At 35.7% G+C, this 64,293-nt stretch overlaps 5 protein-coding genes across 6 annotated transcripts in view; 1 reads left to right on the plus strand and 4 right to left on the minus strand.

The window, feature by feature from the left end:
* The window catches only part of LOC126810702 (eukaryotic translation initiation factor 3 subunit B), an 11,746-nt gene extending 11,581 nt beyond the window's left edge, over positions 1 to 165 (plus strand). Inside the window, exon 18 of the mRNA XM_050535899.2 lies at positions 1 to 165. This exon is cut by the window's left edge and continues 375 nt beyond it. The gene's annotated coding sequence lies outside the window, so the exon portion shown is untranslated.
* Positions 166 to 1,088: 923 nt separating this feature from the next.
* On the minus strand, positions 1,089 to 6,937 carry LOC126811457 (mitochondrial thiamine pyrophosphate carrier). Its single transcript, XM_050537092.1, has 6 exons — positions 6,901 to 6,937; positions 5,424 to 5,568; positions 4,582 to 4,737; positions 3,620 to 3,802; positions 2,985 to 3,171; positions 1,089 to 2,606 (listed from the first exon to the last, which is right to left on the minus strand). The coding sequence occupies exons 2-6, from the start codon at positions 5,550 to 5,552 to the stop codon at positions 2,302 to 2,304; spliced, it is 960 nt and encodes a 319-aa protein (XP_050393049.1). The 5' UTR covers positions 5,553 to 5,568; positions 6,901 to 6,937; the 3' UTR covers positions 1,089 to 2,301.
* A 1,251-nt stretch (positions 6,938 to 8,188) lies between these two features.
* Positions 8,189 to 24,294, minus strand: LOC126811125 (chitotriosidase-1). 2 transcript variants are annotated; one of them, XM_050536602.2, is made up of 19 exons: positions 24,202 to 24,294; positions 21,672 to 21,814; positions 21,153 to 21,218; positions 20,246 to 20,443; positions 18,638 to 18,894; positions 18,252 to 18,376; positions 17,869 to 17,992; positions 17,542 to 17,724; positions 17,039 to 17,161; positions 16,641 to 16,779; positions 16,211 to 16,372; positions 15,835 to 15,996; positions 15,331 to 15,607; positions 13,764 to 13,851; positions 12,139 to 12,232; positions 11,404 to 11,565; positions 10,845 to 10,964; positions 9,695 to 9,797; positions 8,189 to 9,393 (listed from the first exon to the last, which is right to left on the minus strand). In XM_050536602.2, the coding sequence occupies exons 3-19, from the start codon at positions 21,184 to 21,186 to the stop codon at positions 9,162 to 9,164; spliced, it is 2,583 nt and encodes an 860-aa protein (XP_050392559.1). In that variant the 5' UTR covers positions 21,187 to 21,218; positions 21,672 to 21,814; positions 24,202 to 24,294; the 3' UTR covers positions 8,189 to 9,161. The 2 variants fall into 2 exon arrangements, with proteins under 2 accessions (XP_050392559.1, XP_050392560.1); XM_050536603.2 differs by lacking the exon at positions 21,672 to 21,814 and having other exon boundaries at positions 24,202 to 24,284.
* An 839-nt stretch (positions 24,295 to 25,133) lies between these two features.
* On the minus strand, positions 25,134 to 31,686 carry LOC126811140 (probable endochitinase). The gene is made up of 8 exons (XM_050536625.1): positions 31,663 to 31,686; positions 31,248 to 31,510; positions 30,916 to 31,040; positions 29,820 to 29,934; positions 28,894 to 29,079; positions 28,018 to 28,152; positions 27,183 to 27,639; positions 25,134 to 25,975 (listed from the first exon to the last, which is right to left on the minus strand). Exons 4-8 carry the CDS (start codon positions 29,910 to 29,912, stop codon positions 25,806 to 25,808), a joined length of 1,041 nt encoding a protein of 346 aa, XP_050392582.1. The 5' UTR covers positions 29,913 to 29,934; positions 30,916 to 31,040; positions 31,248 to 31,510; positions 31,663 to 31,686; the 3' UTR covers positions 25,134 to 25,805.
* A 7,610-nt stretch (positions 31,687 to 39,296) lies between these two features.
* LOC126809645 (helicase with zinc finger domain 2) lies at positions 39,297 to 47,077 on the minus strand (the record flags this gene model as incomplete). Its single annotated transcript, XM_050534314.1, has 8 exons — positions 39,297 to 39,430; positions 39,970 to 40,137; positions 41,826 to 41,874; positions 42,197 to 42,418; positions 42,683 to 42,892; positions 43,353 to 43,600; positions 44,109 to 44,372; positions 46,912 to 47,077. Coding segments are annotated over 8 exons (1,437 nt in total), but the record flags the coding sequence as incomplete, so codon positions are not given.
* Between the last annotated feature and the right edge of the window lie 17,216 nt (positions 47,078 to 64,293).

A 64,293-nucleotide genomic window follows, 5' to 3' on the forward strand; every position in this document is an offset into this window, starting at 1 on the left:
TAATCAAATTATTAGTCTTTAATTCACATTATTTCTCTAATAGTATTCTATATGGCTATTATTCAGGTTATTATTCTGTGCCATTTCGGATAGAAAATCTTTATTTAATTAGAAAGTCTGTAATTCATTCTAAATTTCGTTATATTAAAATTAATTTTAATCAAATGCGTTTTGTTTCATTGAAGAATTTATAGCTATACAATGTTATGTGTGGATTTTGTATAATTAAGTAGATGAATTCTTAAGATATCTGGGTGATATTTAGAAGTAATTTCAGGCAATACTCATGACTACTGGATGCTGCCTCTAGGAAACTGGTTTATCTGTATACAACCAATATAAAGGGGAGTCGTCTATGGGTCGTTTAAATGTCCTTATCTGGGTGATATTTAGAAGTAATTTCAGGCAATACTCATGACTACTGGATGCTGCCTCTAGGAAACTGGTTTATCTGTATACAACCAATATAAAGGGGAGTCTTCTATGGGTCGTTTAAATGTCCTTATCACGACCACAATATAAATAACAATATTGGGGCGTCTTTTCTTTACAATGTAAGGTATTGTAGACCTAGTACAATGTCCCAAATGATTGACTGTTAAGTACATAGGACATATCAGTAGACATTCTTTAACCAAACATTCTTCGCAGCCTCTGTCCATGTGTCTTCCATTCATCCCCAATTAGTCAGAAGAGTGTGTTCAATGATCTGTTTCAACAACTACTAGTTGCTGCCTGTCGCTCACAATTAGTTGTCATTCCAGTTAGTGTGTTGACTGATCTGTTTGCTGCCTATCGCTCACAAATTAGTTGTACCCAGTCACAAACTCGGTCTGTGCTAGGCTTAAGGAGAGTGAGAAATATTGTTCTGTGGCAAGTTCACATTGACAAACTGTAATGTGTTAGCACAATAGTGTCTAAAAATAACAAGTCCAGAAAAACTTCAAGTTGTCAGTGGTTAAAGATGGAGGGCATGGCAATGAAGTTAAACCCATTTCATTTCACAAATTGCTTAGTGCCGGGTAGAAATGTTGTCTGAGCAAGACTTGTTACATGGTCCAGGAAGATAACATCAGAAAAAGCACAAATAGGTATTATTACTGTTTATTTATAAACACTGGTTATTGTTGTTAGTTGACATTACAATAGAATACAGATTATAGTCTAATGACGAAAATAGAGGTGAAAGCAGACATTTTTGTTGCCAGCTTGCATCTACGTGTAGGTAGTTTTTTGTATTGACTGACATGGAAAGGGAGATTACTGAACCAGAGCAGCATTTCAGACCACCACCTTACTGAACCAGAGCAGCATTTCAGACCACCACCTTATTGCATATATATGTCAATTAACCCTTATAAGCTGTATTTTGAGTGTAAGTTATGCAAATAATAATAGACCTAAGAAAATAATTCAAAGTTTAAAACAAATGCTTTTAATATTCAGTATTTTCACACAATATGCATATTTTCATTTGCACCATGCCAAACACATTAACATTTGAGATTCAAAACATTCAGACAGCACAATATTTGATAGCATTTCATACCATTTTCATTAAGATCAGAATAAAGACCTTTTCATCATACATGACTAACCCAGATGCTGTTTTAAATTTCTATGCGTCATCATGCACACCTACCAGTAATACTAGGTCAGTTTAACCAAGCCCCCAAAGAAGATGAATAGTTGTTAACTGAATGCTTGTCTCTGGGATCACACTGGTTTTCAAATTTTTTTCCACCAAAATGGATCATAATTGACAAATGTGTACTACACGTCTATCCAAAATGAAATTTGGAGACAAGGCATTCATGTTGAATGTCTCAATATAAATTATAATCCAAGTCCTGTGATCATATAACTACTAATTGTTTTTTCTTTGGCAGACGTTTGGTTAGCTCAATTAGTTTAAAATTTATTTGACATACACTAGATATTTGGCCACTGCACGAGTCAAGAACTGCTGTTGGTGACATCACATTAAACTGAGAACTCCTCTCTACGAGATCCAGCATAAATAAAATTATTATTGTACATGTACAACATTCCGAAATGCAAAATTTGAAGGGTCATCACAAACAAATGAAACTTTAAAAATAAACATTATTGTAAAACCTAAGAAAAATATATATCTATAAAATTGAAAGAAATAATTCAATCATTAACAATTGTCAGTTATTAACACAAATAATAGGTGCAGGACAACACATAAACAAACCCTGCGGACATGACAACATAATAAATAACAAACACATAAATAAAATCGAGTAAATGGATCTGGGAGTCATGTTGGTAGTGCTAACTTTTTAAGACATATAATAATTTACATATTTGCTCATATAAACATAAATTTGTACCGGCAACCACACCAGCCTTTAGTAAGCTAGGTGACAAGCCTTTATATAAACCTAAAATAGTCTCTTCCTTTATTATAATAAATAAACAATTAAATAGTCCACTATAATGACGCACACTACCAAATGATTGTCTGGCTTGTTCAAATCCTTGAATTTGTAAACGTTTTTTCACAATGTCAAAAGGATATATGATCAACTTGGCTACAACTCCAGCTGCTGTTCCACTAAGTAAACTTTCTGTGGCTCCTGAAATAAAAATAAACTATTTGAAAAATTAAATTTTGTTTTTAATGATTAAATGATTAAAACTTCGGATATGTAATAATTAATTGTTGCTTAACCTTAAAGTAATTATCATAAATAATGAAAATCTGATAGGTTTCTAGTTCTTTCCAATAGCTAACATCATAAACAAAACATGTACCAGAAATAAGAAAACGTTTAAAATGAACAGGTTTCATAAACATTAACACATGATGGATGGGGTGATGACAATATACAACCACATCTTAATATATATTTGATAAATAATATTGAACATCACACTCAACCTTAGACTCATTTTATGTGATTTCAAGTTTGAGCAGCAAATCTTAAATGAGCATATTTTATACCCCTTATTACCTGGCATAGATGTTGAAGGTGTATCTTTAATCATGGATATAATCTCAAGACATAAAGCATATAATCCAAATTGAAGTCCCATCTGGGGTCCAACCTGAGTAATGGCTGGCACCAACCCTTTATAGAAACCTCTAATACCTTCATGTTTATATATTTTACCTATGGCATCATATATACTTGTATATACCTAAAAGTAAAACAAGCAAAACTCTATAATAAAAATCTTAAACACATTATTTTGTAGGAATGTCACCTATACAAATGTGCGCAAATCCAGAAGGTTAATAAGTCCCATAGGGCTATCACAGAACAGGTAAATGTAGACATTTTTTTTTTTTGCAAAACAATAGCAAATGATAAATTACATAGATAGAACTTGACCACCACTGGATGATTAACAGGGTTATAACGATAGTTGGTAATGTTTTGGTTATTTTTAAGATGAAAAATTGTAACTTTAGGCTAAAAAATGTCCTTGAAAATCCTTGAATTTGACGTATATTTATCCTTGAATATCCTTGAAAAAATGTTTGACGAAGCCGCGGGAACCCTGATTAAGTCGTGTTAGGGTTTCAATTTCACAATTCAGATAATTCTTAGCTTTAGTTTCTACTAAATTAGTCTTATTACCATACCTTAGGTTCTCCTTGAGCAATAAATCTGGTTCTAATAACATCAACAGGATGTATACATAAGGACGCTAGACATCCTGATAACCCACCACACACTGTATGTAAAACAGGTCTATACAGGTCATTACTGTATTTCTCTGGTAGTAAATGCCATGCACATTTTGTAAAAAATTCAAAACTAGTATACTGAAAAATATAACAACACCACAACCAAATTTAAATCACACTGACTTTAAATCTAACAAGTTTGTTTTTACTGAACTATAAGAGGGAACACAGAGTTCTATAAAATAATGGTCAGGTCCCAATAATGATCAGATCCAGAATAATGATGATCATCAATATTCCTGCCATAATCATAAAGCATTTATAGATAATGAGACTGATGTCTCAATCCCAAAATGAATAGATTACACTCATTAATTACTTTGCACATTTATATTTCCATAAGCATCAAGAAATTAAATTGTTCATCACTCTGCTTTTAACCTAAGAAGAATATGATCATTATAGAACTTGGTCAAGGTATTGATGATTGATGTAATTAAATTATACACCAGATTTCACTCTTATAAATTATAAAGTTTGAACATTCTGCCATAATCAGTTATTGTTCCAAAAGATGTGACAAATGGGTGGACTGACAACCCCATTTTAATGGATTCTCCTGGTCAGTGGTGTGAGATTGAGTGTCTGGTGATAAAAATTTGTCCTAGTTGTTTGGATGGAACAAAAAATTGGCAGTATGTTCAAGATCCCTTGAAAGTGGATATTGACTTAAGAGTAGGACACAGTTCCAGTGTCAGAGCAAAATTTCCCCCATAGGACACTGCCAGTTGATGCAGAAAAGTAAGACATTAAACCATATTACATTGCTGTTGTTTAACTGGAAACACAGTTGTGTGCCCAGTGCATGCATATAATCGTTGATCCCAATGCAATATGTTTTAAAGTATAGTAATTACCTGAGCTACCCCATAGCCTACTGATAGTATCTGTGCCGGGACATGTCCTTTCCACAAGGCTTTCCAACCTTCTTCTTTTAATATAGATGAAGAAGCCTGATACAAACTTCTATATTTAGAGTTGGTAGAAGATCTCCTTATAGGTTCTACTTGCAACTATCAAAATAACATAATCTCATAAATTTGCTTTAGTGTTCCAAATAGTTTCGAACTATTTAAGGACCATAATACTAGTCCTGTGATACAAGCGTTTGACATGGTCTAGAGACTAGCGAGCAGGAGTTCTGGGGGGTTTCGAAAATAAGAAACAAAAATCTTTACAAAAAAATGCTAAAGGCTAAAACAGTTGTCAGCCTTCCTGTAAATGTGTATGTTGTGGTCTGTTTGATGAAGTTTATTTATCTTTAAGCACATAAGTTTATATTTTGATCTTTGTACTGTATTGCCTTGAAATCAAATTCAAATGTACTGCAACATTTATTAGCAATGTGAACTCCTGAATTGAGAAGTGGCATAAACAACTTAGCATACCTTCCTTGTCTATTGGATGCCACACCGTCACCATTTATAGTCAAGCAAAAAGATAGTTTGGACCTGGATATGTCAAGTTTCAGCTACTGCTTAGAAGATATCCCATGAAATAAGGTCAATTGTTAAAATACAACACTAAGGCTATTGTAAAGATTTGTTAGATATGTTGTTCACTCATCAAATGTGAAATGAAATGTTGTACTTCTTCAAATGTTAAGTTGTGTCTTTGGCCCACTCCGCAAAGGTTTATATGTTCAAGGCCTGCCAGTGCTTGATACCCAACAGAAGCATCACGTACGTAATCGACTAACCTGAAATCTTATCTTGAGTACATCAAGTGGTTGCCATAATGCTCTACTCACTGCACTACTTAGAGCAGCTGCTACAGCATGTGCTTTATGAGATAATTGAACTGTAGCTTTAGAGTCATAACCAACCATAATTCAATATCATATTCTGAAGAAAAAATAACAAGCAAAGATAATTAAAATATTATTATCAGATGGATCCTTTTAATACAATTACTATTTTTAATTTTTTCTTTTATAAATATCACAAAGAATAATTCCTGTAATTATGCAGTTTAAATAAATTCAAGATCTAGAGATCTTGTAATTCTCACATTTAACCAGTTGAAAAGCAATAATTTATTGCTTCTACACAAAGAAATAACAAATAACTACAGACTATGGCCAAATGTGTAAGCCCAGTACCGCCTGCGCCCGGCATATAAAATGTCAAGAAAAACATCCGAAACTACAGTTTTTCCGGTATTGTTTTGTTAACTTTCTGGACAAACTGATATTATAAATAATTGGAATCTTAATTAATTATCCAGTAAGACGCGTGTATTGGATGCGGTATCCATATCTAAACTTTTTATACACCTCTTCTTAATAAAATAGACATAGAAGAATATCAATATGTGGCAGGTCTCGTGTTTCCTATATAGACCTAAATCTTGAAGAAAATAGATCGTAGAAAACTCACAGAAACGGCTTTGTACAGGCCGATGATCTTGCTTTTGAACATTGTATAAATATAATACAATTTAAAGGAGCTAAGTCACTAATATTTGGGACCTAGAAATTGACACAAATGGGTCGCATACGCATACAATAATGTAATATGAATGTATATAAATTGATTTACATTCAATCGTTTCTGTTTTTACTGTAATTTCTAATCAGTTAGGTTCGGCGACATACGCCAGTATTCTCAATCGAATTTCAATCTCTAGCTTCTGGTTATTCCAGTCTACGCCGATAGTATCTATTGGGCATGCTCTCCAGATAAGAATATAGCGTCACCGTTTGACATGACTTGTGGAATATGCCTAGCCTCGTTTTTCGAGTCCCTTATTACACATAGCGCTGAAACGCAATATGGTACACGACTCGTGTACCAACTGTAAAATGTTTATTTTGTCTTAAATATTGGATATCAGAATGTCATCTTTTCCCGGTAAGATCTAAACATCAATGTTGATTTAACCCGACAAATATATCGTGTTTTCAATGTCAAAGATTTTGGATGATATTGAGTTAGAGACTTAGCTACTTTAAGGCATGTCAATGTCACGGCGCTATTCGCTATTTATTTGCAATAGCGCCAATGTCACATTATGATTGTGATTGACAATATAATATAATTCTAAGTCCCAACACATAAAACAAATGAATAGATGGCTTGGGAAAAGGTAGGGACTTTGCAAAAATTGAAATACCAAAAATTAACAAATAAATAAATAAATAAAACGTTGTACTTGTAGATTTTTAACATAACAACCTTGAATTCCGAGCCATACTTGTTTTGAGAGTTACGCCCCCTAATGGTAGATACGGTTGTCCGGACGCTCAAAATGAGAAAAAAAATAAAACACGCGAATGGTGGTGCATCTGGCAAGGAACAACGTGTAGTCGTTCGGTTGGGACGAAAAACTGACGATCCGTGCACACATTGACGTGCACGTAAAAAATCCCATGGCAGTTGGAATTCGATATAATAGTAGGCCATAGTGCCGCTGTCCGGGGAAAATTTCGTTCATAGTCATGGCACATTCTATCTATGGCGTCGGCTATTTCTGTCTCCATTAGCCCAGTCGGAGTAGAGAGAGAGAGAGAGAAATGGTGTTTAACGTCTACTCGACACAAACTAGGTCATTTCGGGACTAACATATGGTTTAATTTTATTTACATAATTTGCTTGCGCATAGGGGTCTTTAGCAGTGGGAGGAAACCGGAGGACCCGGAGAAAACCCACGAGGTTGGACAGGCGACCCTACTCCTTGTCACGTACAACCGGGGATTCGAAACCACGCCAGTCGACTCAATGACAGACTTTATGATACAGCGCGCGCACGCTAACCATTCGATTGAGAATACTGGCGTATGTCGCCGAATTAACTGATTAGAAATTACAGTAAAAACAGAAACGATTGAATGTAAATCAATTTATATACATTCATATTACATTATTGTATGCGTTGCGACCCATTTGTGTCAATTTCTAGGTCCCAAATATTAGCGACTTAGCTCCTTTAAATATGACGTCGCCGGGACCCTGGGACAAACAACTCGGCGAGTGCATGGTATCTAGCGTCATTTTGGCGTATATCTGGGGTAATTTAGATTTAACACAACTTTATTATATGACATGCCAAATACATGTACGTACGTTTTAGTTTTACTGATGTAATAAAATGATCAGATGGTGGTATGGCCGAACGTATAACATATCACTGGTCGGAAAAAGGTCCGCAATTGGCAAAAATATCGAAAACGATCGAGATCTTTAAGCGCCTTACGAAACGAAGACGAATAATTTACACCAACATTTTTTTTAAAACATTACTCGGCTTACCTCCGGGCCCCTGGACAAGTGTCCCAGCTGTCCCCACCCTCATTTTGTACAAGTTATTTACAATAAAATATAACTGGAAACATAAGCTTAGGCCCTATAGACCTAGTAAATCTAAGCTGACACTCGGTTTATTCTTTCATGGTACCGAATTTTACCAATGAGCTTCACTAAGCAAAAACAAATTTATTTAACAAACCAGAAACACAAAAAAATATTAAAACTGAAAGATATTTAATTATACATGTGTTTAAAGGTGGTTTAAAATTCATGTACAGACCATATATTTTATGATTTTTGTTACAGTACAGAAAGAACATATTTATACTTTATGTATAGTACAGAACATTATATTTGATGAATATTTATTACAGAACAGAACATTTATAGTTTATGAATATTTATTGCAGTACAAAGCATAAGTTTATGAATATTTATTATATAGTACAGTAAATATATATTATAAATATTTGTTCGAGGCGATGTTTATTGCATTGTTTTACGAACATTTAAACGATGTACAATCGAAATATTTGAACTGGATGGTTCGATTTAAAGGACAAATTCTCCTACATGGCATCCGTTTGTACACGTCACCCCCAGAGTTAGTTCCCCTAGTTCCTTAAAACATAGGGTCCACCGTGAATGCGAACACACAATATTTATTACTGTATGGAACATATTATTTAATGAATATTTTTTAAAGCACAGAACATATAGTTTATGAATATGTAAAGTTTTGATGCATCAATTTAGCGCTGTGGCAATCATTTGCAAACTACAATATTGTGCAATTCCGTTATGATAAATTAAAATTCCATCGATCTATGCTGCTCATTATCATAATCTACCATCTATTATTGGTTGCGGAGAAACCCGATGAGTCTAGTTTAAATCCATGCCGGGAGATTATCTAGCGTTGGTATTTTGTTAATTAATGCACCGGAGTACATATTTAGTGTGAATTAAGGCATGAATTTAATCGAAAATGCAAATGACGCACCGAGCCTTTAATACAATACAGAATATATTATCTAGTTTATGAATATTTACAGTACAGAACATGTTATTGTTTATGAATATATAGTATACGTGTATATATATAGTTTGTATGTGAACAATATTCAACAATAAAATTTAAACACAAAATTTCACTTTTTCGGTATTACTGACATTACTTGTCACATTACTTATAATTTGAAATCCTTCTTGGTCGTTCTCTTGTTTGACTTAGCGGTATCATATTTATACATATTCTGTGGAACAGCCCGTAACGTATAGTAATTGTGGTAATAGTCAGATGGAAGAGATCGTAAAGTGGGTACCACCGACACGTTTCCTCCATCTATGAGACCCCTTTCATATCTAGACGATCTCGCGTTTTTCTTCAGTTGCGGGTAACTCCTTGACCGTCGCCCATATCTAAAAAATAAACACTTTCATTATTAGCGCAAAAATATATTATTTTTATGTATTTATATCCAGAAACAAAAGACCATGTACAGTCCTTAAATCAGTTCCAAAATCATATTCGGTTAAAATATAATATGCGATGTGGTCGTGGGGGTATAAAAAAAGCAAATGGAAAAATTAATCTTGAGAAACAGTACCGGATATTGTGTAATCCTGGCAAATAATAATATTTAATGATATTCAACGTAGAGCTATAATAGAGTCAACAATTTCAGAAAAAAATCTACAAACCCATTTAAAAACAACTTACGTCCAACAAGCACACGCAGAAACAATAATTAAAGCCAATAAAAGTACAGCTACCGTAGCACCAACAGCCGCACCAACTATTAATGGTTTATCTAATGGTATGTCTGAAATAAAAAATTAAATACTTTGACAAAAATACGAATAAAAAGATGGTATACGCACTGAAATCTATAATAATATTTGTGACTGTCATTTGTTTGTTTGTCTGTCTGTTGGGGGTTGGCGGCTACACTAGGCTGAAATTTTGTGTAATGGGTAGGGTAGCTCGGACTGGGGCGTAATATAGGCCTGGTGACAATGGCCTACCACTTCCGGTTTCGGAATATGCTACTTCCGATTCATGGCTAAACCCTTGCTATGCCGGGTCAACCACTGGTATACATTAAATGGAGTGTGGTAAATGCTAAAGATGATGGAACACCTCAATTTCTTCTAGTGTGGGCTATACGAATAAATCAAACGGATTTCGTTTCTTTTGCTGTAGCTTTTGGTTTAATACTTCACAGTCGATAAAATAATGTACGTAGTTTTTATCGATTTAATTATTTACCTCAGTTACTAAAACAAACTGAAATGGCACCAATCTCATGTTTGAATAAAAGAAAATAAATTCAATTGGAATATCCCAATACATTCCGGATGTGCGAAAAACCCAGATCCACCCGAGTATACAATAAAGATAGGACGAGAACGTAACAGGGGTTAGATGAGGATTATTCTTAAAAGCGACTCCCTGGGAAAGGTTTCCTCGGCATTGCAAACATCAAAAGGACAAACCATTAGTCCCGATTAAACGAAATATTATGCTAACTAAATTTGAAGGAGCTAATATTTGGGAACTAGAAATTGACAGAAATGGGTCGCATCGCATATAATAATGTAATATGAATGTGTATAAACTGATTTTACTGTTTCTGTTTTTACTGTAATTTTTAATCAGGTATGTACGGCAAAACACGTCAGAAGACTCAATCGAATGACAATCTCTAGTGTCTGGTTATTCCAGTATACACTGACAGTATGTATTGCGCAGTATGTATTGATACTGAGTTAGAGACTTAGCTACGTTAAACCTCCTTTTCATTCCATTACACTATATGAACGTATATCTGTAAGAAAAAGTTTCTGTAAATCGACATATTCCCGATTACCTTTAACTTTTTCACACCGCACTCCGTCGAATTCTTTCATACATTGACAGGTAACACTTGTATCATTAGACAAACACTTGCCATCGTTTTTACAATAGTCTGTGTCTATCATACATTTAGCTGTGAAATATACAAATATACTAATAAACCTACAATATACTATACAAAACATTTTAATAGAAGCCAAAACCCGCAAGCATGCTTGACAGGTGTCGGAAAGTTACAGTCTGAATTTCGAGTCAATCCCTCAAAACAATAACCCCGCCTATATTCGGAAATACGAATGAGTCGTCACGCGTGCCTTATATATCATTAAGTAGGTCTATAACATCATATATGCAAAACAGGGCTACCAGTCACATCGTAACATGTTTTCATTGGGTCCTCCCCGCAGCTGAAGACTCCTGCGTGCAAGAAAATTAATGAAATACCAAAAATACCAAAAGTGAGTCCAGAAATGACTATATTAATGATGAGTAGACAATAAACCACCTAGGGTATAGTAATAATAATAATATCGTTATTATGTTGGTTATTATCTTGATAAAATCCAACTTACAGATGCACTGATTGATGTTATTGGAGCCCTCATATTTTGTAGACAGTATACCTGGACACAGTTTACAGAAGTTGCTACCCGGGTCATCCTGGTACGTACCAACACCACACAGACTACATGACAATGACATCACATTGAAATATGAACCATTTGGACATGGTGCTGAAATAGTTAGCCAACGATTCAAAGAATGGGGTGTAAAACCAAAACTTCAAATGACGATAACTCAAATTAGAATATATGTGTATATATATTTTTTAACTTTTGACTAATATGTTTACAGTAAAAGTGTTTGTGAATAAATATAGTTTGAGTGATTATATGTCTGACATGCATTCTTTTATCTGTTTATACAAATTAAATGTTTTCTCCACTGTCTGTAAGCCTATATGCTTTGTGCTGTGGGTGCAAAACCGAACATTCATAAAAATTTCCCAAATCGATCACTATTATTTTAACCATAAACCCTTTGCTGTTGCCCCATAATACACTACACATGCCTCTACTCTCGAACCTTTATGCAAGGCTGTAAAAAGTTTAAATATGGATATTCCGGCAAACACCTATATATTTCAAACTGACAATTTTACGGGAAATATAACCGAGACTAGTTTCGGATTTTTATGTTTATAATTTTGGATGCTCCGTGTCAAAATGAAATATATTGAAATTTTCTATCATATAAACACTACGATAGGGTATGTCTCAAAATTTGTAATTTTATGAAAATCTTACCACAAACATCGTTTTGAAGAGAGTAATATTGTTGTTTACATACAACACTTGACGTCACTGATGTTGCACCTTCATATGTTAGCATATAGGAATCCTGTAATGTATAAAATATCGTCATTATTTAACACTGCCTTTCATCGATTTTACAGGTTATAAAAATAAAAACGGAATCCAATCAATAGTTGACCAAGTTTAACAAACTTTCCTCATAAAGTCCGTTTTGTATATATTGGATTCAAAAGCGTTACTAGTAAACACAAGGATGTACATCGCGTAGTTATCTGTACTGTAAAGCATTCAAAGCAGGTTGAAATGGAGATATGGAGATGGTGGTTCTTTGTTATTCCACAGTGTATAATCCTATCAAAAAAGTCGGTCGCTTTCGATAATTTTGGTGAGATTTTTCTTATGCACGAATGAAAATAAAGCGGCTAACACTTTAAAACAATTACATTGAGAACTCAGGCTTCGTGTTGACAAATATTTTGACCAACATTGCTTGATCAAAATAAGAGTAATATCGTTGAAACGTTGCATGCTATATAATAGATAACAAACCTTAATCTCTCAACCCTCCGTGTTTCGAGATAAGACATGAGCCCATTACCTATAACGTTGCAGCTCCGGGAGCGATTCACACCCGGCATTTTTAAACAAAATTGACAATAGTTTTAATCAAAACAACGATTGATTATTGTTATTTATAATATTTCTACAACACCCAACTACAATTAAGCATATAATCCTACCTGAAACTAGTCGTTCGGATGGGACGAAAAACCGAGGTCCCGTGTACACATTGGCGTGCACGTAAAAGATCCCTTGGCAGTTGGAAATCGATATAAGAGTAGGCCGTAGTGCCGCTGTCCGGGCAAAATTTCCCTCATAGCACACTGTATGGCGTATGCCCGTCTTCATTAGCCCAGGTTAGGAGCAGAACAGTAGGACGTTAAACCCCATTTCATTTCATTTCCTACCTGAAACGGGTACAAATCGTCGTTTTTAAAATCGAGGCGTTAAGCCGTTACTAAGACCGCCATCTTTTTAAACGATACGCTGTCATCATGAAGGCGGGGCTAAATATAAGGCTTTTATAACAGCCAATCAAAAGGACAATCGAAAGCACAGTAACTATGAATGGATTTCGATGGCGGTGAAATGTCAGACAAAAACAACGCTTCATTATTTTAAACGCGAATATTTGGAGTTAGGCGACAGTTGTGCAACTACATTGGCCTCTGTAAGTTTAATTAATCATAATATCATAAACTTATCTATTTTAAAGATGTTACATGCATTAATAAAGAAATTGAGTTTGCCACTTGGAACTAAAGGCATCCAATTGTAGCTAAAAACAAACACATCAGTATATCTCAACGTTTTTAGCTACGTTCTCGTAGCTAGCTATATAATAAACCTTGTTATTCCATAATTAGTTTTTGGTGGATTACTGTTCAATTACTAAATGACACTCAAAGAAGAGCTAATAAACAATAAATTGTAGACAAACCAATAGACGACGAACGCAGTTGGTGACGTCTACATTAAGATCTATAAATAATTATTCAGCTGTATATTGTGTATTAACAATTTTTGGAAGTGGAAGTCAAATATAAATAACTTACAAGAGTAGTAAAATATTCTCGTTTATTTAAAACCTCAGTTATCATATTAGCAGTGTTTCTTGTCTCCACGCCATTATGAAGTTCTTCTCTATAAAACAAAATTTAAATTCTCTAAACATAAAAAGCGATCAGACAGATATGTTGAACTAGTACCATTGAGACATACATGTATATACATCACAGAGAATTTTGTAGTGGATTCTGGAATGGGCTAATGATCTAACAAGTGTGTGAGCAGAGTATTTTGTTAGAAGATGTCTGATATTGCCAATAGCTCTCAAATGAAAGTAACACATCTTGCACAAAAGATTGGCATGTTATCCATTGTTAGATTTCAATTTAAGCATACACCAACATGTTTTACACTATCTTGTGCTTGTATATCGGAGTGGGCAATGATCACTGTGGATGAATCAATTTTCTGTAAGTTCCTTTTCGTACCAACAAGCATGACTTCGGTCTTGTCGTCGTTTAATTGTAACATGCTTGTCGCCATCCAAGACTTGATTCCCTGAGTACATGACGATGTCACGTGGAATGAGTTAGTATATTGATTTGGCATGAATGAAATGAAATGGGGTTTAACGTCCTACTGTTCTGCTCCTATGCTGGGCTAATGAAGATGGGCATACGCCATACAGTGTGCTATGAGTGAAATTTTGCCCGGGCAGCGGCACTATCACCTACTCTTATATCGAATTCCAACTGTCAAGGGATCTTCTACGTGCATTCCAATGTATACACGGGACCTCGGTTTTTAATATCATCCGAAGGACTAGACAGTTGTCCTGGTCATGCCCTCCGTCCTGCATCAGACATCAATAATATGGGTATCATCGACATATGAATGGCGGGAGAGTTGATGATGTGTAATAATAGATGCAACTTGAGTGGTGTATAATACGAATAACACCGTACCTAACACAGATCCTTGAGGTACACCACAACCTAATGGTGTAGTTTCTGCTAACTCATTAGCAACAAGTACAGACTGCGTGTGGTCATGTAGGTAGGATTTGAATCACTGTAATGATGGGCCTCCGATGCCACACCTGGCAGACAAGTTATCAAGGAGTCTGTGGTAGTCTATTGTATCGAAGAATGCTGACAGATTGAGCATCATGACTGAATAGCTTGCTAAAAATTCAAATATTTCGAAACCCAGAAAGCTCCTCTCCGACGCTAAACTGCAAACTCTTAGTCACAAAACGTGTATAATGTACAGGGCCGAATTAAGACAGTTATTAAGACAGGTGAACAGTTATTTCGTTTGTAAATGCTGAATCCAACTATTTGTACCCTAAAATATATATTTGAAATGGGGTATATGTATACATTGTAGCTAGCATACTCCGGCTAAATTAAATGTACTGTATACCAGGGGCGGCCGATGGATAAAATTTTGTTATGTTGTTCATAGTATCTGTAGTCCAACGACTACACAAATCCGAAATCGGCTCTGTTTATAGTTGCCAAGTTCAGTTTTAATTTAGTTTCTCTTTTATCAAGTGTATAAAGAAATTCAACTATTCCCCACATAAAGACAACTGGCCATATAAATACTTACGGCACACCTTTAACAACAACCTGTACTATCAGAGTTTTATCTGTACTGACATCTCTCTTTCTCCTGGTTTCACACCCTGTCATTCCCCGTACTATAACATTACTACAATCATCATCAGTACAGATACCAGACCAATCAACAGACATGTTTAATAGTTGAGCTTTTATAGAGGATAAAACAGCTGCTTCCAGTAGATCCTTGTTCGTACAGGAGGTTGTCTTTATCTGAACGTTTACTTCTATATCAACAGTGTGGATTTCTTGTGCTACGTAACCCTCTGTAAAATAAAGGAACCAGCAATAATCGATCATCGTATCGCAGAATAAATGGTGTCAAGTCGCTAGTCTTCAAACATGAATAACATTTGTGGCCCATTTCATCCAGTAACCACACGACTGGCTCACTAACCTAATCCTTGGTCATTGGATGATGATCCAGTTATCCTTAAGTAGTGTTGAGAGTTGACGGAGCTAACACATTTTAGAAAACGTATAATTTGATTACCTGGTTGTTGTACACACCCACTGCTACCTGTCGTAACCGTTGTATAGCCGGCCTCGCATTTTTTACAGTGCCAAGATTCAGGTTTCTGTCTGTAATAGCCGATAGGACACTCGGTACACTTCTTACTGGCAGAGTTGAACTCCCAACCAGATGAACAGTCCACTGATTAAATATAAAATATGAAAATAATACCAGTTTTACTTAATGAAGTCAAACATTCTGTTGGGGTAATCCGTGTATACGAGAAACGAAACCTCGGAACTTGACCTGGAAGGATGACCGACCACCACACTGACCCCAGATCATTAATCCAAGTAACAAGGCTATTCACAAAAGCTGAACAACAGACCTTACAACAGTTTTACTAAATACTCACATATACATTGATAATCGCCTTGCGAATGTTCATCTTTTGTTATTTCTCCTAAAGGACATTTGTTACAGGATGTTGCGGCACTGTTAGGTTGATATGTATTTCTTGGACATGGCTTACAACCCATCTTATTCTGATGACCCGATGACCCTGGCTCACAAGCCTCTAAAAATAAAGCAGACATGTTAAATGGTTAACATAAAACTTTGTCAGTCCAACCATTTAAACACACAAGAAAAGGAACCCTTACCATTTACATTGTAGATAATAGGTAGTTTGTTATTATGGATTTATGTTTTGTATAGTTAATTCATGTTTAAATTTAATTACTTTGCAGATATCTGAGTTGTTTAGAGAGGTCGACCTTGCTTTCCGAAATGAAAACTTGAGTGATTTATTTTTAAAATATAAATATATATATTATGATTCTCACCTCTAGCAGAAGTTAAAGTTTGTTTCAATGTGTTCAATAATGGAAATTTGCCCATTTCACAATGGCTCCCACCAAAATCATCAAAAGACAGTTCCCAAACCATGATGCCACCAAACTGATGATCTTTTACATAATTTGCCTTTATTAATCAGAAAAAAAATCATAACTTGTAATTCTTCTACATTTAAAACACTCTAGCATAGTGTACACATGTATAGCATTTTGGGTTACAAATTGACACTGAATTCATCGAATTCAAATTTTCTCGATTCTTTTACGATTCTTTTGACCTAGGACCCCCTTCTTAGTGAGCAAACGTCATGTGGCTGAGTCGCATTTTAATTCAATCAGGATGTCCATTTCTATAAATTACACTTTCAATTAAATCCACGACTTACCTTTAATTTAGCACTTCTCACATTGTCATAACCCAGCCAATCAGTTTTAGAATAAGCATAAGGTACACTCTGTTCTTCACTCCATGCTTCGTTATATTCGCCTGATTGAATCACCTTACAAACCTTTAAAAACAAAAATTAAATTGCTATTTTTGATATGTGACACATAATATTCGTTCTACTTAGTTTTAGTCTGCAGACGTTAGCTTTGAAAGGCCGGACATAATGTAAGTTTCTTCAAGTATTAAACGAATTAGTCTGCTTAAAATAACTCTTTAAGCCACGCTAAGATGCGTATCCTTTGGCTAAAATCGTGTTAGCCAATAGCAGTTACTCAAATCAGAAATGAAATGAAATGGGGTTTAACGTCCTACTGTTCGACTCAAATCAGACTTCGATATATTTAGTATAAAGAAGTAGTTGGATATTACATAGCAAATGAACATTATATGTCGAATAAATACCGTATATAATATACATGTTGAAAATTACACAGTGCTTACCTCAAAGAACGCCATTATTCCTGAAGAGTCTGTATATGGACCAGGACTGCCAGTTCCATTCATTGGACTTCCAGGCTGAGTAAGTGAATTATTGTAGAGTTTGAAGGTACGGGAATATAAAGGCATGCCTAATACTATTTTCTCTCGGCTAATATTCACAGTCCAGTAGTTCATACCCCAATCCTAGATATATAAAAAAATAATAATTTGGATAATAGTATTTGAGGTATGGGAATTTGATTGTTTTCGTAAGTAGACGTACTAATCAGTGTTATTGACACATTACGTAGAGTAAAGTAGGAAGCAAATAGAAGCCTTGGTGCCTACCACATTTAATGTTTGTTCCGCTTCAGTTTCTTGTGAACTTGCATACAATGGTGCATGATGTCCTATTTTAGTAGACCAGCCACCATACAGATCATAGACCATAATGTTCAGGAAATCAACATATCTAAACAGAACACACACATTATTAATTTTTCGAAACTACTATTACACTATTTTGCCTATACCGTTTTTTTGTTTTTTTTAGGACTTCGAATTTTGTCTAATGGTTTGGATTGTTCGTACTTGGTTTTATTTTATTTATTGCTTTTGTTATCGGGAATGTATGCTTGACGAATTAAAAGACAACAGTGGTTTTTTTTAGTTCCTAATAACGCACCTGTGAAAGTTTTGTATGCTGTTTATTAAAAAAATAAAATACTTACTGGCCTATACTTTTAGTATCATAGCCTTTGTCAATAACATATTTAATAATGGGTACCGCTGAGGACAGGAGTAACCTTGGTTTATTTGAGTCTTTAGCTTCTGCTTCAAAACTCATTCTTAGCTTCTGAAAGTACCAAGACGGATTTTACATTATTGTTGGCAGTCCTTTAAATATAAGTTACTCCACAAGTAAAGCTCATTGTATCACAATACAATTAAGTTGCATTTTCAAACTACAATATTAATTTTGTACTAACTGTGGGTTAGAAAGCAATATGTGGTAAACTTACAAAGTACGGAAGCAGAGGCACGGGACAAAAAGCAGAAAATTAAATCGGGGCCGATATGTTCAATCGAGTGGTTATTTTTAAATGATTATGCAAACCTTTAATAAAATAACAAAATTCTCTCTATCTTCCATTCCGCCTCCTCGCTCTGTAGGGTATTCCCAATCCAGATCTAGACCATCGAAATCCCATTTTCTCAAATATTTAATTGCGTTTTCGCAAAATTCATCAATACTCTCCGATGTGTTTGCTAACTCCGTAAACGGTACAATTCCAAAAGACCATCCACCTACTGCCAACATAACCTTCACTTCCGGTACAAGTTTCTTTATAGAAGTTAATTCTGTATATCCACCTGTATAGATTGAATGACAAAAGGACAGCAGCAATAAAAGTGATCAAATGATGTTTCTACTTGAGTAGATCTTGAACACAGAGAGAGAGAGAGAGAGAGAGAGAGGGGGGGGGGGGGGGTGACGTCCATTCGATTTAAGTAAGTTCATTTCAGGCTTTCATATGGTTCAATTTAATTTCAATAATTCGCTTGGGAGGAAACTGGAGGAGCTGGAGAAAACCCACGTGTTTGGACAGGCGACCCAACTCCTTGTCGCGTACAACCGGGGAATCGAAACCACGCCAGTTGACCCAATGACAGACCTTATGACACAACGCACACGCGCTAACCATCCCCCGCCCCCACTGATTTTAGGACCCTCTTCTTATATTTTGCACCTTGCAGAATACAAATTCATATAGATTTACCGTTCATCGATATCCTGTATTTCTAGTTGATCATTTATATAGGCGTTTTGTATGAACAATATGTAAATATATGTATGTTTGTTAGTGCCTTATCAAATAGATATTTGCAAATGTCCGCATTTACCACCTGTGCATCGGGTAGGGCGTTGTCCAAACTCGTGTTTGTGTGAAATAGCTTTATTTAACGTACGCCTCCAAACTCAAACTAGCACTACACATATAGTAAATATAGCTTTCGATTGGGATGATTGGCCTATTCTTTCAAACATGTCTGATGGCTCCACAAATGCGACACTGATTAAAATAAACATGTTTGGATTTAGCTTTGTCGATTTATTGGTAGAATAAAACTTTATTTTCCTCAAGTTTTATTCATATCTGATATCATTTTCGACTACACTGGATAGGTCAGGTAATCTGAACAGTAAACAGAAGCATTAATACTGAAACGTGATGGAACAACAATACCGAATGACCTAGGTATCATGTTTAGGACAGATGACAGATAATACTCATCTTCATTATACATAACACAACACGCCCAAAAATCTACCCCCTTCGTTTGATTTATTATCATATGTAAATAAACCTAATAAAAATTAATTTAATGACTTATAATAAATTAATAATGAGGCAATCATGATAAGCTGTGTTTGAAAAGTAATGTAAAAGGTATGATACAGATAACAGTTGTACAATACAACGTTTAATGCAACTGCTGTTTTTAGATATATAAATCGAAAACACCCAAACACTACTGATTCTTGCTTAGCCCAAGAAAGCACATCATGTAAACAGACCAATAAAATACCACCATGTAAGCAGCCCAATAAATACCAGCATGTGTGGTATTGGTTGACATTAATGTGGGCTTAATGTATGGGTTTTTTTAACAGAGTAATTTTGATCATTATGCTCAATTTTCCATTATACAAGATACTTACCATTTTCATCAGTCTCAGCAAGTGGTATAATAGTTTTAGTACTAGATTCTACTCCAGCAAAAGAATAAATATAATGTGTACATATTGAAGGGTCTGTAATATTGGCTACTGTAAAACTAGCTAAGCCAGGTCGTCCTGATGACCAGCTAGTAAAATAACACACACGTTTATAATTGGTTATTTCAGCCACTGCAGTACCTGCGTTAACAAAAGAAGAATTTTGTCATGTAATACTCCCCTGATTTTATGAATACAGTTCGTCTGTTTAAACCAATTCTCTCATTTTGCATTGTCATTTATGTTGATATTTTGATCTAGAATCGAAAAAGAGTGTGTGAACGTACGTGCCATGTCAGGTATTGGACTTTGACTTAGAAACAAAAATCAAGATGATCATCCCAACAACATCATAAGTTTTATCAGATCATTGTAAACACACTAGGTTCGTAGTTGTTAAACATATTTAAATCATCGGAATGTTATAGGGCACAAATAACGTGACTTTAAAAGGGGTGGGGGTATCAGTCTGGGACCATAATCTAGGAAGCTAGATTCCCGTATCTTAATTTCACAAGCGACAAGCTATATTTTAATATGTTCAAGAATATAATTGCTATAGAAGTATTGTTTGTTATAATGTGTTATAATGTACATAATGCGGTATACAAATAGTAATTCTGCTTTGAATACCACACACCAGAGGTTAATTTTTTATCTAAAATATTTGAAATTTTGGGGTCCAGTCAGTCAACGGGTTGGATTTATAGTATATTATTAGATCGACAGTAAATAAAACACAATTTGTCAGATTTGCAGTTTATAGAGTTCGAGTGAAGTAAAGGTAGGTAACCCGTTCTGCTGAGATAATTTACAGGCTATGGTTTAATATTAATATATTTTGACTTACCAAGAAAAAACGCAAACCAACTCCATCGATACATTTTCTTCTACTGAAGTAATAATCGTACAATAGCTGTGGAAAATCAATGATTAATAATCTAATTCTTAAATCTATGGACACTGAAATTCTGGGAAAGTCATATCTATTGTAAAAGAAACGTATTGTTTGAGATGAAAACATCAATAAACTTACAGTAAGCTTCCGAGGTCAGATTTAATGCAATTAATCTGATATGTATAAAGATGTATTATATCTTTTACCAAGAAAATCAATGCGATAACTTTAGATTAATCTTTCACTAAATCCAAGAGATGATATATTTAGAGTAAGATAAATTTCATGTGCGTTCGGTTAATTCCTTGAAAACCATTTTAAAAAATCTCTATGGCTCGTAAATTGAAATAAAACTAAAACGTATATGCCTGTTAGCATCTGCGGTAGAACTGTATAAATCTAATTGCTAATTTACCGTAAATACCCCTAAAACAATGATGGGTATTTAAATTATAATTTTAAAAATCTTACCTTGGTTAACTGCCGTTAGGTACTGACAATATCTTGTATAGAGCTTGTGTGTGTGTATATGATTAAGCGGTTATCCTATTAGATATTATTACAGTCCGTGTCCGACTGTTGTTGCCTTGTTCCATGTGTTCTTTCTATGTTTGCTAAAGGTATAATAGCACCGTGACTTAGCATTAATACTATAAGAATATATTTTTACTGAAGTCCATATGACCCCGTAAGAATTAGTTTTGTATGTATCATTGCTTAACATCATGAATATAGAGTATTGTCCTGCTGCGGCCTCAAATATTTAGAGCATAGCCTATAGGCATACTTAAATAACTAGGTCATTTCGGGACTAACATATGGTTTAATTTTATTTCAATAATTCGCTTGCGCATAGGGGTCTTTAGCAGTGGGAGGAAACCGGAGGACCCGGAGAAAACCCACGAGGTGGGAGGAAACCGGAGGACCCGGAGAAAACCCACGAGGTTGGACAGGCGACCCTACTCCTTGTCACGTACAACCGGGGATTCGAAACCACGCCAGTCGACTCAATGACAGACTTTATGATACAGCGCGCGCACGCTAACCATTCGGCCATCCAACCCCCCAACATGTATCTATATCATATTACGACAGCTATTGTATCGTATAACAGCTATATTATATCGTATGTTATCTATCTATCTAGATACTATTGTAGATAAATTGTACTATATGCTAACTATCTAATCGTGTGGTAACTATACAAATCAAACCGTATAGACTACTATATATTATTATATACTCTTCAAAAAAAGTAGGGGATATTGAAATGCAAATACCTATGCAGGTTGTGATATGATAAATAGTCATGGACACTTGACATGCTTTGAGAGTATGTTTACAGATGAAGAACTTATCGCCCCAACAAAACCACCGAGCTGCACATGCGACACGGGAGAAGTGTTCGTCGACGTCAACGTCAACCGACAACACTGCAAGAATTGGCCGTGGCACTGCAAGAGGAGTGGGTCAGATTTCCCAGAACCGTGATTGGACGGTTGAATTGCTGAATGTCTGAGGATTGGTGGAGCAATTACTCATTATTAAGACAAAAATTAAAAACGTCCATTTTCACTTTTGACAGTGTATCTCTTTGCGAGTGAAATGGGGCCGTCAGGTAAGCCGCCCATATGAAATGTGTTTGTTCATGTGTAGGCAATTGGCCTGTTATTAACATACTCATGGTTACCTCTAATAAAAACAGCAGTGCATTTGCGCAGTTTTGAATTGTTTCTCAATATCCCCTACTTTTTTTTGAAGAGTATATATATGTTGACTTTATATATTAATATAGCGTATGCCAGCTATCTATATTACTTTATTATATCGTATGCAAGCAAACTATATTACTATATTATATCGAATATGCTTTCTTACTATTATTTACAGTCAATATTTATTTAAAAGTAAGGGGCGGAATGACAAATTAATTAATTCATTTGTCGCGATCTTTAGAAAGACGGAATATTATTGTAGGCTACTGTAGAGTCAGAGATCAAAAGTGAAATATTTAGTTACAAAACCTCACAATGCCCCTTTAAGGTTACTCTAGATTTTTCTAACGGCATTGTATTCATTGCTGCCATTCGGTGATCCAGTGCCAAGATATTTAGAAAGAGGGAATATTATTGTAGCCAGAAATTAATAGTGAAATATTCAATTATACAAAATCTGACAATTCCCGTTTAAAGGTACTCTAGATTGTTTTTAAAGGGCCAATCCCGATAATATTTTGGAGAATAAAACGGGTTAATTTTGTGTTAAAATCATTTAAAATCCTCTACCTTAGGGCCGAGCAACTAGCTCAATATATTTGATACGTTTTCAAACAACTTAAACCCGTCAGTCTTAATCTGGAAGTGGGGACCGGTGCCCAAAGCTGTATTATGCGGTGTCTGGATAAAACCAGCCTTTTATTTTATAAAAATAATGTGCAGGTAAAATTTACCCTTCGTTATCAAGTACAGCACATGGGTCATTCACTGTATAAACCTCTAAAGAAACGGGAATCGATTATCAGGTCACCGAACGAAAGAATTGACCCAAAATCTTAAAAGGGTTACGTGTCCGGATAAGCAATTTTGACGTTCACTTCTAAATGACTAAATGACTCAATATTTTGAGCTGAAATTTTGAGACAGGGTAAATACACCATTTCTTTATACTTTGACGCTTAACTTTCATACGTACTCGGACTTTTTATTTTGAGACTCTGTTCAATTCGGGATAGTCCCTTTAACTGTATTATATTCATTGCTGCCTTTCAGTGATCCAGTCAATTGAAATGTGTTCAGAAAATCGGAATATTGAATCAATTTTCTGTCGATTCATTTGATTGTACCAATAGGTCTACAGGGGGTGAACGAGGTGGTTATATGGAACGAGGTGGTTATATAGGACAATTTTAAATGTTAAAATTGTTTTGAAAATATAAAAGAAACGTAAGTATTTGATCTTGAAGCAGCTTTATAAAAAACATTTTAAAGAACCTCAAACTCACATATTTTTCTAGACACTCTGCTTGTCAACGGTATCTTGTTAAACCCACTCTTCCAAAATGTGGGCTTATCTTGCATGGCAACCGCTTGTTATGTATTAAGAAGGGAGAAAATATCTGAAATGGGGTCTGCTAGAAGCATTTATCTACATTCTTGTGCTGTTTCTCAACACACTTAATATACATCATAAACATGTGACTTTAGAACGTGTTTGGTTGTCGGTATGTTATGTGCATTTATAATTTTCTTATTTTTCGTCATGAAATTCAGGGCATACATTATATCCCTGTGGTGTGCGGCATCGAGCATTGGATTTCAAATTTAACCGACACGAAAATAAACAGTATACGGATATGCTTCCATCAAACACGGTCCAAGAGTGTCAACTTTATCGCCGCATGTGCTGAAAGTCCATAACATCAACATTAGGAATGATAATTGTCATGTAGGCACAGCATTTCAATTTAATACTTTATTTTGATGAACATAAAAATTGAACAGAAATTAATTAGGGTTTAACGTCCTACTGTTCTGCTCCGACTGGGCAAATGAAGACGGTATACGCCATGTAGTGTGCTTTGAGGGAAATTTTCCCCGGACAACGGCAGTATGTACATGGGACCTCGGTGTTTCGTCCATTTAGCGACTATACGTTGCCCCTTGACAGGTCCTTCGCGCTACAACACTGACAAGGGGAAACCACCCCGGAAAATTAAGGTGAGCTTTCTTGGCCAATACCGGGATACATAAAAACTTTCAGATTAACTAATTTTCAAAGGGTGATGTGTCTACTATTTTATTTTAAAAACTCAAAATATTTATGACAGATCGGAAACGTAAGAGACGTTAGAATTACCCCGAACAGACATTAAAGTTATAATTTGTATTGCATCAAATTCCATCCACCCCTTCCATAAAAAAAAGAAAAAGAAAATCAAGGTAACACGTATAGATTTATTTTGTTCAAATTTCAAATGTTTCTGGGGTTGCTAATTAAAGTACATGGATAGGATAGTTGTCACAACAATTGAAGCTACTGATAATATCAGGTTTTCAAAATAAAGGGGCATCACTTCTTGGACAAGTTTACCCGTAGATAAAAACATTTAATACAAAAATAAAAGTATATAACTCAAAGTAGTATAATTATTACAATATCAACATCAACATGATGTAAAGGAAACAGTTATTAATACTGTATATCTTTTAAAACATTAATAATATTGATTATGCAATATAGATATATTTTTAAAACATAAAATATTTTGAAAGACATTCGTTGAAAAAGAGGAATGGGGGATTATTAAATTGTACTTTTCCTTACAAAGGATAAAATCTATTATTTTTAAATCAAAATCAATACAATTGCATCCATATAATTGATACGGCAGAACTACGCCTTTCATTTCTCCAAATTTTGCGGAAGTCGATAATATTTAGCGCATGCTGTTGCATTTTGCTACTTGAACTGTCGACAACTAAAATAATTACCCGTCCAATTAGTGAATGTACCGGACTTCAATCGACAATTCACATACAAATCAAATGAATGCAGTTCTTTATAATTCCTGGAAAACACGTCACGGTAGAGTCAATGAGTCGACATTTAGTTACACCCAGGAACTAAATAAGGCCAGTTACATATCAAAAGTTTTGAGTCAAATGCCAAACCGGGTGGACAGTGTTTCGTATATACAACATTATGAGCACAGTGATAGAATATAGTACAATCATTGGGGTTACCTCCATATCCATTGACACCACATGACGGTACAACTGAAATACACATTTTCAACAAAAATTAAACATTTAATCAGATTATGGAAATTAGAAATAATTATTTGGCATTCGTAAATTCGGAAAAAGAGGGGTGAAGGAGTAGCGCGTGGTAGTCGGGGGGTCCGGGAAATGGAATGAAATGGGGTTTAACTTCTTATTGTTCTACTCTGATTGGGCTAATAAAGACGGGCATACGCCATACAGTGTCCTATGAAGAAATTTTTTCCGGACAACGGCGCTACGGCCTACTCTTATATCGAAGAGATCTTTTATTGCGTGCACGCCAATGTGTACGCGGGACCTCAGTTTTTCGTCCAATCCGAACAAATAGACAGCTGTCCTTGTCAGACACACTTCCTGCACAACTGACAAGGGGAAACACGCTGGATAATCCCGATGAACTATCTCGGCCAATCCGGGAGGGAGCCCGCGACCCGCAGGCTAGCGAGTCAGCGTCTTACCCACTTCCTCCACCGTGGCTCCCGGGTGTTCAAGGAACTGGACACTTGACTAGAATATCCTAGTATATAATCTAGACGTGGACCTAGAAGAACCGTTGGGATTTTCTAGCATGGTCCCCACTAATCAGATTTTGCAGTATTCGGTACGTTTGAATACATTCCCATGGCTGTTGAAAATCAAGGAAACAGACTAGTCGGATATGCTACTGTCCGGGCAATATTGTTTCCATTCGCACTGCACACGTAACCTTAGAAACTGCCAGTCCCACCCCATTCCTAAAAATAGTTTTATTTTATAGATTTCGAGTGAAATACAAGCAAACACCGACATGCAATCTGATTAAAATACAGATCTATATTTCGTTTCCGGTTTTTCTTAATACTTTCGATTGCCTACTACATGAATATCTGACCAGTTGTACTGGGAGGACACGTCAGTGGTCGGACGAGCCGCTTTTGGCCCTATGATGTCAGACATTGATTAATCAATCAGCGTTAACGTTTGTAGTGGTTTACTACCCAGAAGTCACCATAACAGATGGTGTCATTGACTAATACCTCACGCCATCCCGAACGCAGGTTATATAACAAATCTTCCAGATCCTAGTGTAATAGAGACAAATAAAACGAAATTTTGAACTATAAAAAAAAACGAAACAAAATAAGATCTGTGTTTTAATCAGATTGACCGAAATAGGGTTTAATATCATATATCAGATTATAATATAGACTAGATAACTTACATTTACCACTCATGTTGGTGGAGGTGGTGGTTTGCGATGTTGTCGGACTCGTAGTGGGTGACTTCGTTGGTGATGTAGTAGGACTCGATGTTGTCGTTGTAGGTGATGTTGTTGCACTGTTGATATTTGTAGTGGTTGTAGTCGCAGATGTAATTGGAGGAGTAGTCGCAGATGTAGTTGGCGATGTAGTTGGAGGAGTAGTCGTAAGTGTAGTTAACGATGTAGTTGGAGGTGTAGTCGCAGATGTAGTTGGCGATGTAGTTGGCCATGTAGTTGGAGGAGTAGTCGGAGATGTAGTTGGAGATGTAGTCGTATCCACTCCCTCGTCGGTTAACTCATTTTTAATTGCATTGAGTAGAGGGTATGATCCCTGACCACATGCTTCGCCATTAAAATCATCAAAATCTAACGACCATACAAACACCCCGGCTAATCCCCTCGTTTTAACGTACTTAGACTATAAAACAAATTAAACACAATCACCAAACAAATTAAACACAATCACCAAAACTATATCACCATAACGTAGTTCATAATTATCTAGCCACAATTTTTAAATATATAAAATTGATGTTGAGAAAATATTTTATCAAATTCTGATAAATAGTTTGTGAGAATTATTGTGTTCCATTTTAAGATTACTCAAACTCAAATATGTTTTGATAACAAATCGACAAGGGCTATTTTAAGCGATATTTAGTCATGACGCAAAGCTACATTTGTGTCAAATAGAAAATTACTGCATATTCATCCCAAAATGATAGAAGTATTTTGTTAATGAAATGTTATAGTTTACATTTTTGTCTATTTTTATCAGTCTATACTGCAATGTTACCTTTTCAGTAAAACTTCTGGGTGTATCATAACCTGCCCAGTTCCACGCTCCATAGATTTGACCATACGCATAAGGTACCGACTGTTCGTCACTCCATACAGAAACCCAGCCTTTATTTTTTACATAATTACACATCTGTTAAAAATAAAACATGATCTTAACTGTTAATCAGTTACTATACATGTACAACTGTTAATTAGTTTTCAAGGGTATATCGACGAAGCCTTTGTATTTGTTCTTTGATTGCATGCTTTACTATCCTTTATAGATTCGTGTTACTAGACTGGTGGGGGGGGGGGCTAAGCGGATCTGATAGAACTTTCTCCGTATAGAATTCAAATCTGAACTGTAAAGTTGCCGCCGTTTGGACTTTTGTCCTCTATTCTGGGTAATGGGGGATATTACGGCTCTCAACCAATATTTATTTATTTGATGGGGTTAGGATGCATTGAGACACGATGACATGGGTACAGGCTACTGAATCACTTTATAAAAAGTTCAACTTTACCTTTGACCTCTATAGGGTAAAGTACAGATTTTGCTCTGTTCGCGCCTGTTCTCATAATATTAATACGGGAAAATTATTATTTGTTTGCATTTATACTATGTATTCTACATGTCGTTGAGTCTTTGTTGCCTACATTAACGTAGACCGGGTTCTGCCGTTTAACTACGAGTTTCACGGGACAGCGCATGCTTACTCTTTCTAGAGCATCTGATACCACTGTGCACTGGATGTATCTGTGAGAGAAATGTTATGCTACGCTACTTTATTTTTGCATTTCCATTACAAATTTCCAACAAATAATGAATGTTTAACTCTGTCGTGTTAAGGATTCACGAATTAGAATTGACTATACCAAAGAAGATTCTTACCTCATAATACGATTGAAAACCCGCCATTCCTGTAAATTCCCCTGAACCACCAGCGCCATGAGAAGGCGATCCAGGTGCATGTTGAGTTCCGCTACTGATTACAAAATTCCTGGCATATGTTGATAGACCTAACATGAGTTTATTAGCTGGAACACCTTTACCAATCCAATAATCTATAGCCCGCTCCTGTTGATAAATATCAGGAATGGAATGAATACATGCATTGCAAAAGTTCTCTTATGTATAAAATACAAATTTCGACAAATATCATTATGTTCTCCAGAACAGGTAAGGGGATGGCAGAGTAAATATATTTTGTAAGATAAAAAGTCAGATACAATGTACAAGGGAAAAGCTTTACAATAAAGCGTCAAGATAAAAATAAGCATTAGCTAGATAGAGAGAAATGGTGTTTAACGTCCAAACGAGACAAACTAGCTCATTTCAGATTATGGTTCAATTTATTTTCAATAATTCACAGTGTAAGGGTGTTTGCAGTGGGTGGAAGCCGGAGGACCCGCAGAAAACCGAACACATGCTAGACACAGATGTGGCGTTTCCTTAACAACGGTAATCAATAACGGCCAATTCTTAAGTTGACACTGAAAGAGAAATGGGGTTTAGAGTTCATTCAACACGAAATAGGTAATTCAGGAACTGTCATACGTGTACATTTTTATTTCGATAATTTGCTAGTGCGTAGCCGTCGGGGGACGCCGATGGACCCGAAATCAACGGGTTAATGTAGGCGAACCTACTCCGTTTGATGATGTACTATAAACGTCTGGGATCGAAACCACGCCAGTGGACTCAATGGCAAATTCCATTAGATCCTTCCTCTTTCTCCGTTCCCGCACTTAAGATGGGTAAAAGAAAGGTTTATGACTCTGGTTTTAAAACGAAGTCAAACAAGAAACACTTCTCACCATATCCCAGTCCGAACTGAAACTTGTAGCTGGATATAGAGCACTGTGATGTTGTACGCTAGGCAACCACGTTCCGGCTAGATCATAGCTCATTACATTTATAAAATCTAAATATCTACAAAAAAGTTGTATCAAAAATTAACAAAATCATTAGATTATAAATTATGAATATCTACAACCGTTTAAACATACATTATGCAAGACTATTTCAGGTCTTTCTTTAGGGCTGAAATGTTATCTAAATTATTAATTAGACATTGATTAACTTATCCAGACCATAATCAACTCTCGATGTCATCGGAAGCCTGTGATGTTTATTGGATTAGGTTCTGATTCGTTGTTCTAATCCCATTCATGATTTAATCATGAAATATATAATCGAGACTATGTTTTTTTTTATCGTACCGACTTTAGTAATGATGATCGAGGCTAGGCCCGAAATTCCTTCACTAAATTATCGGTTCAGAGTGGATCAATTTAACTGAAATGTTCAGCAAATTCCCTTTCAGATTATCTAGTTTGTAACTATTATAGTGAGAACTGTCAGCTCTTTATCTAATCTCCCAAAATGTATCTTTAGTATATAAATATTGTTGTTTTAAAGGGACTGCTTGACTGTACATATTAAAATGATGTCACTGCGGAACCGTATACATATATCAATTTTGTTATTTTAAAGGAGCCTAACATCGGAACCGGATAAATACCGTTATTTTATAAGCACTTCATTCCCTATATCAATATTGTGTTTTTAAAGGGACATAACCGCCGACCCGTGTTTACCAATATCGTGGTTTGAAGGGACATAATCGCGAAACCGTAAATATCCATAATAAACCCTTCATAATGAGGAAGAATGTCAGATGTTCTAGTCCGAGTAAACATGATATCATCAGTCATGCTAACTGGAGCGATGGTTTGCACCTTGATTAACACGAAGCGGAGGCTTACTGAGTTTAAGATAACCTTTGGATCAAAGGTCATCCACTGAGTCATCAGGTGTACATTTGAAAGTACATTACAAATTTGATAACTGACTTCATATTAAAACTTTAAATTATTACGTATTATTTTGATTATAACAAATATATCCTACTGGTGTATGGTACTGTGTTCGTAAGCTCGATTAGCAAACCATGGACTTGAAGATACTGCAATGATCAGGTCTAAAGGCGGCTTTCCAGATGTCTGAGATTCCAATGTAAATTCGCTTCTTAAAATCTTTATTAATAAAAAAACAAAATTATCAATAGAAGTTGTAAATCTAAACAATAGAAGTTGTAAATCTAATAATAAACACTATATGGATACAATAAAACAATCACTGGTTTATTGTATAAGCACAACATGTCAGCAAGTATCCTCTTATCGTTATGAAGCATAGGTTATTATCAAAATACGTTTCATTTCATTTATTACAATACCTACTCTTAATAAAGTAGTAAATCTCTGTTTATCGGCCGGAGATGAACCTCGTTCAACGGCACCGGGAAATTCCCAATCTACATCGAATCCATCCAATTTCCATTCGCGGAGTTTAACGATGACATTCTTTGCGAACGTGGTTATATTAGCTTCTGATGCGACTATGCTTGATAAATCAGTACTAGCAGCATTCCATCCACCAACTACTCCATAAACTTTTAACTCTGGATTCGTATTTTTCAGCCCAACAACTTGACCAATCCTTTCTATAAGTAAGAAAAATGCAAGCTATTAAATACTAGAGATACCACGTTGTAAATTTGGCTGATATCTGAAAGCATGGAGTGTTTTAAACGATTTAGTTCTTAAATTATTATCTTGATAAATATTTTGGAAAATTTAATCGATCAATGTATACCATTATCATTCCACTCGTAAGGTTCAATAGATTTGCTATTCATTTTAAGGAAAGAATAAAAAATGTGGGTACACAAAAATTATTATCGAGAGAAATTTACTTGAAATTATGATCAGTGCATGTATATAAAGGACTTACCATTATCATTCCACTCGTAAGGTTCAATAGTTAATGCTATGCTATTCATTTTAAGGAAAGAATAAAATATATGGGTACACAAGAATGGCTCTATGTCTTTAGGTGTGTAAGTATAGGGACTGCTTCTGTACTGTGCCCAATTTGTATAGTAACACCCTCTTTTATAGGCGGCACTAGAAACTCCAACAACTAAATAAAAATAAACATAATATTTTTTAAACTGCACTGTTTGTAACAGTCAAATTTTTAAATATTAAAAGTGTGAATATTATGCAAGCGATTCTTTGTTTAATAGAAATTAGCACATCATTCCCTCGGGGAGGTATAGAGATAAAAATTCTCTTTTAATTTCCACAATGTATAATTATTATAACTACCGCGGTGCAACTATCAACGCTTATTATTCAATTTATTATAAACACATGTATACAATAATATTATAGCCACTGAGAAATACAAATTTATATACCGATGAGAACGACTGTCATGTTGACATTTTGTTAGATGTAAATTGTTATCGGAAATATCCGGCGTGGTTCCCCCTTGTCAGTGATGTAGGACAGCGGGTCTGGCAAAGGGTAACGTATAGCTGCGGGAGAAACCAGGGAACCCGGAGAAAACCCATGAGGTTTTATTGGCGACCCTACTCCTTATCACATATAAGCGGGGAATCGAAACCACGCCACTTGACTTAACGACAGAACTTATATGATCTAAGCGCACATGCGTTATACCATTCGCCCCACCCCCTCCCATCCCACCCCGACCTAAGACAAATATGTTCATGAATTATTATCTAAACCTTCGGGGCCTCACTTGCATATTCGGATAATATTAAATTTTGATTTTGCACGGTTTTATACTGCTAACCGATAAACTGTACTAAAACCGATAATGTAACTTCTTTGAGACAAAAAAAAATACAACAACAAATTGTTAATATTAAGAGTAGATAAACTTGCATTAAATCAGTCTAGCTGTATATAGGCAAATTAATTTGTATAGCCCGGTAGTAAAAGATTACTTACCAAATGCCAAACACAAATATATGACCACAGACGTGTCGGGAACCAGCGCCATTTTAAATACAAACTGAAAATATTAATTTTTAACATCCTTGTAAATTTATAATATAAAAAGGAAATTGTCAATGTTGAGTCACACAATTCACATAATCAATCAGACATTACCAGTTTGTATCCCTATAGTTATTTCCCTTTCCTTCTATAAATTACTTACATGATGTTTCACCGACAGAAGTTTAAACGCTGCATGAATAACATATTATTATTGTCTACACGCATCAGGAAGTTCCGTCAAAGTATTTACTTTATGCATGTCTTAATTCTTACCGTGGGTATATCATTTATTCCAAAAGGAATAGCAGCGACATTTAAATAGACTACTGTAACGCCTTGTTTAAAAAATAAAAATTTTACTAAATGAAATACGTGATATGCAAATTAGTAGAATCATATTTTGTTTTGTATTCACATATCCTTATTCGGGTGTTTGGTGACAAATTAAATTTAAACTTCCGTAAAATGCATACAATGGTATTTTTCTACATTTTGTTCTAAATTTATGATGAAATAAATTAATGTGTCATCATGCATCTTAATTTGATAGTAAAACGATCTACAGCAATGCCTGTAATATAAGCAGCTCGTTTAAACTAAAATTTCGTTTTCACATATAATTATATAAGAAGGACAACCTATTCGAGAAAAAATAAATTGCTACGGCATACAATCTTTAAAATACCAACAAATATAATTGTGGATGTCCTCTGGCCAGAATCGACTTGCTTTTAAAGTAATACAAAATAACGAACGAGGTCTTAAATTTAGTTTTTGCACTATAATTTCTCGGCCAAAAATTTAAATCTATAAAATAACATGTCCACAGCTTTACACGTGAAGAAGTACAGTTAATAGTCGTGTTTATAAACAACACATTTGGCAAATGGGTTCAGCTCAAAGCCTGTAATCGAAAAACGACATACTGAAATAATGAAACATTTTTTGAAGTTCAACAAAATTAAAACCTGTAGTTTTCAACTAACCTTATTATTTGGCTAAGCTTCCTCACTCCCCAGACAGTTATGAATGCCGTATGGTACAACAAGACAAAATATAAAATTGCACAATGGGGATCAAGAAAGGTGTTATCATTGGAACTTAATGTACAAATTGGCCATTTCATCAGATACAAATCTCTTTAAATACACGCCTTTATTGAATAACAGCTTAATTAAATAAGAGGTTTTAGCTACAGGGGCTAGTTTCAACTTGAGAGAGAGGTTATCGTATTTATGGGTCATCTGGCAGTCACTGTTTTCCCTTTGATTTTATCGCATTCTTTTTATTTATTTCAGACTGTGTTGTAGTTCGATAAATATCAATTACGGTTTTATTGGAGTGATAACTGACCACAAACTTGATTGTAAATGTTAAATTGAAAAAGGACACCCTGTAGTTCTATGCCGGCAACCGAGCCTTTTATTATCCGATGCATGACAACAACTATGTCGCATGGATGAATTGGTGTAGCCGCGATGTAGACAGAGTGTGATATGTTGTGAAAATATTTTCCTGGTCTGTTGGACCCCTTTATTCTTCTGAGCTCAAGTTACGGAATATACTGTTAACTGATTAAGCTAGTGAAGCATTATTCCCGTAGTAGGACGTTAAACCCCAATTCATTTCGTTATTCCCGTTTTTAAGGTTTTGGGAGATGTTCTAAAAATCATAAGCGAAAAGGTTTTTTTGTGCAATGGTCGAGCAGTTAATATTAAATGTCTGATTAATAACCATGCTATAGATATGCATACCCTAGCATATCCAAAATTTAAATGATTTTTTCTTTTTTTAAAAACGGACACAATTGTGGATGATTGTAATTACTGACAATGAACTATGAGAATAAAACGATTTATAAAACCCACAGACAAGAATACACCTGTTACAGACAAGATATATACCAGAAGTAAAATTTCATTCTAATTGAATAACGATAATAGTATACAGAACTGTTTATTATTATTATTCAGAGGAAGTCCCAGTTGTAGTGAGGGGGGGGGGTGTTAAAACACCTACTCGACACGAATTAGGTCATTTCGGGACTGACCTGACTCAATGACCTTGTAGTCTAACACACATGCGTTAAACCGTTCGGTCACCTAACCCCTCTGGTTATTATCCAGTAAAATTTGGGAAATATTGACAGCTGACCCAGACCCTCCATACGTTGAAGACAAAGGGGTAATGGGTGTCCGAGGCTACAGTTCTACAAGTACCAGATTTTATTGTTATGTCCGATGGAAACAACGCACGTTGTTATTGAAGTCGTATGATGTGGCGTCACACGTAGAACTATACCGTGCGTGACCTTAAAGGTCAGTCATCTTGTCAATGGTTAAAAAAGGTATTTGCTTAACCGCTATGAAACCGTTTGATCATTTTCCCCCACTGTCCGATAATTAGTAAATATTTCGTTATTCTACTTTGAGCCAACTCCATATTTAACACACGTGGATTAAAATGAGCAATTTCGTTTTCGCCTGGATCCAACATTGAAAAAAAGGGGCGTATCTTGGATTTTTGATGGTGATCGGGCTTAGTTAAGGGGAGGCAACCCTTTAATGTCCCGATTATCAGACTAGTAATTATCTGCCCATTGACTTTAATGTTAAATGGCAATATCCTCATCATAATTTTGTAGAGGGTGGACCGTTTAGATTTTTTGCTACGGGGATTTGATGTTGACTGGGGTGAAAATCTCACTTCCGACACAATGATTGCTCTGCAGAAAGACACTTTACACCCCCTATCCGTCCGCTGTAATATCATCAGTATTACCCAAAACTTCTATGAAATTGCAAATTTGATCCCTTTTCTCCAATTCTAGACCAAAAAGTCAACCCAAAAATGCAGGAAGAGGGGAGAAAAAAATTAAGGAAAACATTGTCTATTTATAACTCGCACTAAATAAGGGGAAATAATTACTAGTCTGAGTCCTAATAGTAAATCAGACAAGAAAGCTGTTGACCCCAGTCTCAGTACATCTTCTGACAGTGAATTAAAGATGTGCATTTGTGTTATAAACTTTAAATAAAGTTTGAAGTATTGTATATAAACACAATAAACCCAAAATGGAACATTAAGTATTTATTTTAAGGTTCTAATAATTTAAAAGAAAACAAACAACAGTTTCTGCATTCTTATGTCTAAATTTGGTCACCTTCAAATCTTTTAATACTTATCACTTCATTAGTCATATGAATGAAGTGCTTATTTGAATAATATATGATTTATAAGCTTTACACAATAGTTACACATAGTAAAACAATGCCAAACCGTTAACAAATACTTAAAACATATACGATAGCACTGTATGGACCAGGAACATGACATCATCGCCGCTTTTTTGGAATTGTGACATATCAAAAATTGAAATATCGTCCATCGATGCCCAATATTGTCCTGGTAATAAGCACACCGAGTTTCAAGTTGATCACAGTTCATCCATTGATGCCCTCAAGGTGGAGAACAAGATGAGTAATGCCTGGTGACCAGTTTCTGGTCCAAACAGCACAGAACATCATAATATAAATATCGGGCACCTGGGTATCAAGTTGTAAGACCGAAAAGAATAGATCATTTGCAACCAACAGAGAGGGAGAAACGGGGTTTAACGGCCAATCGAGAAAAACTAGGTCATTTCAATAAATTGATTACGCCTAGGGGTCTTTAACAGTGGGAGGAAACCGAAGGACCTGGAGAAAACCCCCGGGGTTGGGCAGGCGGCCCTAATCCTTGTCACGCACAAGCGGGGAATCGAAACCACGATACTTGACTCAATGACAGACTTTATTATTCAACGCACACGCGTTAACCATTCCGCCAGCCGCACACCCCTAGCCACCAACAAGTACAATCATTGAATGAATCATAGAGATACGAACTACAACTGTAGTGTTATTATTGTCTTCGTAAGAGACCATCTTGTGAACCTACCCATTCAAATCACCAGAAATGGACAGACTGGTTATAGGGCAAAATTATGTACACATCGAAGGGAACTATGTAGAAAAATAAATAGAAACCATCGACTTTGTACAGGTTTTTCACAGATAGGCTCAGAGCTTTTCAGCCAGCAATCGTATGCCCACTTGTAATTTGTCGTGCAGGTACATGTAGAAGTGGAAAACTGCCAGGGGATTACTGTTTTTATTGTGACATGTATTCAAAATGAATGGGCGAAAGTTACACGGTTTGGTTACAAATTGTCATAAACCCAAAAGTTACACTGGCAATGGATAAAAATCAAAAGGAGTCTTCTATTCATAGTCAACCTATACTATTTTTGTTTAATAAAGTAAACGATAATACGTTTAGCCTTCAGGGTGTAAAGAAGGTTCCGTTGCATTGAAGCAGTAACTCGGTTTGAAAATGACTAGTATTCGTACCTTTATAAAGCCAATCAGTATATATGCATATTTAAAACAATATTGAATGAGGAACTGAACAACCGGTACTCTAACATGTCTTTTTGATAGAGACATAATACTCGAATTTAAATCTTCAAAAACAAGAGTCTCCCTGTTATATAGTCTGCTAGTAATGTAATGAAATATCAGATAATAATAAAGGGGTGGGCTAACGGATACACATTCACTATGGGTTTATAAAAAACCAGCGGCTGCCAGGCAGGATACGCCCACATTTTCGAGAGATGGATAGAGAACAAGCTAACAAGAAAATGATTTTTCCTACTATCAAGGGCCAGAATTCAGGAAATTACAATTCAATATGCGCGAATATCGAAAGGAACTCAGATCTTTGTTTTATAAACTTACATTTCAAGTTTCAACAAAATCGGATAAACATTGTGACGTCTATAGGGTCCACAACCTTGATATACCGTATTTTTACGCTATTTGAGAACGAACGGCGGCTATTTTGTCTGTCAATTTTGGGTTGATTTTCACGAAATTCGAATTCAGTCGTCCTTAGGGTGTAACAGTGAAATAATAATACAGTTTTTTAAATTGGATAAAAATTATGACCTCTATAGGGTCCACAAGCTAAAAACGCGATTTGTCGTACAATCAGGGGCCATAATTCAGGAAGTGACTGTCCGATATGCGCGAATATCGAAAGGAACCGAGATCTTTGGGTTATAAACTTACATTTCAAGTTTCAACAAACTCGGATAAAAATTGTGACCTCTATAGGGTCCACAACCCTGATATACCATATTTTTACGCTATTTGAGAACGAACGGCGGCCATTTTGTCTGTCAATTTTGGGATGATTTTCACGAAATTCAAACTCAGCCTTCCCTAGGGTGTAACGGTGATATAATAATATGTTTTTTTAAATCGGATAAAAATTATGACCTCTATAGGGTTCACAAGCTAAAAACGCGATTTTTCGTACAATCAGGGGCCATAATTCATGAAGTTATGGTCCGATATGCGCGAATATCGAAAGGAACAAAATCGGATAAAAATTGTGATCTCTATAAGGTCCACAACCTTGATATACCATATTCTTACGCTATTTGAGAACGAACGGCGGCCATTTTGTCTGTCAATTTTGGGCCGATTTTCACGAAATTCGAACTCAGTCGTCCTTACGGTGTAACGGTGATATAATAATACGGGTTTTTAAATCGGATAAAAAATTATGACTTCTATAGGGTCCACAAGCTAAAAACGCGATTTTTCGTACAATCAGGGGCCATAATTCAGGAAGTTATGGTCAGATATGCGCGAATATCGAAAGGAACCGAGATCTGTGGGTTGTAAACTTACATTTCAAGTTTCAACAAAATCGGTTAAAAATTGTGACCTCTATAGGGTCCACAACCTAAAAACGTGATTTTTCGTACAAACAGGGGCCATAATCCATGAAGTTTCGATCCGATACATGCCAATATCGAAAGCAGTCGAGATCTTTTGGAGATAAACCTATATTTCAAGTTTCGTCAAAATCGGATAAGAATTGTGACCTCTAGAGTGTCCACAAACAAATTGTGGACGGACGGACGGACGTCCGGACGGACAGGGGCGACGGCATAATACGTCCACATGAAAATGTGGGCGTATAAAAATTCTATATAACCATTGCACTAAATCTACAGTATATAACAATTAAACAAAGCAACATAGTGAAAAATAATATCATGAAATACATGTTCATTTATATTCTGAATATCTTACTAGGCATTGTAATGAAAAAAATAATATAGAACAATTGCACTAAATCTACAGTATATAAGGGGTTTGCGAGAAATATTAAATTTTCGCCTTACTTCTGGAATTCCTAAACATTGAATTTTCAAGATCCCCCATTATTGACATCCTAAAAGCAATGGCGTTCTACTATTTAGCAAAATCATGCAACTCTTACAATAAATCTATACATTTAGAGAATAAATTTAATATTTCGATCGTATGTACACACCAAGGCAGGAATAACACAAATCATGTTGCATATAAATGTGTAAATCCCTTATCTTCTACACAGAGGATAATCTTCAGCATCAACTAATAGTCCTCTCTCTTCATAATGTTCTGTTAATTCCTTCCATGTTCGATGACATTTCAATAGATGTGTGTTACCTAGAACATAAATCCAATATTAAAGACAAAATAATTATTCCAAAACACAAATATTCATTGGCTAAGAGCTAAACTTTGTGCTAGTATTTTAAACCCCCGGCCAATAAAAAGTTGTTTACTATGGGTGTTTTTATTGATATCTTAACATCTTATTTAATTAGAATGTACAAATGAAATGGAGTTTAACGTCCTACGTTTTCTCACCATCCGGGCCATTGAAGACGGATTCTTTAATAATAAATAAGGAAGACATCTGACTGGAGCTGAACACCATGGACATTGTGTGGAGATTACAGTTCCTTGCCTGTTACACACACCAATCAATAAAACCGATGCCATGTTCTTCTAGTAAAACGCTTTGATGCCAGATATATTTTCTAAATGAACTGACCACAGGAGTCGGACCTTCTATCCGTATAATATGCACACACCATGCCCAACACATAATGCCCAACCTGACAATATATAATGCCCAACCTGACGATATATAATATATATTGTCTGGTTGGGCATGGTGTAAGCATAGTAAACTGACTTACCAATAATAATAAAACCTTGTTTAGCACGGGTAATGGCTACATTTAGTTGGTGATCATCGGCTATAAACCCCAGATTCTCTCCGATCCACGACCGGGACGGATCATGCTCTAACATATCTTTTGCTAAACTTCTTACAGTAGACAAAATAACATATTCCCATTCACTACCTGTATTTGATCATACAAATAAATAACAAAGTATGGCAAATTATTTGTCCTATTTTTATGAAACTTGAATTCCCACCATCTATCCAACCAAAAATCGAAATAATGTCAAAGTATTTCAAAAGACTAAAGACTAAGAAAGAAGGTGATAGAGATAGAAATGAAATGAAATGGGGTTTAACGTACTACTGTTCTGCTCCTATGCTGGGATAATGAAGACGGGCATACGCCTTACGGTGTGCTATGAGGGAAATTTTGCCCGGGCAGCGGCACTATCGCGACTCTTATATCGAATGCAAACTGCCAAGGGATCTTTTACGTGCATTCTAATGTATACACGGGACCTCGGTTTTTCGTCTCATCCGAATGACTAGACAGCTGTCCTTGTCAGGTCCTTCGTCCTGCATCACTGACAAGGGGGAACCACGCCGGAAAATCTGGGTGAACTTTCTCGGCCAATGCAAGGATCGAACACCCAAACTCCAGGCTAGCGAGCCAGCGTCTTACCCACTTAGCCACGTGATCCCTTGATAGAGATAGAACAATGCCTTTGGGACAATGCTATTGTATGTCATTCAAAGGTTTCCATCAATAAATGTATTCAGTATATATTTTCAGTGATTACAAACATGATCGACTACGGGTATGTATTATTTTTCGACTCTCAAAACCGATAGAAGAGGATGGGTGATTGTCACGCCTCTTTATACGCCCATCAGCTAGCTCAAGGAAAGATAACCCCGGAAAATGCATTCGTAATTTTCAATAAAGATTAAAAAGAAATTAGATAGGGTTCTTCCTTATTCCCGAATTAACAATACCACCCAGGTTTTGTTTTAAATTCCAGAAATAACTTCTCCACATGTGTTCAAAAGCTTTCATAAGTTAGTCTCCGTAACCCAGAACCTCATTATAGTCTTCAACGTATGGAAGATCCGGTTAAGTTGTCAACATTTTGCGACATTTACTGGATGGGCAATGGCATTTTTAGCTAAAGTCATAACGACGACGAATCGCCGAATCGGTGTTAATACAAAACATAGATATGGTCATTAAAGAGAGAAATTTTACAATAAAACAAATTAAGAGTGTTGGATATTAAACAGGCAATATAAGCAGATTTATCTAAAATGCCAATTCATGGGCGTTGAAATCTTGTTTTAGGGCTAGTTATCTTCCTTAGATTTGGTTCATAATAATCTAAAAGACAGAATAATCTAGTCAATGACCTACTTAGTCTCAAATGTTGATAACCCATCCAGATAAATATTCCACGAGACTATTCATAAGTTTGAATGTAAACGAGGGGATAACAAAAATCAGCATTTCTACAGAATTCTTCTTTATGATAAAATGAAGAATCCATGCAAATCTGAAAATATCTCAAGATATATGACCTTTATGATGTTTACATGAAATTGTGGACTAGCCACGGACTGGCGGACAACAGACAAAGGTGTCGATAATATAAGTCAAGATTAAATATTGGCATATACAAATTGTGTGCATGAAGATAAAACTAAAAATAACCATGCTTTGATATAAATCCACAAATCTGTGCCCGTACCATAAAACTGGCGATGCAATTTTGTTCCAATTGAGATTCTTGTAATAACAGAATAGTCTTGAAAATAAAAAATATTGCGTATATCGTCCTGTATGCAAATCGTCAGTAGATTAAAATTACATACCTTGACTGGCTACCACTGTTGATACTTGTATTTCTGGTAACTCACAGTCCTTTAGAGCACTTTTTATAGCAGAGCATTGCGCTCTGTACGGAGACATTAATACAATTTCTTCTCTCTTACGTTCCCACTTTTTAACTAAATTAATTGCCACACTAACCTTATAAATATATATATATATATCAGTATAGCGTAAGTATCATTAGAGAATTAGCAGATAATTATAATGCAGACCTTTATCTGTTAACATTTCGATTAGAAATGGAACAAGTCACATAGAATGAAATTTCTACTTTTCTAAACTCATAGCAAAGCTCCCATTTCCCCTATATTCAATCTGTCGTTTTTACTTACGACTAAATAAAGTAACTTACTGCAAAATCGACTTCTTTCGGGTTGCTTTTTGACATTGCAGATCCGTCTTCTGTGGCGACAGTTAACGTTTTTTCGTCTCCCTCTGTATGACATAAAGCAGTTGGTAAAAGTCTTCCCTGCGGCCAAACATCTAATTCAACAGGTTGACTTTGCCTGTCTGTTGCACATCTTAACCTACCACCATAAAACTTGGTTGAAGGGAACTCCATTATACCTTCATGCTAAAACAGAATATTTTAACATATCTTTATTTTTTCAGTTTTTTTTTATTCACCACCAATTTCTCCATATAAGCACTGGTCCAAATGTACAGTTAGCAGTAATAACGATACATATAACCAATCATATCTTGTATCTTAGGAAGCAGCACTTGATGAACTGGGTTACTGATCTTTATCATTTCTAGATGTTTATTGAGTAAAACTCGTCGGATCATTAAAATGGCATACAAGTGTTGAGTCATAAAAAATAATCAATTATCTCACCATACGATATTGTTTTTCCAACATGAGTGCTTGTTTGGCATATCTCTCAAATAATGAGGTCTGTAGACCTAACTGTTTAGCTTTCTGTTCAGTTAATATAGGTTGTAGTTGTTTATGGTCACCTATCAATACTATATTACTAGCATCAAATGAGGTTAGTGGAATGATTGTCTCTGGTTCTGTACACATACCTGATTCATCTATAATAATCTGAAATACATGGAATTTAAGATCAAACGTGGTCTTCAACGACCGGTATATCTCTACATATGAAATCAAACACTGATGTCGCTGATCACAAAATATATCAACACAAGATTGTTGCAGATACTGGATTTGCACAGGATTTAGTGTTTGACTGAAATAACACACGTTTAAAAGAAAATCAAACTGTACGAATGATTACCTGTTTTATGTTTTTACATTTCTTTAGTATAGCACTACCACTAACGACACAGGTACTAAGAATGATATTGGCTTTCTTCAGTTCTTCCCCTTTAACTTTGTTAATAAGCGCTTTATATCTATCTATTTCCTCATCTGATATGTCTTTTTGTAATTCATCTTTCACATATCTCTTTAAATCGGTTATGTTTTGTTGTATTAAATTTTCTCTTTGACTATTATCTAAGCCTGTAAGTTTTATATACATATCTACCAACTCATTCACGTCATCTGGAATTGATGGTTGAAACACACGATCAAATTCTTTGATTTGTTTACTATATGTATTATCGGGAGCTCTTATAAGATGATGTAGTGATCTGTCCTTTACAGCCGGGTTCTTGGAAACTTCTGTCGAGGAGCGTTTTGTTGTTAGAATTGAATTTCGAGGCAGGGGGAATTCCATCTGTTCGATCCTTTCACTGTATACTCGAATGATATTCGGACAACTTTCTTTTAGGTTGAGCAGCTTCTCTGAAAACAACCAGTGTTATTAACATCTAGCAGGATACCCGGTTTCGCATGGGGCCCAAATTATACGGTTTCCAAATTCACACGGGCGCAAAGTCGATGTCCTAAAACATTCACGGGTTTTTGCGGGTTATTTGATACCACAGGGGTTTTCTCCGGGTCCTCCGGTTTCCTCCCACTGCTAAAGACCCCTACGCGCAAGCGAATTATTGAAATAAAAAATTAAACCATGTGTTAGTCCCGAAATGACCTAGTTTGTGTCGAGTGGACGTTAACCCACATTTCTCTCTCTCCCTTGTCTGGCGACGAAACGTGATGAGCGAAAATACAAACATACACACTTTGATTTCATTTATATAGATTGGTCTTTCCCCAGTCCCTTATAACTCTCACATAAATCCATTAAGAAGAACATAAATAAGTAAGTAAGGTGATATTTTGCATACATATTTCCTTACACATCATAAGGTGTGTCATAAATTATACAAATTATTAGTTCCAATAATCTTACCAGCAACCACATCCACTGATTTATTAGATGGTCCACAATACAGCACCCGATTTCTGACACCTCGTCTCGAACTATTTCGCTTACAAAAATAGTAGGCCAAATAAACCCCCGTAATAGTTTTACCGGTACCAGGTGGACCTTGAATTAAAGTAAACGGTTCACTCAAGGCAGCCCGTGTAGCTTCCGTCTGTACATCGTTTAATGGTGTCAGGGTTTTACCAGGTATCAAACTACCCAACAGATCATTGACGTCTGTATAGTTTTCTGTTAAAATAACACATAATCTTAAGTTTCACTGTTAATTTGATACTGTTTGCTTAGGAAAAGTCTGTTACTGGATTAATATCTTGCATTAACTGACCTTATTTGTCATACCTAATCCAAAAGTATATGATACAGTAGCTAACAATTAGCTGTTATGCAGACGAATTCCCAGTAAAGAGTGATCGATGAAGAATCATTGCTATTCAATAATTATAATTAACCAAATTTAGGACTATCTCGACATGTGTCGTTCAACTGTCGTAAAAAAAAACAAATTGACAGGCGATTACGTTATTGGCCTCTTTTAATCAGTTGACATCATAGCGGCCGGCCATGTGTAATGTTCGATCGATTCGCCAATAATATACACAATAATCGGAAAACAACATTTTCTACGATGGCGCCTTTTTCCAATTATCACAGATTCAAAACATTATAACGTTGATCTGCACAGATAGCAAAAATATGAAGTAATACAATAGTTCCCTAATTAGATCGTGTAAGATAAATATTATAAAGTGATAAATATTAAAAGGTGATAGCACTTGGTTTCTCTAAAGTAAGGTGGGGTTGGCCCTCTACCGTAACAGAGGTTACAAAATTGTTCAAGACATTCTGATATTTTATTGCCTTTGTCTTGAGTTAAGCATTCAAAATATACATGGATATACTTCACACATACTTATCTTAGACGGCGTCTTTCCCAAACATATATCTACTGTTAACGGTGTAACCACATCTACCATCTCCACAGCTTGTTGACATCTCCTGTAAATAAAGAGTGTTTAGTGTCATCTAATTCTCAATTTTGTTAAATTACATTACTACTGAAGAATAATCACGCAATAAATCTAATCCATATTGAGCAATGGTCTATTGCAAAGCCAACAGCACGGGCGTCTTCATTAACCCAACAGGTATAGAAAGGTTGGACGTTAAACCCCACTTCGCTTCTACCGGTACGAGCTCTACCTTTATATATGCAAGGTATTGGCCCAATTTTATTTTATATGGAGTTATATAGCTACTATATATAACACCAGTTTTTCTACAAAATACACTCCGCTGTAAATTAAAAAAAAAATTCTGAATTTGACTCTTCAGGTTGCCCTTTCCGTGCATCAATGGACGTAGTATCATCATTTAAAAAACCCTTAAAGTGGTCAAACGGATTGGCGGAGAGTGGGGTTTAACATCCTCCCTTTTTCTGTACCGACTGGGATATCACGAAGGACATGCGACATGAAGTGTGATATAAGGGAAATATCTTGTCATGCCTCTGACCTGACCTGCACCACTGATACGGAGAAACCATGCCTGGAAGTCCCGAGGAACTTTCTCGGCCAACACCCAGAGGGAACCCGAGACTTCCAGGCTAGCGAGCCAGCGTTTTATTCACTGAGCCACAGTGACTCCTAGACAGAGCCTCCATAAACTATTAATTAATACATGAACTACGCGAACAATATTTACCTGTTGGGAAGTGATTTTGGTATGATCTCTAAAGATGAAAGCGGCTTTTGGTCTATCAACAGACGAGGGAAGGGCATGCTGTGCTGGTGAAGTTTTATATGTATTTGATCAAATTCTATTTTGTTTACAACACAATGACAAACAAAACATACTGTTTCATTGTGATTGACAACAGCTGCAACCTTCTCATCTAGATCATCTATAATCTGTATGTCAATATCGTTATACCTAACACAAACATAATCTGATACATTTAATTTAATATCTCTTTCCTTACAAAACTCTGCAGTTAACTCAAACCTTCCTTCCATGGTAACATTATTCAAACTCCCAATATCACTTGTGTTCGTCTTTGTCGTTCCGAAATTCTCACACCATGTGATCTGCACACCATGTATAAATATCTGTTCTTGTCCACGTACAGAGGAAGTCACAGCTTCCATAGCTAGAACTGATAACCACAGAGACTTATATTGAATCAGGTTCGTATACGTCTTTTTTGACGCTTGTCGCGAACCTAATACACTAAAGCAGCGTATGGGATCTTGTCTGTGCTCCATACATATGATATGTTTTCGTGTTAAGAAGTACAGTTGTATCTGTGGAACCAATAAACCTCTCTTTAGAACTGGGGCCAACTGAACTTTCACGTGCATATCTGGTCTGTATCTAATGAAAAAATTCCTAAAGAACTCGAGTTTATTGTTGACTCTCAATTCACTGGTTAGTGCTTCTGGATAGTTGTGCCAATGCTCACAGGGCACGTCAACTGATTTTATTGGTTCTTTTAACTCTATATTTGAAGTTTCTTTATTAACATTATAAATCCGCTCCTTCCATTGCAATTTCACAGTAACATCATCGTCATCTGTTAGTGGCCTTTCAGAAGGTGCTAAGTACCTCATTTCTATTGTTCTCTGTGATAATGACAGACATGTAATGTCTGGAAATACAAGAGTTAATGCCATTTCATCTACCGATTCAATTACAGGATAGCATACTAACGGCCTTTTTTTCAGGGCGACACTTAAATATAAGGAGAATACGCTTTTATCGTAACTCTTACTGTTCAATGAGGCAATATTAGATCTATATGCTATATCAACCAAATCAGATTCAGAATACGGAGGTTCTGTATTACTGATACATGCTGACAACATTCTGTGAAGGACAATATCAAAATATCGTCTAATGGGACTGGTAGCGTGCGTATACGGTCGAAGATTGAGTCTGTAATGTGCGTATAATACAGGGTCAAGGGTTGTGGAACAAATGTACAATGACTCATCCTCTATTCGTCTATACGCTGCTAACACTGCAGCTGACTGTGGGTAGTTTTCGAGTGAAAGAAGTAATTGTACGAAACGTTGCCAGTCACCACTATCAACCGAATCACATAGCATTAGCCATACATGAAAAGGCAAAGTAACATTTGGTTCAAACTCTAAATTAGAAACAACATTAAAGTATTTTCTTCTCCATATATCTACCTTGTAATCGTCAGGCGGTCGTTGTATTCTTAACGGGCAGCACTGTGGAAATTTATTCACTAGTAGAGATGCTAGCTTATGATTTGCCATAATCATAAATTCTGCAACCATCAAATGCGCTGCTTTACTATCCCCGACATCAACTTGGTCAAGTAAATGAACTCGACCCATTCGTTTTGTCCTCCATTTCCGGGATATATCAGCTAATAGTTTGATTGAACACGAAATGTCATCAGTAGCATCAGGTCTGTTCAGAATCGATTGCACTTCCTCATAGCTAAATTTTTTTTTTGATCTAATAATTGATTTGCAAACCTCACCTGTGATAATTTCGTAAGTTTCGTTCACTGTAAGCAAAACTGACATCGCACGTCTGTCCACATTTGGCAACAAACTGCACATGGACGTAGAAAATGTAGGCGGCAACATGGGGATAGGACTAGTACCGATCTGATAGTATGATGTCCCTCTCTTGTATGCTACTTTGTCCAAATCTGAATCCTTATCAACAAAGTGTGATACATCCGCAATATGTATTCCTACAATGAAAGTGTCATTGTATCCTTTCTCTATACTGAGTGCATTATCTAGGTCTTGTGAATTTGGCGAATCAATGGTGAAGCAAACTGTTTCCGTAAAATCCAATGTATTTATGTCTTTAGAAATATCGGAATGTTTATAAGTTTTCAGGAATTTGTCGTTGAACTTCGTTTGAATATGATGCTCAATATTTATGATGGACATGCCGGTCTCTATATCATTTCCCACGGGTTGTACGTCAATGACAATTCCTAGAGGCAACTTAAAGTTATTTTTCCATTTCAAGTATTTCACCAAAAACAGTTTTCCTATAGGATCTTCATAATGATAATTGAGAATTCTATTATTTTGAAATTTATAAACAACAACTCGATCATGCCTATGAGCCTTTCCTAGATTCCAGATGGGAGGAACAGATAAATTGATCGGGATCATCAGACATGTATTGGTTGGTATTGTGCGACAAACAAAGTTTGTTAATTTCGGATTCAATGCCCGTCTTAAAATACCCACAACTTCTCCGTATATTTCAACTGGTTTGTCCTCACACGGAATGTTTTTAGATTTAGCTGAATTTGGTAAAATTTCTATAACAACTTCATCGTTATGGAAAGCTCGACCACAAGACCTCTGGCTTCTAATTTTTATTTTTTTTATGGTTGAGGTAAAATCAATGACTGTAGCATATTTGACTTCTAAACTCGAGTGCAAGGTACAGTGTTTGTATTTTTCGGGATGATCTTGTAGTTGTTTCTTCAAATATTCCTTTTTAAATTCCTTTCTTAATTTAGAGACACCGATGTCTTATCTTCATCTTCGGAAGAATCATTCGGATTATCATTTGCATCGTTTTCAGTTAATAGAACCCTTTTTGATTTCTTTGTGCTTACGGGATATGAAACGGCCCGCCCTCTTTCTTTCTTAACTTTGTATATGGTAGTATCTGGTCGTTCTTTTTTCTTATCGGTAGACTTCTCTTGTGTAAGGTGCGAGATATTGGATGTAGGACATTGAAGCATTTCTCCTAGTTTTTGTATAATTTCATCAGGATTCATTCTAAAATCGTCCCAGTTGTCGTAGTCATCGTTTTCAACTGGTTTCGATGCGATTTGTATTCCTTCACCTGACAGCTTTAGCTTCTCCATATCTGAACCTGATTGATGATCTGTGTGTAAAATGGAAGGTTGTGCTGGTCTTGAATACGGTATATGATCTACTTTACACGCTTCTTGTTTAATACCTAAGCTTTTCTCTGATAATTTCCTTATTTCTGCACCTAACGGTGACGATTCTCGCCCCTTCACGGCCTCTTTTATTTCCTTATACGATAAAGCCGAAAGTGAATCTAAACTGTGACACTGTTTTATATATGCCTTCCATATACCACGACATTCCCCTATTGTACATAGTGCTATAGGATCTCCAACAACTGCTACAAGAGACTGGGCGCGGGTTAGAGCTGTATTTAACATGTTGGGTTCAGAGAGAAAGCCATATTCTCCCATATTAATATCTTCTAACCCCTGTAAACATTTCTTCATATGATCGCCTTCACACAATTGTAGTGTCCTAACAGTGCTGATGAATAAGACTCTGAACTGTTGACCTGAAAGCAGATTGAACGCATTGTAAAGACTTGTAGATATAAGACTTTTTATATTGGGAAAGCAAATCCAAACAGTAAAAGTCTGCATGTGAAAACTGTAAATTATTCCCTCCATTAAATACAAAAAAGGAATATAGTCTTACCTTGTATATGGTATATTCGTGCTACATGCACATTTCTTAGGTTTTTCATTCTCAACTTGCTTTTTATCCGCGCAACTTGTTGTGAATATGTGGCTACAACTTGGATATCTTCTGGTTTCCTCTCACCCCATTCCTTTGGCCAGTTGTTTAAAATAAATGAAACACCATTTACTATTTCATCTGCTTCTTCCTCGTTGTAGAAAGACGTACTGTCATTGGTCTGTACTTCCTTACCAAACACAGAGAAAAAGTTCATAGGATTTAAAGTTATATTTGGCACATTTGATCTACAGATTAAATGATCTTCATTGCCATAAATTGTAGCTGAAATGAACTTTAATAGTTGGCACTGAGAACGATAGTTTTGGTTTAGAAATATACTGATACTTTCATAGCTGTGCTTTCTTTCTTTACAGTATCTTTCATAATAGGTATGTAATCGTACCAGAATGGATTGGTTGAACTTCTGACGTTTTGCTTCCGAACTGTAAATTTTAGGATTCATTTGTCTATGATCGCCTGTTAAAACAATACACGTCTTGGCATCTGCCAGTATTAGCGGCATTAACGCCTGACATTCTAAAGACTGCGCAGCTTCGTCAAGAAATATATGAGAAAAAAACCCTTTAATTTTCTCGATAGTTGTCAAATGTATGGCTGTCACAACGGTCGTTATAAGAATTCTCTTCTTCAAGAGGTCATCTTTAGTTGGTAAATAAAACGAATCCCTATCTTTAGAAAATAATATATACGGGTGACATTCTGTAGGCACAGTATTAAATCTTTTATTGGGAGCATACATACGAAGAGCACGAAATTGTTCTCCCCTGTGTCTTAAGAACTCTCCCAGATATTTGATATAGTATATGTCAGCAGCACTGAAAAGATAAATTTGCGGAAAACTAAACAAATAATATCCATTCAAATGTAATTCAAATGTCCCAAATCTTCATATTTACGGTATCGAACAACCCAACTACTGGTGTTATTAATTAATATGAAATCCGCATTAACAAACAATTAGCAAAGGCAGGAAATGGGATGGAGGTGTCAATTTAAGTGACATATCAAAAGCCATCATAGTGAGGGTTGCAATATGTCAATACTGATACTATTACATATTTAAAACACCAGTTACTTAAATGGTTACTTCACGGAAAAGTCTTAACAGGGGGAACACTTTAAAATTGCCATTTGCATATACACGGAGACATAATAATATAGCTTAGAAATTCCTCATACAACGTCAAATGCCTTACGCTATCAAATAGTCTATATCAGTAGTAACGCTATCAAATAGTATATATCAATAGTAAAACTCCTTAGTATTAAATCCATTTCAGCGACCACTGAACCGATTTACTTTATTTAAATGTTAACAGTATTGTGCCCCCATTTTACCTGTTAGTATGAGTACAGATGAGAATACGTGAGTGAGGTTGGTGTTGTAACAGGTATTTCGTAGCCTCAGCCAATGTTTCTGTTTTTCCTGTACCAAATGGTCCATACACTATCAATGGTGGCGAACAATTCTTCCTTGTTATCATATGTTTAACTGCCCTTGTTTGATCTCCATTTAATTTATCAAACCTATTGAAATATTAACTTTAAATAGCCAGGCAACAAAACATAAGATCACCAGCAACTTCAGTGTTAAGGCAAACAATTTAAAAATATTATTCATATGCTTCATATAAACTTGCTATTGGAACGACTATAATTTGACTCAAATCTCTGAAATAAATTCTGTAAACGTGTCATTTTGTACAAACAGTAATACCACTGCCTACCTGTGTTGTGTAATCGATAATATTTATCCATTTTTATGAAGAAAACCTTTGAATTATTTTTATTTTATCAAGAAAGCATACGTCAAAAAAAAAAACTATCGCTGAATTTTTCACCGATTTTCAAGGGATATGTTTAACAACAAAGCGACAATGGAAAATAGATACTAGATGATCGTGACAAAACTCGGCTTTGAGGATACCACATTTAGTTTATTCAATCAGTATCAAATAATGTTTTCTTATGTGTGACAACAATGATCAGGCATTATGTTATGAAAATTTCAGTCAAATTACTTCATTCACAGCCGAGTTATCGCCGTTAGAAGAACAGTGTAGTCACGATTGTCACTGCTACTGTTGTTAAGATAATAAAGTCTCTGATTATCCACTGTATGTTAAATTAAATCATTAACTGTCAATCGTATTTAAATCTGTTGAAAATCTCGGGCATCCGATGGCATCGGGAGTTGATTGTGGTCTTGGCAAGTTAATAAATGTCTAATTAATAATTTATATAACATTTAAGGCATAAAGATAGACCTGCAATAGGCATATTTAGCTTTGGAATAATATCTCTTTAATGAAACAATATAAATTAACAGATTGTCTCTGGTCGATTGTTATTTTCACAGTTCTTTGTACCTGATCGGGAGGGGGCTGATAATAAACTGTTAATCACGGGTTTAGCGGAAGCGCTACGATGGGGTGGTATAATGGTCGCTGAATGGGCGATGAGTGATCGATTATTAAAGTGAAGAAAACCAAATAATTTCTACGGGGATTTATTGTGACCGCTTACAAGGAGATGTCGATAACAAGGAGAACCTGCGCGTACAGCTTCGATTGTAAGCATGCTGCTCAGTCTGTATTAATCTTTCGTCTTCCAAAGGTATAGTAGCTCTACCATGATATCAAATCAGTAAATTTGAACTAGGATCCAGATCTACAAAGCGTGGACTATAAAATAAACCCTTGGAGCGGCCATAAGATTGTTTAATGCTACCAATTTGGCATAGCTCTGCTCATTATGATAAATAATAGCAACCATCCCGAACCTTAACTAGTGCTGCTTCGGAATATTATATCGTCAACATTTAATAGACTCCTTCCCGACAGGTAGGCCTGCTTCTGGATTTCCAACTGATCAGTCCACGACTGGAAGTAATCTATGGCAGACAAACATACCTCAACCTTTCTAGTTAAAGTCCTTTAAAGGGAATGGAAGCTCATTGACCTTATTTCCTAAAGCGGACGACTTCTGGTGACCTAACTATGGACTGGGTTAACCCCAACTCTAAATGTTCGACGTGCAACACTCCACGACAATATGCCACTATCCGTGGGCGTCGCGAGGTGGGTATAATAGTCGGGGGTTTCGATCCTATTTTTCAAAATTTGTGTTGCAAAATTAAACACAGTCTAATCATATTAAACATTCTGATAAAAATTCCTCTGAACCATTTAATGTATTTACAATACTTAGTTAACTTAAGTAGCTTATTTACATAGATTACATAGATTTGGTTCCGAATAAAAAAAACTGCGGTGGCTGTGATTCTCCTAAAACGGCGAATGCCGAAAGCCAAAAATAGAGATAATGCGACTTGATGATCGGGATTCCTTAATATCCCGCGTATTTCATATTCTGCTGTAAAAATGTCATTTAAAATATTCGCCTTCTCGTATTCGTATTATCAGCACATGGCATTCTTTCGTTTCGTTGTGAATTTTCAGGTAGTTCTAATTATTACAGCAGAATAAAAAAAAAATACGCCGTTTCAGGAGAATCAGACACCGAAAGTACTGCATTTGGTTGACCTGGTGTGTTATTTCGGTACGATTAAACGACCGTGGAATACTGCCTCGTTTATACCTCAGCACTAACTTTTGTTAGGTCTAACTATTCCGATAAATTGATATAGCATTCCAATAGGAAAATGAGTGTCCCCACAAATGTATGGCATTACAAACATCTAGTATATATACTTACTTAATATCTTGTTCATGTCCATTCCAATTCAGAACATTTAACTTAGAAATATTTGGAAATACAATATCAACATCACTTAAGTTATCGATAGAATAGTGCATTCTACAGAATGTACCTCTGTTCATCTGAAATTGGATCTCCATTTCAACATCTGTATCTGGCTTTAATTTCATTTGTTTAACCGTGGTTGGGTGTAGCTCTAAATATAAATAATCTTTACCAATCCCTTTAAACTTATCTCCTTTAGCAATACCGACTTCGTAAACGCGGTTATCAGGTGCGTCTTTGGGCTTTATTAAAGCACCATAAACCGATTCCAGAAACAACCGACCTTCATCCGTGTCTTCGGATAGGTCTTCCATTAAGCATATTTTCGCAAACAGTTCCCCAGCTTGAGCAAATATAAATGTTTCGTCTTCAATTACGGCTTTCACAGTTACCTTGGTAACAAGATTGTATCTACAAAATAGGACATAACATATATCAAAATATGTGTAACCATTATAAATAGAATGTATTGCCGAAAAAATCATTTTGTAGACCAATTAAAATACAGTAAGCTCCATTTAAATGGCAATAAAACTGGTCAACCCAGAACAGTAAATACTAACCTTGCTATAATAGTACGTCTGGTCAGTTCTTCACTATAGAGTAGTTTGTGCATCTTATGTTGATAATTATAACGATTTAAAGGAAATTCTCTGTCGTAAAAAGCATGCAGTCTATCTTCTTCGTCAGCTTGTTTATATTTAGTCAGTAATTTCCCAGTAAACTCGTCTTCAACTAAACTTGGGTCAGTTATTATTTCTCGGGTATATTTTGTCCATAGTTCATCTTCATAACTTGGATTGTTTGCAATAATCTGCTGTTTAGAACAGGTTTCAACGCTTAGCTTCCGAACAATAGCTGGTTCAAAACCATAGTCAAAAACAACCCATTGTTTACAATAGCCTTCTCTAAAACTTCGAAAATGAACATTGATGGTAAATGAATTGGATTTGTCTAACTTGGTGCCATCAATGAACTGTAGACTGTCTGTGGATGTACTAATATTAAAGTTATGTCGATCTCTATTAAGTAACAAACATATTCTCTTCACTGCTAGCTAAACAAACGAAACCGATATTGTAATAAATATACAAATTATAGAAGAATTGGTTATAATAATACTTTATAATGTTCCCGTAATATTCCGATGGCCAATTGAAAATTGGTTTTAACGGTTTATGCAATTGCCATTATCCTAAAAAATAACCTCAGAAGTTTTCTTAATATAGATCAGCGATTCCCAATGTGCCCCACAAGTGGGCGATTTCAATATTTAGGGGGGTAATTTGAAAATGATGTCAATAAAAAAAGAACTTCACGTGTTCCATTATTACTTTTGGTACAAATTACTGTCGGAAACGCCCGTCTCCCATCCTCCATACATATTATCGTGAATTATTTTATATCATTGGAAGGAGTCAATATCTTATTTGAAGGATTTAATTTTATTATATACTTTTAAAAATATCAATTTTACAATATCAAAGGGGGGGGGGGGGTTACAAAATAATATGCCATGTTGAGGCGGGGCATGACACACAAAAGGTTGGTACTGATTTAGATAATGACATGTTGCCTCGACAAAATAGTATGAGATAAGCGGTTTCCATGCAAGATACGCCCACATTCTGCAATAGATGGATACAGAACGGGAAAAAAATCAGTAGGGTTCACCCTCTCATTGTCCATATCCCCCATATAACTCCGGAACGCCTGTCACATTCAGTTTGAAATCGCAAGTTTCGGCTAATGGGACATACCTCTGGCACAAATAGTTCGTCCTCTCACAACCAAGGTTGAAATAGATATGTTTTTTTTAAAAAAACATAGCCTTAATCGTTTTCACAAGGTTTTCGGAAAATGGGGGATACCTCCGACCTCCGGGATGGGGGGTGGGGAATAACATAATTTTTCTTACAATCACGGGCCACAATTAAGAAGTTCCGGTTCGATAACCACCAAACGGACTGACAGTGGCAACGACACAATACGTCCACATGAAAATGTGGGCGTATAAAAGTCTTCTCCCGAATTGTCAAAAACAAATACACACAAATTAGATGCCCGGGCCAGATGTACAATGGTCTCTTCTTATGACCTTGTTGACCACGCCCTTTTAGTTCAAAACTAATTATAACCCGAGGTATTTACAGATATTGTGGCGTCGCATAAATAGTTGTTACATTTGTTACATTTTACGGGTATGGAATTATTTACCTTCGAGTTATTACTAACAGTAAAAATCCATGACACTTCAAGATTCTTTTCGATCAGCTTTACGTTTAAATCTTTGTTACAAGAAATTACAATACCTTCGCTTTCCTCGCATAACTGTAAATTAGATATATAATAACAATTGTCAAATGGTGAAAAATGGCCTTCAGGTCCCAAACAGACAAATTGGGCGTGGCTATGCCCCTGGGGTCGGGATATGCACCAAAATAATAGGCTATAAGGAAGACATGTGACAAGTTCCAAGACGATCCATTAAGAAAAGTGGTCTGTGGCTATGCCCCTGGGGTGGGGCATTTATCAAAAACAATAGGGGTCATCCTTTGGGTATAAGGAATATGTATTTAAAGATTCAGAGAATTGCGGTTTGAAGGCGATACACACAAATTGTGCGTAGCTCTGTCCCTAGGGGTCCGGTATGTACAAAACAACAGATGTCATCTTCAGGATATAGGGAACAAGAATGAAAAATTTCCAAGATGATCCAGTAGGAATTGCGGCATGAAGGCGAAAGGCGTGGCTCTGCTCTTAGTATAACAGATAAGCATGCAAAGTTAGAAGATGATCCGTTAAAAATTAAAGGCCTGTAAGCGACAAACCGATACCAAAATTGGGCGTGGCTGTCCCTGGGGTCGGACATGCACCAAAAACAATAGGGATTATCCTTAGGGTATAAGAAATAAGTATGCAAAGTTTCAAAACAATAGGTAAAGCATTGCGCTCTGTAGGCGACACACACAAGGGCCGGTGGCATAAAGATGTGGGCATAAAGCAGAATCACAATTCTAGAGTGGCAATACTGTAGTACTATTAGGGCGAGATTTGTGCAAAAGAACACATATACATGTGTATAATATTATCGCCTTGATTATTTGTTCTCCATTGTCAAAATATTAGCTATGGTATGAGTTTATTTAAAACGCAATTTAAATTGTTCATGAAATATTGAGAGAATAACAGGAAAGAGGTCTAAGGCCAGGGATAAATTCTATGTCTAAAAACACGTGATAGGAAAGTTACTATTCTATATTTGGCATAAGTAACCATCACATGACTAATTACATCATAATTAGCCAATAGAATAATTAATGGCTGTGAATCTGTGAGTCTATAATTAATAGAATGTGCGCTCTAGGGTAGACACCAGATTCTAAGAGGGGAGAGACCGTTGAGCTTCAAGGGACAATATCTGGATCGAGAGATAGAGGGAATGGCTTTATTATAATTTATGCTTGTAATTATGTAACCAGCTTGATATAAACCTATAGAAACGGTACTTTTGTTCCTGCCATCTTGTTTGTTAATCATACTGTTTAAGATGCAGTATATTCAATCACAACATGAAGCTGTCAGAATGACATTTAAGGATAAACAACGTGATAGGTTAAAGAAACATTGAAAGATACGTCCTAACCAGTTAAAGAATTACAAATACAACCGGAGGCAATACTAGACGATCAAGGGATATTCTAAAATAAAGTACTAAGAAAAGAGTGCATGGGTCATACGTAGGATCTGGCGACTGGATTTAAGCGCAGGTCCGCTAGCCACGTCTGATAGACGACCCATGGGTCTACAATACACGTTTCAGGATATAGGGAATACAAATGAAAAAATTCCAAGATGTTCCGGTAAGAATTGTGGCTTGTAGGCGACACACAGAGCAAAGGGCGTGGCCCTGCCCCTAGAGGTTGGGCATGCCCCAAGGGATGGCCCTTAGCATATAAGGAATAAGTATGAACAAGTTCTAAGATGTTCCGGTAAGAATTGCGGCCTGTAGGCGACACACAGAGAAAAGGGGCGTGGCTCTGCCCCTAGGGCTCGGGCATGCAACAATAAGGATCATCCTTTTAGTAAAAGAAATAAGGTTTCAAGACGATCATTAAGAATTGTGGCAGACACACAAAGGAAGAATGGGCGTGGCTCTGTCCCTGGGGGTTGGGCACACACCAGAAAAATAGGGATCATCCTATGGGTATAACTGATAAGCATGCAAAGGTTGAAAATAATTCGTTAAGAATTAATGCCTGTAGGCGACAAAGAGACACAAAAAGTTGGCGTGGCTCTGTCCCTGGGTGGGGGGCATGCACCAAAAACAATTGCGTCCTGTAGGCAACACACATACATATACACAGGGGCGACGGCATAATACGTCCACACTATGGCTGTGGACGTATAAAAATGCGGGCATAAAACAAAGTGCTACCCTAGAGTGGCAATACACACTTATTTTAAAAATTTTAAATTCATTAGTCAATTGATGACAATTTAGATCAACATACCACTTTAGATCACCTTACCACACTATCAGAATAAAGAGAATCTGTATAGTATCTTAGTAGATTATCAGTGTACAGTATTAACCGATTATCTTTCAACATATTTCTTTTCATCTGTCTATGGGTATATCTTTCATTCCATTCATTTAATTCTGGTTGTCCATGTGCATCTTGACAATAATTAAACTGATCGGAGACATTAGAGTATGGGCAATCAGTTCTGTAAAACATATACATGACATAGAAATAGTAAGTTTAGTGTTTAGATCTATTCCACGCCGAAATTTACAACATAATTAAATACATAGTGTTATTAAAGCAAAACAAATGATCGCTTTATGCAATCCAGAAAAGGCTGGCGGACTTCATGACAGCAGGGCATAAATTACCTAGTCTAAACCCAAAGATTTGTAACACAGTTGCATAAGGTAAGACAAAATAATTGCAATATTCTGTCCTTATTTAAACACGGGTTCTTACTTTGAACACAGCTGATAAGATTTAAAATCTTTATTCCAGGGTGGTTGACGGAAGTTCCATTGTTGAACCTTATCAGCTTCTAAATTAAATTTATGGTCATTGGTATTGGTGTGTTTATCTCTATCCTGTGGGTTATCAAACTGGAGAGAACAATCTTCACAATAATAATTTCTTAATTTTACATCTGCTGGTATCAGTACTGGTCTAGATGATTGTAAGGTTTGGTTTACCATATCACTGAATGTTGCTAAAATTATGAACAGTATTGTTATACAGAAGACTATGTCCGAAACGCAATGCACATTGTTGTCCATTTCCCTGAAGAGTTTACTAACTACGTAATTATTTTTATGGTATTATAATTATTATATTGCAAAGTCATAAACCAGACATGACCATTATACCCTTTCCATATATTGTGCCTATTTTTCTAAGATGTTTGATACTCAAAATTTAATGGATGAGAGATTAATACTATCTTAAAATATGCCCAGGATAATAGTGGAGCCCTACCTTGATCAATCTTATTGTGTGCATTTTTATTTTTGTTCTTTTTTCTATCTGTAATATCTTTTGGTTTGGGGGTGTTCATTGCTGTTGAATCTGCCTGTTTGGATTTATGTAATTTATCGGTTACAATCGGGGCAATGGCGACTTCCGTGAATTGAACAGCTCCAGATTTGTCTGTAAAGAGTATCTTACATTGAAACCCGCAAAGTGTGATTTTCTTGTACATACTTCAAAAATGCTATTACATTAATACTTTTGTTTACCAGATACAGGTACCCCAACACATAATGGTGGCCTTACATGACAAGAAACTAGGTGCATAGGGATGTAAGTATATCAATCCGGCCATCAGTGCCCCCCCCCCCATGCTTAGTGTAACATGGGGGCCGTATCATGCCTGTGTCACCTTATGGTGTGCGAAAATGGGAGCAAGAAGCTTACAAGCTAGATGCCCGGAAATATGCAAGCCTGGAACCTGACACCAGAGCCCGCCTCCAATCTGTTATGATTAGCATTATCAATTTCCACATATTTTCATTCCTTTGTGATCTATATATTCACCTTAACAGGGGCTGAACCAATATTGATGTTATCGTTCAGGGAAAAAATGTTTCAAGGGCAAACAAACATGAAGATTTGTTTGACCGAACTGGTGAAACCCTCAATGGTTTTGTGTTACATCATCACGATGTGGTCCTTTTATTATTTACGAATTCAAATGAATATTGACGGGCCTTAAAATGTTTAAAATCCCGTTCACAAGTTTGTGGACAAGCAGACCGCATGAAGTATGTCCGAATTGTATCAAACTCGTAGAGGGTTGTTGTTATGCCATTAAGATGTCGCCATTCAATATGTTAAAATGCTGACGAATATTTGTAGAGTTATTGCATTTCCTTTAAAATTGTGCAGCATATGCTTTCGCTACCTACCTTCTAACATTTGTGCCAATACAGAATACCCGGTTTCATTAAGAGATTTTAGAAATACAGCAAAACTCCCTCTACAGTTATTTATCAAAATTTCTATTAATGTGGCGACTTTGCCTGTTGGTGAGTTTTCCTGGTCTAGCTTTTCTTTATCTTCTAATAGAAGAATACCTTTACAATCTAGATAGTCAATAATTGGTTGGGGGTTGCAAATAATGCTTATAAGAGTCTTCTTGGCTTTCTGCATACGACTTCTGTCCTCACCAGCCATCGGACCCCTCTCTTTGGATACCAAGCTAGACAAAATTAGACCAGCACATACATTTAAAGAACATCTTGTCGAGGTGGAAAGAAATTAAAATCTTATTTGAGAAACATAACTAGCATTCAACCCTATTGTTAGGCGGATGCAATAACTTCGAAAATGGGTCGCCGTTTTCAGCCTTCGCTCTTCAATGTGATTGGTCAAATGCAATCTCGTTTAGGTAAACACTTAACAAAAATACAAGTACTTGGTTATATATCTAATATAATGTTTGGTTTATTACTATTAAGCCAGGTTTTGACAGATATGCATGGTCTTTGAATGGACGGGCATTGAAAATATATATGTACCAGCGGCTGCCAGGCAGGATACGCCCACATTTTCGAGAGATGGATAGAAAACAAGCTAAAACGAAAGTGATTTTTCCTACAATCAAGGGCCATAATTCAGTAAGTTACGGTCCGATATGCGCGAATATCGAAAGGAACCAAGATCTTTGCGTAATAAACTTACATTTCAAGTTTCAACAAAATCGGATAAAAATTGTAACCTCTATAGCGTCCACAACCTTGATATACGATATTTTTACGCTATTTGAGAACGAAGGGCGGCCATTTTATCTGCCAGTTTTTAGCCGATTTTCACGAAATTCAAACTCAGTCCTCCTTAGGGTGTAACGGTGATATTATAATATCATTTTTTAAATCGGATAATAATTATGACCTCTATAGGGTCCACAAGCTAAAAACGTGATTTTTCGTACAATCAGGGGCCATAATTCATGAAGTTACGGTCCGATATGCGTGAATATCGAAAGGAACCGAGATCTTTGTGTTATAAACTTAAATTTCAAGTTTCAACAAAATCGGATAAAAATTGTGACCTTTATAGGGTCCACAACCTTGATATACCATATTTTTACGCTATTTGAGAACGAACGGCGGCCTTTTATGTCTGTCAGTTGTGGGCCGATTTTCACGAAATTCGAACTCAACCGTCCTTAGGGTTTAACGGTGATATAATAATACGGTTTTTTAAATCAGATAAAAATTATGACCTCTATAGGGTCCACAAGCCAAAAAACGCGTTTTTACGTACAATCAGGGGCCATAATTCAGGAAGTTATGGTCCGATATGCGCGAATATCGAAAGGAACCGAGATCTTTGGGTTATAAACTTACATTTTAAGTTTCAACAAAATCGGATAAAAATTGTGACCTCTACAGTGTTCACAAGCCAAAAACCTGATTTTTCGTACAATCAGGGGACATAATCCATGAAGTTACGGTCCGATAGATGCCAATATCGAAAGGAACCGAGATCTTAGGGTGATAAACCTATATTTCAAGTTTCATTGAAATCGAATAAAAATTGTGACCTGTAGACTGTTCACAAACAATTGTGGACGGACAGGGGCGACAATATACGTCCACATGAAAATGTGGGCATATAAAAATAGTATCATCCTGTTATGTTACAATTTAAATACCGAGTTTAAAAAATGTCGAATTTATAGCAACTGTTCTGTTATTTTAATGTTAATTTTAAATATTATTTGTGGATCATCGGTATAAAGATGGTACCCATTACCAAATTATTTGTTTAAATCTCCTTGACGTTAAGTATATTCCGTAAAACAGAACCTTGTGGAAGACCATAACATACATTAACGGGTTTAGATATTTATTATTATTTATTTATTTAACGGACTGTTTCCTTTGAGGCCAGATTTAAACCATTCTTATGTCGACCCACTGATACCATAAAGCGTGGAACGGGAAGCTATTAAATATAGCTAAAATAATTTGTTCTGTTATTGAGCCCTATCTATGTGATATCACATAATACTGTATTGAACGGAGAAAAGAAAATATTCAGATATTGCTTAAAGAAACAAATTCTGAAATTAAGATGTATATCCGAGACATTGAAGCATATTTATTGTATCTGATATCTGTTTCTGAAGAGTCTGGATTTCAAGTAAATAAATAAAAACTGGCGCTACCAGGTTACGGGCAAGTAATTCACACCCATGACTTTATGGTTAATAGTCTATAATTTTAATATCTCTGATCATTTCAAATCTTGACGTTTTGTCATTGATTACCACATAGGATACATTTTATTACGTGCCGTATGTTTATCAAACTTGAGGACGAATATATCATGTTTTGTGGACCAAAAAGATTATCTAAATGTACCAGACAGAACAAAAATCTGTTTAAGTTTCAAACCAATTCCTCAAATGATAATCGTGAAGATTGTGTGTTGAAAAAGACATCGCAGTATATCAACATTTACGATATAGGTAAATTATCATTTGTGAACAACAACATTGGGATATGTAATACATCTCGTTGGATAGTGTACGTGTTCGGTAACTTACAAGCCAGGCATTCTTTCTTCATCTCGACTAACTGTGTTGGAGTCATTTTCGTCTGCATTTCCTGTTTCAGTTGAACATTCTGAAAAGAACCTAACATTGTTTTATTTATATTCCAGTTGTGGATCTATAGCATCGCCGTTTTCCGAATGCAATTGAATCATATTGTTTGAAATAAATGTTCTAATTATCAATCACGGCCTGTTCATGTATTCTACATTATTAATGTCAAAATACGTTATGTACATGTACTTCATTATTTCATTGTATTCTAATATTTGTGAATATTCTATTAAATAGGTAGAGGAGTCAACATAGACATATATATATATATATATATATATATATATATATATATATATATGCCTGTTCTCCAATCCCAATTTTTCGAAAATAAATATTGTTTATAAGAATTGTGTTTTAACCAGACTGCATTTGCGGCCGTCATTATGCATTTTAGGTTGGCTGGTTTACTTTTTTTTTAAAAGGAAATATATATCATATGTATTATTTTACCATTTTCAGGTTGTATAATTTTGTCCGGTTTATCCTCTCTGCCTTCTTGACCTACGTTGTTATCCATTGTCCTTGATCTTCAGATATATCCAGTCTTGCTGTGGAAATATCGTCGAAATGCTTATCAATAAACTAGTAGTTGTTATTCCATAAATAGTTCTTAGTGTAATATTGTGGTTGTTGAAATTAATTACTTTTATTCGATTTTTTTTTATTTTACAAATAAGAGTAATAGAAAAAAAACTATTATTATAAGATTTTGCAGAAGTTTCGGTTGTTATCGAATTGGTTTGAAAAACATATCTTCTTTTAAAAAATGACTCTATACCTGCAGAGAAGTGACTGGTAGAATAAGTCTTAATACCCATACCACGTGATCAAACAGGTCATGAGGTCAATACACTATTTGTACCGGAAAGTCGGTTTGTGAGAAAAAAGCAAAGTATAATGGCTTCGACACCTAGAAAACCTGCGTCCCTTCATGGTTGTCTGCCCCCCCCCCCCCCTAGTCTGTAACCCTACCTCGTGGCTAATGGAAGCCGCCATCTTGATCATTATTGTGCCACAAAGAGAGACATTCTTAAACTTGAATGCGTTTTCAAATATGGATTTGATAATTTGGGTGAATCTTGACAATTACCAATTTTTGTATTGATTGGAATGTGGTCCATTGCATTCGTGAAGAAAAAACATATCATTTAGTTTTCGATTGATAGTTTCGTACGATATTATATATGTACGCACATTGCAATAAAAATTGTGATATCACCAGATAATAATGTCGATATCAGATTTTATGATTACATTCACGGTGGCAGTAGGGCGCCATTATCTATATAGTAAAATTTTTTGCTAGGGATCAGAAATGGTTGAGTAAAGTATCGAAATATAAAACACAATCCATAAATACAAACTATTGATTCGATCCGACTTGGTGAGTAAATGATCTTGTGGTTATACCGACAAAAGTTCAATTCTATAAACCAGTAAACAAAGCGATGTGCATTATTCTTTGGTTAGCGTTCATTTAATGGTATGCCTATATCATGTCATTTTTTATTCGTAAGAACTAAGACTTTAATCATCCCTAAATTATTTTGCACTATTTTACAAAGATATTGTCCTAGGATCTCATAGATGCCATTCTATCTTTCACCCGATTACCATCTTCATATTAATATTTGTTAAACCAAACGCATCCTAAACATCAGTTAAAATTGCCAAGAAATCGAAGACACATTCTAGAT

Source organism: Patella vulgata, chromosome 2 (genome assembly GCF_932274485.2).
Source record: "Patella vulgata chromosome 2, xgPatVulg1.2, whole genome shotgun sequence".
Lineage (NCBI taxonomy): Eukaryota > Metazoa > Mollusca > Gastropoda > Patellidae > Patella > Patella vulgata.

What these genes read in the sequence shown, in the direction of transcription:
- LOC126811457 (XM_050537092.1), bottom strand. Translation starts at nt 5,552, where the DNA reads ATGGTTGGTTATGACTCTAAAGCTACAGTTCAATTATCTCATAAAGCA. An exon ending in TACTCAAGATAAGATTTCAG is followed by an intron (nt 4,738 to 5,423) that starts GTTAGTCGATTA and finishes TTATTTTGATAG; the next exon opens with TTGCAAGTAGAACCTATAAG. An exon ending in TAGGCTATGGGGTAGCTCAG is followed by an intron (nt 3,803 to 4,581) that starts GTAATTACTATA and finishes TATATTTTTCAG; the next exon opens with TATACTAGTTTTGAATTTTT.
- LOC126811125 (XM_050536602.2), bottom strand. Translation starts at nt 21,186, where the DNA reads ATGTATCGATGGAGTTGGTTTGCGTTTTTTCTTG. An exon ending in TTGGTTTGCGTTTTTTCTTG is followed by an intron (nt 20,444 to 21,152) that starts GTAAGTCAAAAT and finishes TTGTTAACGCAG; the next exon opens with GTACTGCAGTGGCTGAAATA. An exon ending in CGGAACAAACATTAAATGTG is followed by an intron (nt 17,725 to 17,868) that starts GTAGGCACCAAG and finishes TTATATATCTAG; the next exon opens with GATTGGGGTATGAACTACTG.
- LOC126811140 (XM_050536625.1), bottom strand. Translation starts at nt 29,912, where the DNA reads ATGAGCTATGATCTAGCCGGAACGTGGTTGCCTAGCGTACAACATCAC. An exon ending in GTTTTCAATCGTATTATGAG is followed by an intron (nt 28,153 to 28,893) that starts GTAAGAATCTTC and finishes TATTTTTAACAG; the next exon opens with ATGTGTAATTATGTAAAAAA. An exon ending in CCAGAAGTTTTACTGAAAAG is followed by an intron (nt 27,640 to 28,017) that starts GTAACATTGCAG and finishes TTTGTTTTATAG; the next exon opens with TCTAAGTACGTTAAAACGAG.